Source organism: Eubalaena glacialis, chromosome 19 (assembly GCF_028564815.1).
Source record: "Eubalaena glacialis isolate mEubGla1 chromosome 19, mEubGla1.1.hap2.+ XY, whole genome shotgun sequence".
NCBI classification, from domain to species: Eukaryota; Metazoa; Chordata; class Mammalia; order Artiodactyla; family Balaenidae; genus Eubalaena; species Eubalaena glacialis.
The window spans coordinates 42,084,917-42,155,282 of record NC_083734.1 but is presented as its reverse complement, the minus strand read 5'-3'; the positions used below and the strand labels follow the sequence as shown (position 1 = coordinate 42,155,282).

Here is a 70,366-nt window from a genome sequence, read left to right as displayed (position 1 = left end):
TTTATATTTCCCATAGCCCTGTTGCTATCAAACATCATCCTGTTTCCTCATTTGTCTGTTTGCTTGTTTGTTGTCTGTCTCTCTGGCTAGATTAGAACCTCTGGGAGGGCAGGGACATTTCTGTCTTGTTTTCCAACGTCTATCATCAATGCCTGAATGACTGCCTGACACATAAAGGGTTCTAGATAAGCATTTGTTTAATGAATCCACAGGGGATCATGTTTTTCACAGACAAACGTGTCTGAATTAAAGACAAGACCCTCCTTAGAAAAAAGGAGGAAAATTCTGAAGCACAGACAGACTGGGGTTGTGTTAAGACTGTTTCCACCATTGCAGAATCATTTCCTGTACTGAAGTGTGGATTGTACGGTTTCCTTGACTAACATTAAAAAAATTTAGCTTATACATCTATTGATCACCTACTGTGTGCCAGGCAGCATGCTAGGAGTGTTCACATATGTTGTGCCTCAATAGAGAAATTCTGTCCAATAGATTAATAGCACTTAAAATTTTGCTTCTTTTTAAGAAGTACAGAAACAGGGACTTCCCTGGCAGTCCAGTGGTTAAGACTCCCAGTGCAGGGGACACGGGTTAGCTCCCTGGTCGGGGAATTAAGATCCTGCATGCAGCAGGAGAAACAAACAAACAAAATAAACATCCATTTTATTGAGGGTTCTGGTTTATTGGTTCTTTATTGTTTGCTAGGCATTCAATGCCCTGGAGGATCACCTCCCAATCTATTGATACCTTTCCAAGTATCCGTCCCACCGCTTCCCTTAAGGTAGGCCAAGACCCAGCAAATTCAAAGTGCTCACAATTCTTGCTCTTTCCATCCTGTCTCCTGCATTTGCCTGTTCTGTTCCTGTCCCTGGGTTATTCCTTTTCTCATCTCCATGGGTCTAAGTTTTCTTACTTATCATTCAATGTCCACCTCCTCCAGGAAGCCTTCCCTTATACCACCTTGGATTTATGGTAGGGCATGCCTTATCTTTCCCCCCTCAGTGGTGCCCAGCATGGAGTTATGTTAATGAGGTGACTTTTGGATGGCACCTAAGGATGGGGGCTGGTTGCCCAAAAGACCAACTAGGTGATCAGACGGCTGGAACTTTCAGTCTCTCCCACCCCAACCTCGGGAGACGGGAGAGGGGCTGGAGTTTGAGTTCAATCACCAATGGCTGATGACTTAATCAATCATGTCTACACAGGGAAGCCTCTGTAAAAACCCCAAAGGACTGAAGATTCAGAGAGAGTGTGTGCTCAGAGAGCATGTCCTTCCCACCTGCCTTACCCTATGCATCTCTCTCACCTGGCTGTTCCTGAGTTATATCCTTCTATAATAAATCTGTAATCTAGTAAATAATATGTTTCTCAGAGTTCTGAGAGCCGTTCTAGCAAATTAATCAAACCCAAGGAGGGGGTCGTTGGTACCTCTGATCCATAGCCGGTTGGTCAGAAGCACAGGTGACAACCTGGACTTGCAATTGGCAAGTGGGGTGGGGGGCAGACTTTTAGGACTGAGCCCTTATCCTGTGGGGTCTGACGCTGTCTCCAGATAGATAATGTCAGAATTGAGTTCAACTGCAGGACTCCCAGCTGGTGTCAGAGAATTGCTCGATGGTGTGGGGAAAATAACCACCCATTGTAATTGGGTGCAGAACCTAACCGCAATATCTTTTGGAGGGACACAGTTCAACTCCGAACAACTGTCTTAACCTTTGTGATGTAAATGCATCACTAGGACTGGCTTCCCTAGTACAGGAATAGACATTCCTTGGTATACTGGGGAGGGCGGGGGATTGGTTCCAGGACATGCCAAGGGTATCAAAATCTGAGTGGCTCAAGTCTCTTATATAAAAGAGTATAATACTGTACCTTGATAAACTAGAGTGTTTGGGAGGAAAGGAGGTTCTGAATAATGGAGTTTTCTGGTTAAAGGAGGACTACATTGTCCTGGTCCTGGTGATTCTAGAATAGTATAGTAAAGGTGTTTGGATTTTTCTTTTCTTTTTATTTTTGGCCGCACCACAAGGCTTGCAAGATCTTAGTTCCCTGACCAGGGATTGAACCTGGGCCCTCAGCAGTGAAAACGCTGAGTCCTAACCACTGGACCGCCAGGGAATTCTCTTGGACGTTTCTTGATTCAGGATCAACAGCAGTAGCAATGATGACTCCTGGCCAGCAATAATTGACATGTACAGCAAATGTATATAGGTGATTTGGGCCAAAACCAATTCCGCACCAAAGACTATGCCTGGACTTTACATTTGGGGAGAACTAAATACTGGCTTGTTCTGCTTTTGTACCTTTCACTTAGAAGGGAAGTACTGAAACAAACAAAATTCAGTTAAAGATCCAGGTTAGATTGCATCTGGTCAAAACAGATTTTATTGTACATTTGGATTATTATGCTTTGATATTACACAACTTTGAATTACTAACAGTAGGTGACATATATCGTACTATGACATATATCATACTATCACACATATCATACTATGTGCTAGGTACTATCCTGAGCTGTTTACATTCATTAACTCATTTAATCCTCACAACAATCCTATATAGGTACTTTGGTTATCTCCATTCTACAGATGAAAAAATTGAGGCTCAGAGAAGTTAAGTGACTTGTCCAAGGTTACACAGCTAGGAGGTGACAGGATCAGAATTTGAATCCAGTTTCCAGAATTTGAATCCAGGCTCTACATTATGTTTTTCTGCCCATGGTGATACTTGTCCTGGTTTGCCTAGGACTTTTTGGATTTGGCACCAAAAATTCCACCTCCTGGGAACCCCTTCAGTCCCAGGCCACCCAGGATGGCTGGTCACCTTACTTCTGGCTCTCAAACACAGCTTTCCAAGGTCAGCTATTTTTTAGTAGAGCCATAATTACCTCTACCTGTGTGCCATTCAGTTCACTGATCACTAATAAGATAGAGAGGTTATGAAAATGACCTTGTCAGGCTCTTGCTATTGAAGTAAAGTGGATAATATATGGAGAAAATCTGTGGAGAGGACAAAACAGGAGCCAAGGAAAATATTTCCAGATCAACGATAAATAATGACAGAGAAAATGGGATGGGCAAAGAGCTGGCTGTGACTGAGGCCAGGACACAGTTGGAAATATCTAAAATAATGAAGGTGACAATGGTGATGGTGGTGTTTCTCAACACTCGTTGAGTGCCTTGTGCCAGGTTCTGTGCTAATCACTTTACTGCTGTTAACTCATTTAGTCCTAACGGCAACCCAGTGAGATAGGCACTACTATTCTCCAACTTTACAGATGACAAAATTGAGGCCCAAAGAAGTTAAATTAGGAGCGAAGGAAGCAGGTGGCTTCTGGGTGAGAAAGACGATGTGGACCTCGGCCTGATCTTGGCTCAAAAGGTTTTTCAAAATATTTCCTACTTTGAATTTTTCCAGAATCTCTGAGGACAGAGCATTTTTTCCAGACCTGTATTCTGCTCAGATTCAAACTGGAAAACAGGAAAAGGACTGGTCCCTTTCGCTCACCAGATACTTCCCTGCAATCAGAAAACTTATACATGCAGAACTTGCCACTCATCTGTGGTTTTTCTGAGTTGGCCAGAGTCAGGCATCTCCTATGTGACTTGGGCAGACCACTGGGTGTTAATGAGTGACTGATGAGGTCTACGTGCCGCAGGAGAAGCTGCTGGGCCCCTCCTGAAGGGCCACTGCTTTATTTTATACACCTTGATGCATCATTCAACTGTCACCCCTGAGGGCTTGCAATTAATTTTCATTTGTCCTGGTCCTCTAAAAGAGGGTTACAAATGGCTCCCCTTCTGGTGTCCTACAAAGAATCTTTCCTTTTAAAATAGTACCCCGTTAATAGAAAAGATCTCTGTAGAGATGGGTAATAATGAAGGACTTTTTGCTTCGTTCTGAGGAGGGAGTGGCCCTAATTTGCCAAATCCCAGTGGCTGCCCTTGATTCTGCTTTCAGATAGAATGCATTAAAAAAAGGAGTAGGGACTGCCCTGGTGGCGTAGTGGTTAAGAATCTGCCTGCCAATGCAGGGGACACGGGATCAAGCCCTGGTCCAGGAAGATCCCACATGCCACGGAGCAACTAAGCCTGTGTGCCACAACTACTGAGCCTGCGCTCTAGAGCCCGCGAGCCACAACTACTGAAGCCCGTGTCCCTAGAGCCCATGCTCTGCAACAAGAGAAGCCACTGCGATGAGAAGCCTGCGCACCACAACAAAGAGTAGCCCCTGCTTGCCACAACTAGAGAAAGCCTGCGTGCAGTAACGAAGACCCAAAGCAGCCAAAAAAAAAAAAAAAAGGCAGCTGTGCAAATTTGACAGATAATCACTAACAAAAGAATGGTTAAAAAAAAAAAAAAAAAAAAAGGGGTAGGGCGGACTTTCCTGGCGGTCCAGTGGTTCAGACTCTACGCTTCCAGTGCAGGGGGCGTGGGTTCGATCCCTGGTGGAGGAAATAAGATCCCACATGCTGCACGGTGTAGCCAAAAAAATAAATAAATAAAAATAAAATAAAAATAAAATGTCCTAAAAAAAAGAAGCAAAATGGTAAAAAAAAAAAAAAAAAGGAGTAGGGCAATGCAACTAGAGATTATCATACTAAGTGAAATAAGTCAGAAAGAGAAAGACAAATACCATATTATATCACTTACATGTGAAATCTAAAATATGGCACAAATGAACCTATCTACAAAACAGAAAGATACTCTCTCACAGACATAGACAACAGACTTATGGTTGCCAAGCGGGAGAGGGGTGGTGGAGGGAAGGACTGGGAGTGTGGGATTAGCAGATGTAAACTATTATATGTAGGACTGATAAACAACAAGGTCCTACTGTATAGCACAGAGAACTATATTCAGTATCCTATGATAAACCATAATGGAAAAGAATTTTTTCTTTTTTTAACAGAGAGGTCTTTTTATTTATTTATTTATTTATTTTTGGCTGTGTTGGGTCTTCGTTGCTGTGCACGGGCTTTCTCTAGTTGCGGCGAGAGGGGGCTACTCTTCGCTGCGGTGCGTGGGCTTCTCATTGCGGTGGCTTGTCTTTGTTGCGGAGCAGAGGCTCTAGGCGCTTGGGCTTCAGCAGTTGCAGCACTCGGGCTCAGTAGTTGTGGCTCGTGGGCTCTAGAGCACAGGCTCAGTAATTGTGGTGCATGGGCTTAGTTGCTCCGTGGCATGTGGGATCTTCCCGTACCAGGGCTCGAACCCACGTCCCATTGGCAGGCGGATTCTTAACCACTGCGCCACCAGGGAAGTCCGGAAAAGAATATTTAAATTTATTTATTTATGGCTGTGTTGGGTCTTCGTTTCTGTGCGAGGGCTTTCTCTAGTTGTGGCAAGCGGGGGCCACTCTTCATCGCGGTGCGCGGGCGTCTCACTATCGCGGCCTCTCTTGTTGCGGAGCACAGGCTCCAGACGCGCAGGCTCAGTAATTTTGTGGCTCACGGGCCCAGTTGCTCCGCGGCATGTGGGATCTTCCCAGACCAGGGCTCGAACCCGTGTCCCCTGCATTGGCAGGCAGACTCTCAACCACTGCGCCACCAGGGAAGCCCCCGGAAAAGAATATTTAAAAAAAAGAATGTGTGTATGTGTATGACTGAGTCACTTTGCTGTACAGCAGAGATTGCCACAACATTGTAAATCAACTCTACTTCAGTAAGTAAAACAAAACAAACAAAAAAAAGGAGTAGGGTGTTTGTTTTTGTGTTATTTTCTTGTTACCATATGCTTTAAAAAAAAAAAATCCTGATTTAACGGATGTGCAAAGTGTGATTTAGTCAATCAGGTTGAATGGAAGGGTAGCTGTCTGCATGCATTCTGTTTTTTTTAAATTTTGATAAAATGTACATAACAAAATTTTCCAGTTCAGTGGCGTTAAGTACATTCACATTGTTGTGCGACAATCACCTCCATCTATCCACAGAACTCTTTTCATCTTTCAAAATTGAAACTCTGTATCCTTTAAACAATAACTCCCCATTTTTCACCTCCCACCTTTCTTTTGATAGTATGTGTTAGGATGGTCAGAAGAAGCTTTAAAAATATGAATTTTTCTCCCTTAACTGACCCAGCTTTCTGCTCATCACTGCTTCTCAGAAGAAATGATTATACAACCACATGAATCATCTGCCTCTAATGGGATCAAATGATTAAACATTCCCCCTTTACAGCTGTGGGCAAGGAAGGGGCCTTGGAGTCACAATTCCCTGAGGCCTATTAGGTTCAACTGGTAAGCTCACTGGGTAATTAATAGTCCAGATAATAGTCAAATGGGACAGATGCTGGGCTGATATTATTTTGAAGAATGATTAGGGAATGGAATTTTTTTAAAAAAGTTAAAAAAAAAATTAAACATAATAGATGCTCAATTATGAAAATGTTAAGCTTCATGGAAGGGTATAAAGAGAACATTAATTGTTCCTCCTTAGTTCTCTCTCCTGTTTCTTGTGCTGCTTTCTGGATTAAATATGTATAAAAGCATATGTTTTCAAGTATGTTTATATCCATCTGTATCATCTATTATTTTTTTCTGGTTCTAAAAATATGTTTATTGTATCATCTATTCTTTAAAAAAGACCAATGGAATATTATTGTTCTTACAGCTCTGCCACTTCACGACTGCCCTGTCTTCCCAGTATGGATGTACCATGATTCATTTTGTCATTTCCCTGGTGATGGGCATGAGGGTTGTTTGTAGTTTTTCACTAAGCAGTGCGGCAATGAACATTCTCATGCATTTAGTCATATAGTTTGCATACTTACATGCACATGTCTATAGGATAAATTCCTAGAAACAAGATGTAAAAATGGGATGGATATTGCCAACTACTGAAAGCTAAAAATTTAAGACAACTGTTGACCTCTTGAGAAACTTGGTCAGGCCCTCGTGACTCTATAAGCTGAAGAGATGCCCACCCAGTAAGTCAGTTAGGACCATCCAACTGAGGAAGATGCCGTGTGGTCGTAGCACCTGCATAATTTCAGGCGGGGTACTCCTAGCACTGAAAAGTTTCATCCTCATTATAAGTGGTCAATTTAGCTTTCTGATTTCTAAGTCAGTCTCTTGATGACTTTGGTGAATATCAATAAATTCTCTGGAGACTGCTCACTGATCTAAGGGGACCAATGCAATTTACAATTTATTTTCTTCCCTTGAGGTTTGAGATGATCAACCAAAGTGTAGCTGCACTGCTGAAGCATTTAGCCCCTACTGCTCAGTTGCTCTGCTGGATTGCTGGCTTGAATGACCAAAATGCCCAGAGCTACTCTGAGACCTGGGATAGGTCTGAGTTCTCATTTTCCTGAAAGCCCACGGGGATCCCAGGTTGATCTTGGCTGACCTGGAAGAATCTGCCCTAAGAAACATTTATCTTCCCATGGGAATTATTCTATTTATTTCCTCAAGATTGGTCTGATTGGAATCTAGCCAGGATCTCTGATTGTCCAAGGCAGATCTGAGTTAGAGATTCTCACCCAACTGATTTTGCGTGGCGGAGGAACTGAAGCATCTGGGGAGTCTGTGACAGATGTCTCCCAGCGGGTGCAGGAAGAGCTTTGGCAACTTCAGCTGGAGGAGAGTCCCCAAGTGACAGCAACGCCTCTGCCCCAATTTACATTTTGATCTAATTTCTGCATGTGATTTCTGAACTGATAGTCTTCTGGTGACAGGGAATAAAGCAATGACAGGCCTCAATCATCTTTCATGTGCTCAGCAGGAGAAATCATGTTTTCTGCTGCTAGGATTGTCTACTAACAGAAGGGCAGGGTTTTCACCTCCACAGGACTTAGGCAATGGAATGTCCTCCTGCCTCCTTGAATTAGCTTCACATGCCATTGAAAGTAGCAAAAAGGGATTGGGGCTGTGTGTATGATCCATAAATCATTTGCTAGCTCCTGCGGTAATTTTTTTTTTCTTGAGCAATTTTTTTTTTTTTTTGTGTGTGTGTGCTCAGGGCATAGATTTCTGAAACAGATTGCTTGAGTAGCAAAACCTTTCAATGCAAGATCTAATTGTTTCTAGGGCCAGTAATCACTGCCTTAAGAACCTTCTTCAGGGCTAGCAGGCCTGAGAAGTGCCTCTCTCATGCAGTGGGGATCTAAGGTCTCTGAACTTGCAATACATGAGTTCATGATGGGGTTAGAAATGTTCACAGCTGCAGATGTAGCATCGTGTAGTGTAGTGCAGAGCAAGACAACCCAAGTTTAAGTGATTCCTCTGCCCGGGAAGAGTCACTTCATGCCTCTGAACCACATGTGTTCATTCCTCAAATGTTCACTGAGCATCAGTAGCACATGGAATCAATGAATGAATTTATTGAGCACCCACTATGCCCCTGGCACTGTGGTAGGTGTCTTTTCTCAGTTTTCCTCTCTAAAATGTAGGTAATACTGCACCTGCTCTCTATTCCTCCAGGGTTACTCTTGGACTCAAAACAAGATAACGTGTGGGAAAATACTTTGGAAGCAGCAAACCATGTAACCACGTAGAGGCCTGTTACCTTTGCCTTTATTTCAGATTTTCCACTTCCTCTGTTTTCCCTTCCTATCCTTCCAAATCTGTACGAGTTTGCCTGGGTGTGGCTTCACGGGGCTGATTATTCACCATGCCACCCAAGTCCAGTGTAGACACATAGCTGGGAGTGTAGCATTTCCTTCCGAACCCATGCCCTTAGGCACATGTGTCATCTTGAAATCTACATCAGTGGGAACACCAGCTTCCCACACCCTGTGGGAGATGGAGTTTGAATATGTGTGTGAATCACGTGAAGTTGAAGAGTTGGGTTCCGTGCCTTTGTGATGTGCTGTTCGTTCCCACATTGTCAGAGACAAGATCTGAGTGATCAGGTGAACTTGATCTGCAGCAAAAAGAGCATGGGCTCAGGAGTCAGACCCTCCAATCCTGGCTTCTGCTCTGCCAGTTACTAATTGTAGAGACGGCTTGACCCAGCTTAGGCAAAAAGGGAATCTAGTGGAAGGATCCCAAGACATCTAGAATCAGGGATAACTGAAGTCAGGGACTTAAATGCCTCCAGGACACTCTTTTCTCTCTGGATTTTTTTTTCCCCCCTACGTGTTGGCTTTATTCTTTTAGCTCAGTGTTTTCCCCAGAGGGGGGATCATGGCTTCTGGTAGCTCTTGTGTCTCATGGATCATAACTTTACCATTAGAGTAGGCCTGGTCTCTTCCTTCAATTCCAGTGTCAAAAATTCTGGAGAAGAAATCTGATTGGCCTGGCTTGGGTCATGTGTCAGTTCCTAGACCAGTCAACTATGACAAGGGGAGGGGCAGGAAGGGTCATGTAACAGAGACAAAACCATTCCCAGAGATTAGGCAATTCACTGTGAGCCTGACAGCTAACCTATTTATACAGTTACTTCATCTCTCTGAGCCTCAGTTTTCTAATATGTAAATGAGACTAATAATACGGTCCAATGCCACAATGAGGTATACAGCTCTCACATTTTGATACCTTCACATTGCCCTTAGATTTAGCTAGCAGCAGGGGCTGAAAAATAATGAGATAAATCAGAAAACCTTTAATTTATTAATACAAAGAACTTTGGTGACATGCAATATTTACTTTCACGTATCAAAATATGTAAAGCAGAGACTTTTAAATTTAAATTTATTTCCTAGGCAAGACCTAAATTCTGGAATTCAGTATCTAATTAAACAATACCCTTAAAAATGGTAAATGAGGGACTTCCCTGGTGGCGCAGTGGTTAAGAATCCGCCTGCCAACGTAGGGGACACAGGTTCGAGACCTGGTCCAGGAAGATCCCACATGCTGCGGAGCAACTAAGCCCCTGCGCCACAACTACTGAAGCCCATGCACTCTAGGACCTGTGCTTCACAACAAGAGAAGCCACCACAATGAGAAGCCCGCGTACCACAACAAAAAGTAGCCCCCGCTTGCCGCAACTAGAGAAAGCCCGCGTACAGCAACGAAGACCCAATGCAGCCAAAAATAAATAAATAAAATAAATAAATTTATTAAAAAAAAAGGTAAATGAAACTGTGTGAATAATAAAAGATGCAAACCAATCTGAAGAGTATTATTACAGAACTGACAAAAAGACAAAAAACACTAGTGTAGGCATAAAAGAACATAATTGAATGTGAAATTTTTGTTTTACATAAACCAGGTTAAAACTAATAAAGGGAAAGGTAAAATGTAGAAAATTAAATGAATAGCTTTTTAAAATAAATCAAAAAATCAAAACTATATTAAACAAATACATTAATAATATATATCATTATATATACAACTTTTAATATACAAGAGTGTGTGCAATTAATGTCTGTCTTTTATATTTATACCCAAAGCTGAATGATCCCCAAAGATCATGTTCCCATGTGCCCTGGAGGAAGAAAGGTCTCCTTTGAGCTGGGATGATAATAACTTGAGCATCGGACGGCTTTTTGATCACAAACCCAGTTGAAATTTACAGGTAGCTGTGAATGACTAGGCCAGGCAAATGGGGGCAATATGGTTCTTGGAAAGAATTGAAGGATATAGTTCAAGGCTTAAACCACCCCTGCTCAAATTGTCTTCTGAAAAGCAGCAGAAATTAGAGGCCGCATCATTTGAGACCTGGCCAAATTGCCTTGCTGCCTGTCTCCCCACTTCCTTGTTTCTTGCAGTTCCTACCTACCTCCTGTGGTTGTGATGATGATGATTAAAGTATCTAGCCATGTGCCTATGTAGGTACTCAAAGCATACTGATTCTCTTTTACATACGGCTCAAAAAAAAATCTTTAAAAAATCATGGGCACATAAAAAGGTTGGCTATAGACATTCATTGTAAGAGCAGGTCACATGGCTCAAATATTGACCACAGTACCCTCTGATTTGTTTAAAATTGGCTGAGAGGATCCCTCAGTGATTCTTAATCTGATTTGAACAAGCTCAATTTGAAAAATATCTCAGTATTCTAAAGGCTTCCTGGTCCATAAAGAATCAGGCAGGCAAGAGCATGTTTGGATGAAGATTCACATTTCATCCATGAAACTATATAAAATGCTTATATTTTATCTTGTGTTACACAGACACATGATATAATTATACTACGTGGTATGCCAAAAGCTCAGAATAGCAGAACACTTATTTAAATTATAGTTTACAATTTCTCAAATCACTACCTTTTCCTAAGAAGTCCATGTCCTCATGACATTGTCAGCCCAATTTAAAAAATAAGCAGGAAATCTAGTTTATCATTTGAATGTGCAGTCTCCATCATACAGCAGGACATCTAGCCATGTGGCTTTGGGCAAACCACTTGATCTCTTCAACTTGAAAAACATTTTCATGCTTACCATGTGCAAGGCTTTGGAATGGACTTCTGTGGGATGACTCAGGCATGCCTTTGAGGAGAAGGGCATGCTGGGTAGGGACTTTCAGTAGAAGTAAGTACAGAATCTGCAATAGTTCTGGAAGTAGACTGCATATTAAGGAGGGGGGACTAGCAAGTGGTTTGGTCTGGTAGAAACATATGGAACATGTAGACGTGCAGGGGGAGCTAAAGTTGTTGGGGAGCTGTTAATTGGATAGAAAGCTCATAAGGAAGGCAGGCATCACAGATTTGGAGCCTGGATGACTTGGAGAATAGGATGCCTTTTAAGCAGCATTAGGGAAAATGGCAGTTAGTGTTAGTTTTGGGAAACCAAAAGAATGATGCTTTTGGTTTTAAATATACTGAGCTTAGGATCCTACTTGGTTATCCAGCTGGATCTTCCAATAGGTAACCGAAATAGGGGAGTAGAGTTTGAGAGTTGCAGGGGCTGGAGATAGAGATCTGAGAGTTGCCAGAAGTGATAATTGAACTTGATTGGATCTGTATTCATTAGGACGCGGGTTCAACTGATATAACAGCGACACCCAAATATGGTAGTTTAAACCAGACAGAAGTGTATTTCTTTCTCATGTAATAATTCAGGAGTGGGACTTCCCTGGTGGCGCAGTGGATAAGACTCTACCCTCCCAATGCACAGGGCCCTGGTTCGATCCCTGGTCAGGGAACTAGATCCCACATGCATGCCGCAACTAAGGAGCCGGCGAGCCACAGCTAAGACCTGGAGCAACCAAATAAATAAATAAATATTAAAAAAAAAAAAAAAACGAATTTGGGAGTGAGGAGTCTAGGGCTGGAGTGGTGTCTGTGGGAGGTCAGAGACTTAGGATCCTTCTACCCTTTTGCTCTATGAACCCTAGGGTCATGACCTTGTTCATATGGTCCAATATGACTCAACATTATCACATCTGTACTTCCAGCAGGGAAGGGGGGAAAATGGGAAAAAGACAGGACCTGAAAGTACTATAGGAACAGAATTGGGGGAGTTGCCTACTGATTAGTGCTTTCACTGCCATGGCCGGGTTCAATCCCTGGTCCGGGAACTAAGATCCCGCAAGCTGCGCGGTGCAGCCAAAAAACAAACAAACAAACTACAGGACCGGAATCCCAGACTTAGCTAGACATGTGGCTGCCCACAATAAAGGTTACATTACTCATCTGCCTTGTAGATAAGTAGCCAATAAGAGGTGAGCAAAAGACATGTGAGCAACTCCTATATCCACCCTATAACATGCTTTGAATATCACTGTATCCTTGCATAATGAATCAGAGAGTGCACTGTGGTGAAAGCCAAATTAAGGGTAGTCTCCTGAAGGAGGGGTTTCACGATGCTATCCACATATCAAGGAGTATGAGAATTGAAGACATTAGGGCAGTGGCCCTCAACCAGGGTTGGTTTTGCCCCTCAGGGGACATTTGGCAATCTCTGGAGACATTTTTGGTTGTCACGATGGGGGGCAGAGGATGCTATTGGCATCTAGTAGGTAGAGGCCAGGGACGCTGCTAAATCACCTATAGTGCATAGGAAAACCCCACCACCAGCAAAGAATGATCCCTGCCCAAAAGGTCAGTAGCGCTGAGGTTGAGAAACCTTGCATTAGGGGATTAGGGAAGTGGTTCCCAAACTTTGCTACACATTAGAATCACCCAAGAAGCATTAAAAAATCCTGATGCCCCGGTCACACCCAGACCAGTGAACTCAGAATATCGTGGAGTGAAACCCAGACATCAGTATTTTAAAAAGATCCCAGATGATTCCAACATGCAGCAAAATTTGAGAATCACTGGATTAGGAGGTAACTGGTAAACTCTCTGAGAGGGGCATTTCAACAATGACTGGCACAGAGTGGGTTCTCAATACATATCTGTTGAATGAATGAATACATAAATGAATAACATCATGAGGGTGGAAGCACATGGTCAGGGGTTGAGGGGATAAGTTGGACAAGGGGGCAGGAGGGAGGAGGGGGAACAGAGAGATTTGAGTACAGTTTACTTTTCCCAGAGCTCTGGTTGTATCAGGAAACAGATAAGGAGAGTAGGTTGAGTGAAAGCAGATAGAGAAAAGATTTCCTTTTTTAAAAAAAATTAATTTATTTTATTTATTTTTATTTTTGTCTGTGTTGTGCCTTCATTGCTGCGCGCGGGCTTTCTCTAGTTGCGGCGAGCGGGGGCTACTCTTCATTGCGGTGCGCGGGCTTCTCATTGCGGTGGCTTCTCTTGTTGCGGAGCACGGGCTCTAGGAGTGCAGGTTTCAGTAGTTGTGGCGTGAGGGCTCAGTAGTCATGGCTCGTGGGCTCTAGAGCACAGGCTCAGTAGTTGTGGTGCAGGGGCTTAGTTGCTCCGTGGCATGTGGGATCTTCCCAGACCAGGGCTTGAACCCGTGTCCCTTGCATTGGCAGGTGGATTCTTAACCACTGCTCCACCAGGGAAGCCCCAAAGATTTCCTATTTTTAGGTTGGTGGGGACTTGAACATGTTTGTAGCAAGAGGGTAAGAAACAAGGAGAGAGAAAAAGTAAGGATGCAAGAGAGCAGAGAGGTTGTCAAAGGAGAGGATGAGGTGAAGAGCATGGTGGAGGCATGAGCTTTGAGGAGGAGAAGGGGTATGTTCCTAGAGACAGAAAGAAACCTCAGGTGAAGGGATGGACTTATTCTGAGATGGAAGTGAGGGTGGGGATGGGAGGGAAGTTTTTTTTTTTTTCCGGGCCCTTGGCCATGAAAGCGTGGAGTCCTAAACACTGGGCCGCCAGGGAATTCCCGGGAGGGTAGTCTTGAATGACCTCCATCTTCCCTGTAAGTAGGAGGTGAAGTCTTCTGAGAATGATGGTGGTGGGGGTGAGTTTGAGACTTTGGGAGAGTTGGGACATCCTGAGTCACACTGAATGGAAAACCACTGTCCAGAAGAGCCCAAGTGGGGCCCAGGTGAGGTTCAAGATTATGAATTTATACTGTGTTGAACCAATGTGACCTTGGGACTTTCTCCAGCAATACCCAGCAGTGTGGGAAGGAAGAAACAGGGCAACAGGAGCCACTCGGGGCTGGCAAAATAAGGACAGTGAAAAACCAATGGAGGGAGGGATTCCTTGACATTTGTGAACATCAAAATGGTTGAGGGAATATAAGTGAAAAAGAATGGTGATAGATTGGAAGAAAGGATAAATGAAAGATTTAGAGACACCATGAAAATTAAGAGGAGGTCCAGTGGTAGAAAGGATACACTGGGTTAGAGAGAGGAATTTCAGATATTGAGGTCAGGGGAGTAGAACCATTTCAAATAAAGATGGCATCTAATGAATGGATTTGATTACATTATCTCTTAAATCCCTTCTAACTCTAAAACTTCATGAGAAGTACAAGTGATTGAAACTGCATTTAAATCCAAATATGCAAGTAGCTGACAGCGTGACCCCAATCAATCCTTGTCAAACGTGAAGTCCCATCAGGTCCAAGTCCATGGGGATAAAACAGGATGGGGATTTCTGCATGTGCTCAGTAGGGAGGTTGATCAATCAATATGGGATCTCCATATCTTGCAAAATTTTTCAGATAAGTTCTACTCACACCACTATTTGAGAGTTAGGGAGGATCAGAGTCTTTCTGGGTCATGTAAAAGTAAATATATGCAGGAATTCCCTGGCTGTCCAGTGGTTAGGACTCTGCGCTTCCACTGCAAGGGGGCATGGGTTCGATCGCTGGTCTGGGAAACAAGATCCTGCAACCTGAGCAGCGCGGCCAAAAAAAATATAAAAGCAAATATATGACTAAGAGGAAAGAATATCTTTGCCCCACACAAACCTATGTGATAAAAGTTTATCCTCACTATCCTCCTTCCTCTCCCTCAGCCACTTTGCAGCAAAAGAGGGTAAGATGTTGTTGTGTGGAACAAATGACTTTTTTTGAAAGGTGAAACCACAGGTTGGTGTTTATGGAGGACAGACCAGGGGCACTATTGAGAGGCAAAGGGGATGCTTATTGGGATTTGTGAGCATTACTGAAGCAGGCAGGGAAGCTGGGGCCCTGAACTCTGTCTCTTTCTTCTGGGCCTTGAAAGCAGGAGCTGGCTTCCTAATTGCCCCATATGCTGGTTTTATTTGGTGGCTCAGCTGGGTGGAGTGAACCCTAGGAAGAGATGCATTCATTTTTAGTTACCTCACCAGATTGCTAATTTTCACTCTGGAGGCATCAATCACCATAATGACTATAATCCCAGGACAGAGAGGCAGCTATTTCGGCACCAGGGCAGCAGCTATTGCTATCACCAAAGCTCCTTTGAGGCTCAGGGCCTGGAGAGCCCGGGGAGAAGTCCCTCATGGCTTGCTCTGCCGGACACTCTCAGATTTGGGATGGAGGGCATGCTGGGAAGTCATCCTTCTTTTCTTGGGGGAAGAAATGGAGTTTCCGAAGGAGCAGTGTCTTTGGAGTTAGTGACAAGTGTGCAGATTAACACAGACCTTTGGCCCGGAGCTAACTGGGCGGCTGTTTACATGCCTGACTTGCAAACAGAAGGCCAGCTCCTCTTTTCTCTGCTCTTTTCCTATCAACATACTTCTTGGTTTGCCTTGTTTTTTGCATCTCTCCTGAGGAAAGCCTCAAGTTACTAAAGAATGACCTCAAACAGAAACCAGAGGCTACAAAAATACCCTGCTCCCAGAAATCGGGGCTAAGTATCACTAGAGAAAAAAAAAAGCTCAGTGTAACTTGTCACTTTGTCACCTAGACTTGTAATATTGACTTAAATTTTTTTCTTTTTCTTTTTTTTTTTTTAAAGTTTTAAATCCTGCCATATGCTGATCTCCTAAGTGGCTTCCTTGCCTTTTTTTTCCCTCTCTTCACTCTTTTTTAAAAAAAATATTTATTTATTTATTTGGTTGTGCCAGGTCTTAGTTGTAGCAGGCAGGTTCCTTAGTTGTGGCATGCATGTGGGATCTAGTTCCCTGACCAGGGATCGAACCCGGGCCCCCTGCATTGGTAGTGTGGAGTCTTAGCCACTGTGTCGCCAGGGAAGTCCCCCCCAAAATTTCTTTTTAAAGAAAACCAACTTAAATGAAGTCTACGAAATATCCACTACATCCCGAAGCAGGGTCACTTAAAGATGATTAACTAATAAATAAATACGTGAAAATATCTTTCCTTTTCCACAGACGATGAGGAGGTAGAGGTGGGGGAATAAATTCTTTTAACAAGTTCACATCCTAAGGGTGTCTGGGTGTCTGATTTTTTTTTCCCCCTGACATTTTAAAGACAGCCTTTAAAGTGAGAGAGAAAAGAGGAAACTTAACTGTGACAAAAAAGGTAAAGTCTGTTAAGAAGGAATTTTTTTGCCTAATAATATAAAACTTCGGAGAATTTAGAGCTCAAAGCATCCATTATTAATGATGGCAGGTTGATGGCCTAAGAGGAGGGGAAATTTTAGGTCAGGGACATTTGGGGCGAAATTGAGGCTGTGCTTGAGCATCGTAAGATAAGGCAGACAAATAAAGGATTGCAACAGGAGGAATGGCCCTCTGAGATGGCCCTGGCCCCGTCTGCCCCCTTCCCTCCCCTGAGCTGACCTCAGAGGACCAGAAGCAACCGTGCTTTGTTTTTTGTCTTCCAATCACCTGCCCTTATGTTTAGGCAGCAGACAGACCAGACTAACAAACACAGCTCTGCCCCCAGTCACGCATATGGTATTAAGAATATTCTAGTTCTTCCTTGATGGTTTTCTACTGCCTTTCTGACCCCTAATGATCCTTTCTAGAACCTACCACAGTACCTGTGCACGAAGTAGACGTTCAATACATGTTTGATGAATTGATTCAAATTTGGAGAAGAATTTGGGGAGAAAGAGTAAAAAATGAGGGGTGTTTCACTACTTCACTCTCTCTGGGGTCCCGTCCCTCTCAGCGAGAGCCTCGGATGAAAGGGCTCAAGCCGTTCCCACCAATGACTTTCGGTTGGTTCCCAGAGTCTCCGGTTAGGTCAGGGCCCCAGTGGAGCAGTGAAGTAGGTGCCATTTTTTTCTGAACTCTCCCTGCATTAATAACAATAACAGTTGAGTGGCAGTTACATGCTTAGAAGCAAATCATTCTGATTTTGCCTTCCAGAGCAGAGCTGTTTCCCCTGAGGTCCCAGCAGAAAAAGTCAGGGCTCTCTTGGTTGCAGCAACACCATTTTTAAAAATTAATTAAATTAATTAATTAATTAATTAATTAATTTTTGGCTGCATTGGGTCTTCGTTGCTGCGCGCGGGCTTTCTCTAGTTGCGGCAAGCGGGGGCTACTCTTCGTTGCAGTGCGCGGGCTTCTCATTGCAGTGGCTTCTCTCTCTCTTTTTTTTTAATAAATTTATTTATTAATTTTTCAATTTTTGGCTGTTTTGGGTCTTCGTTGCTGCGTACGGGCTTTCTCTAGTTGCGGCGAGTGGGAGTTAATCTTCGTTGCGGTGCGCGGGCTTATTGCGGTGGCTTCTCTTGTTGCAGAGCACGGGCTCTAGGCACACGGGCTTCAGTAGTTGTGGCACGCGGGCTCAGTAGTTGTCGCTCGCGGGCTCTAGAGCGCAGGCTCAGCAGCTGCGACGCACAGGCTTGGTAGCTCTGAGGCACGTGGGATCTTCCTGGACCAGGTATCAAACCCGTGTCCCCTGCATTGGCAGGCAGATTCTTAACCATTGTGCCACCAGGGAAGGCCTACCATTTTGTTTTGGTGACAGGAAGTCCTGTGGTTTTTCTCACCAACTTCCCTGAGGATGCCATCTTTCAGCTACACACATGTAGATTATTTCTGCTTTCCACCCATCCAATCTAGGGTTGCGAAGAGGTTCAAGACTTTCTTCTCTGCTACCTATTTTCCCCCAACCCCCAAGTTCTTACCCCAATGTCAGAAGCTGGGACCAGTCTCTGGGACAAAACAGAAATAATGTGGGAAGTGGTTAGGGTTGAACACATGCATCAGTCTAGGAACAGGCATAAAAGCAAAGCCCTCATTACTACAGGAGGGCGGTGGGAAATTATTTCTTATCCATCATGGGTGGTGGTAGTGATTAAGCATAAGCTATTTGTTTCAGTCTTTTCTTTTATTTATTTATTTATTTATTTTGGCCACACCACATGGCATGTGGGATCTTAGTTCCCCGACCAGGGATGGAACCTGTGCCCCCTGCAGTGGAAGCTTGGAGTCTTAACCACTGGACCACCAGGGAAGTCCCTCGATATTTTAAATATTGTTTTGTGAAGGTAGATTATTTAATGGGAACTATCAACAGCTGTATTAAAGGGGCCACATGGAGGCTGTCCAAGGAAAGCAATATAATAATAACAGGCAATTACATCTGGTATAATATTTAAAAATATATCCAAAGGACAATGAGAATGAATTCACTTTTTTTTTTTTTTTTTTTTTTGGCTGTGCCGCTCCACTTGTGGGATCCTTGTTCTCTGACCAGGGATTGAACCCAGGCTCTCGGCAGTGAAAGTGCTGAGTCCTAACTGCTGGACCGCCAGGGAATTCCTAGAATGAATTCACTTTAAAAACTTATTTTAATTTTATTTTTTATTGAGGTATAGTTGATGTACATTATTATATGTTTCAGGTGTACAACATAGTGATTCACAATTTTTAGTGGTTATACTCCATTTATAGTTATTATAAAATATTGGCTATATTTCCTGTGCTCTAAATATATCCTTGTAAGAATGAACTCACTTTTTTTTTAAAAATTTTTTATTGGAGTGTAGTTGATTTACAATGTTGTGTTAGTTTCAGGTGTACAAGCAAAGTGAATCAATTGTACATATACATATATCTGCTCTTTTTTAGATTCTTTTCCCATATAGGCCATTAAAAGGTATTGAGTAGAGTTTCCTGTGCTATACAGTAGGTCTTATTAGTTATCAATTTTATAGTAGTGTGTATATGTCAATCCCAATCTCCCAATTTATCCCTCCCCGCCATGAACTCACTTTTTTTTTTTAAATTTTATTTATTTATTTATTTATTTATTTTTGGCTGTGTTGGGTCTTCGTTTCTGTGCGAGGGCTTTCTCTAGTTGCGGCAAGTGGGGACCACTCTTCATCGCGGTGCGCGGGCCTCTCACTGTCGCGGCCTCTCTTGTTGCGGAGCACAGGCTCCAGACGCGCAGGCTCAGTAGTTGTGGCTCACGGGCCTAGTTGCTCCGCGGCATGTGGGATCTTCCCAGACCAGGGCTCGAACCCGTGTCCCCTGCATTTGCAGGCAGATTCTCAACCACTGCGCCACCAGGGAAGCCCCATGAACTCACTTTTGAACTGCATTTGGTCCATTGTCTTTCATGCGGAGAGAGAGGAGCATTCCACGTGCATCTGTGTTTGGGTTGTCAATTTATCAGTATCTATGTATTTGTTGTTTTCCGATGGCTTCAAAAAAAAAAAATCCCTTGGTATTACAGAATATATGTGTATTGCATAAAAAACTTTGACTTCTGAAAACGTGTACTTAATGGCATATGCAAATAAAATTTAGTCAGTTTTGCTGTTAATATTTACTATTGAGATGTGTGTTCAGTAATTCCCAAATAATTCAAAAAGTTCTTATAGTACTGCTACCACTACTACATGTTATGGTTCTATAGCCCTTTTTCCCACAGAGCTTTTGTTTGTTTGTTTGTTTTTGTTTTTTAAATTAATTAATTAATTAATTATTTTTATTTTTGGCTGCGTTGGGTCTTCGTCTCCGTGCGAGGGCTCTCTCCAGTTGCGGCAAGCGGGGTCCACTCCTCATCGCGGTGCGCGGGCCTCTCACTACCGTGGCCTCCTTTTGCTACGGAGCACAGGCTCCAGACGCGCAGGCCCAGCAGTCGTGGCCCACGGGCCCAGCTGCTCCGCGGCATGCGGGATCCTCCCAGACCAGGGCCCGAACCCGTGTCCCCCGCACCAGCAGGCAGACTCCCAACCACTGCGCCACCACGGAAGCCCCCACAGAGCTTTTAAAACAAAACAAACTCCACGTTTTTTTCCCATCCGGTTAAATATTGGAGGAAAGCAGAACATTAATTTATATATATTTTGAAAGGCAAAGAAGCACAAAGAAAAGAATTCAATGGAATAAGCCCCAGGTATCGTTAACTCCAAGCTGGCAAGTTGAGCTCACTGAATCAAGGGCAGGATTTTCCATCCCATTCATGGGGGAAAGGAGGAAGAGAAAGGGGGAGTGGGAAGAATGCAGAGGGTACAGTACTAATTCCTTACGAACGTGGAAACATGGAGCTCTTGGAAGCTACTGCTCTGGGGTTTTCTCCCTCTGCATTTCTTTAGTCCACGGTGAGATGTTGGAGGAACAGAGTTCAAAGGTGCAGCAGTGTAATGTAGCCTGAAGCCAGAAGCAAAAGGGTCTGATTTCATCCCTTTTGATGAGACGGCCACTCACTTGGGGGTGCCTCTGTTTCCTCATTCATCACGCAGAGCAGTGTGGTGTGGGAAAATCCTCACCTCTGTCACATAGGAAAAGGGGGCCTGAAGCAGAAGCTGGGAGGCCTGAGGGTATCGACTTTGGGTTCACAGCACAGCTGATATTTGGGGGAACAAGTTCTGAGAGGACTGAGGGTATTAGCATCCGGAAAATCGGGGGTTGAGAAGTGGTTTTCACAAGAGAGGAGCCAGGTGGCTCTCTGGGGTCTCAGACTGAGGAGATCTACGCTTGACAGATTTTACGGTGACCATTGTCTCAGTTTTGGGATTATAGGAACTGCCATTTGTAGTGTGTTTACTACGAGTCAGGCTCCTTGTACAGTTATCTCATTTGATCATCACCTAAACCTAGTTAGAGCAACATTATCCCAGTTTACAGATGAGAAAACTAAGCCCCAAGAGATTAATTTGCCCAAGGTCACTCAGCTAGATAGTGGAAGTATCAGTTTCTTCGTCTGTAAAATGAGTTAATGACAGAACTAGACTCCATCGCCTGCTGTTTTGTTACAGAATCGCTTGAGATAGTCATGACCCAAGCGGAAGCAAAGCCCCAGGAATATAGGGATCTGCTGTAAAGCGAATCTTGCCTTTTCCATACTTGAATTCGGGTACCTTTTTCAAGGCTTCTAACGCGCGGTTCGGCGGGGTGGAGGGGAGTTCGATGGGGGGAGGTCGCGACCCCCTTTCCCCAGATCCCCTTGCGCAGGCCCCGGTCGCCCTCTGCCGACATAGGGCGGAAGCTCGTGGAGAATGAACGTTTCCGAGCCTGAGAGCGGGCCAAGAAGCTCGTTGGCCTATAGAGGGCGCCTCCCTGTGTGCAGAGTAACCCACTCAGCCGTCCCTTCCTTAAGCACTTCCTGTCTGATCTCTATGATCCATCCGATAACGCCAAGAGAAGCTACTGGAGATATCAATTTACCGTAAACAAAAGAGAGGGGCGCGGACCCGGAAGAGGAAGCTGGAGCGGGGCGGGAGTAACTCGGAAGGCCGGCAGTGAGGGGGCCCGGCGGGTACAGTAGCTCCGAAGGCGGGCAGTGAGGGGCCTGGGGCAAATCGTAGCCATGGCGGTGGCCGTGGCCACGGCGGGAGCCGTACCCGGAACAGAGCTGGGCCCCGCGGAAGAACTAGCCAAACTCGAGTATCTGTCTTTAGTGTCGAAGGTTTGCACTGAGCTGGACAATCACTTGGGGATCAACGACAAGGATCTGGGTGAGTCCGCGGACGTCCCTGCGGCATCTGGGTTTGGGCTTGAGGGAAGCGGAAGGAGAAAGGGGATTGATGGACCGAGTGTGTGGGTCCGTGTGAGTCTATCTCTTTGTCAGAGACTTGGCCCAGGCAACCTGCGGCAGTGGCCTCCTCTTGAGAGCCCTCCAGGCCGAGCTGTTAGAAACCATTTCCCAGAGCTGTCAGTGAAACCTGGAGCGGCCATCGCTTTGTTTTTTTTTTCAGCCACAGACAATTAAACAGCGTTAACAACAACAACGTAGAGCCACATGATGTTGATGATGATGATGATATTCATGGCAGACGCTTATTGGGTTCTCACTACATGCCAGATATGATGCTCAGTGTTTTACTTACATTATCTTATTTGGTTTTCATACCACTCTGTGAGATAGTATCATCTGTTTATAGATTAAGGAGACAAGGCTCCGAGTAATTAAGTAACACCCCTCAAGATCACATATCAAATGTGAGTGAGCCTGGTCTGGAATCCAGGTCTTTTGTAGTCTGTGGCTTTAACTGTGCTCTTGACCATTCATGCTTATACTATCTCTCAAGCACCAGTGTCTAGTGTCTGTCAAACATTAGACGTCTTGGGACAAACTGTATACAGGGAGAACGAAACTGAAAAAATGGAAAAGACTGGGGTCCTACAGCTAAGGCCACAGGCAGGCGGAGTCCTTATGAAGGCAGAGGGATGGATGGGGTCGAGAGCATGAGTGGAGGGATTTTTTGACAGGTACAGGGATGCTTCATCCATTTTAACCGGAAGGAGGACAGAATATGGTTGTAGATGCGGATGGATTTAGGGATTGGTGGTAGGGAGATGAGGGAGAGAGTTCCAATATGACTGTTCTGTTTTCTAAATGAAGATGAAGTCATCAATTGGAGGGATGGAAGGGAAGGGACACATGCATGCCAAAGAGGGGTCAGGGAAGTTAGATGTGTGATCTTGGGTAAGATGTAGTTTCTGTGAAGCTGTGTTTCTCATCTGTGAAATAGGTATGATACTGTGTTCTTCACAGGGTTAGTATATAGCACCTGTATATTTTAGTTCACTTTTCTCTTGCCTCCCATCAAGATATGCCTTTCCTGTGTCATTTTTCCTCAGTTTTCTCTTTTAGATAATAATGAGGTGATATTCTCGTCAGTTTGTTATCTCTCTGGGTAATATGTTCCTTCATTCAGCAAACCTTTGTTGAGCTAGGGGCTTAGGAATACAGTAGAGAACAAGGTAGATTCCCTCGGTCAGTGAGCTTACATTGTTTCTCTCTCTCTTTTGAACTACCGTGTTCTAATGCCTTAGCCCCTTTTAGAGGAAACAAAAAGTTATTGAGACCAAAACTGCCTAGCCGCCACCTTCGAGGGCCACTTGCAAGTCCAAGTTGTCAGGTGCTATAGATCTGAGCTTCCAGCGACCCCCTCCTTGGGTTTGATTAATTTACTAGAGTGGCTCACAGAACTCAGAGAAACATTTTACTAACTGGTTTATTATATTTATTTATTTATTTATGGCTGAGTTGGGTCTTTTGTTGCTGCGCGTGGGCTTTCTCTAGTTGTGGCGAGCGGGGGCTACTCTTGGTTGTGGTGCACGGGCTTCTCACTGCGGTGGCTTCTCTTGTTGTAGAGCATGGGCTCTAGGCGCGCGGGCTTCAGTAGTTGTGGCACACGGGCTCAGTAGTTGTGGCTCGTGGGCTTCAGAGCGCAGGCTCAGTAGTTGTGGTGCACGGGCTTAGTTGCTCCGCAGCATGTGGGATCTTCCCGGGCCAGCGATCAAACCCGTGTCCCCTGCATGGCAGGCGGATTCTTATCCACTGCGCCACCAGGGAAGTCCCTAACTGGTTTGTTATAAAAAGATATAACTCAGGAACAGCTAAATAGAAGGTATGTGGCAAGGAGAGAGGAGCTTCCATGCTCTCTGAGTGCCCCACTCTCCCCGAATCTCCATGTGTTCACCAACCTGGAAGCTGTCCAAACCCTGTCCTTTTGGGTGTTCATAGAGGCCTCACTGTATAGGCACAGTTGATTAAATCATTGGCCATTGATGACTGAACTCAATCTCCAGCCCCTCTCCCCTCCCCAGAGATCAGGTTGGGGCTGAAAGTTCCAGCCCTCTAATCTCCTGATTGGTTTCCCTGGCAACTAGCCCTCATCCTAGTTACCTAGGGGCTTTCCTAAGGTTATCTCAGGAACATAAGAAAAAAAAGATAACTTACTCTCTGCACTTAGGAAATTCCAAGGGTTTTAGGAGCTCCATGCCAGGGACAGAGACCAAATATGTATTTCTTCTTATAAATCACAGTATCACACTGTTAAACACAGAATTACAAAACCAGTAACATTAAAAATACTAATATTGGAAAAGTGTGATAGACAATATTGTTTTGATGAAACTAAATTGCCAGAGTTGGTTTTAATAACAAAAAGGTATATATTTACTTCTTTTGTGTTTTATTTGTTGACTTGATTCTTTTGATTTTGACCTTGATGTATTATCATTTAAATCAGTCTCATTGTTTTTCCTGTTTTCAACAATGAGCTTGTTTTTAATTACTGATCCAGTTTTTGATACTTCAGTTAGTTTAATGATGTCCTCATATAATTCTGAAAATTAAAAAAAAATCCTCATTAATGACGGCTGCAGTATGAATATGCTGCTGACTGCTTTAGGATTGGCTCTTTTGAGCATTGTATGACTAGCACCATGTGACTTAGTTCTCCCTCCACATTTCTCTAAAGAATTTGGGCTCTGAAATCAGATTTCTGGATTCCAATCCTGTCTCCACCAATTATTATTGGGTAAGTCACTGTCTCGAACCCTCAGCCTCCTCATCTGTAAAGCAGGGACAATGATGGTACCTACCTATGAGGGCTGTTGTGAGAACCATGGGGATAACCCATGTGAAACACTTAGCATAGTGCCTGGCATGTAGTAGATGTTTGAAAAGTCTTAACCACTGATGTTGTTATTAACTTGTTATTTAAAAAAAGCTGATGGCATCTGGCTTTCACTTAATGTCATAAAAAAGGTAAAGGCAAATTTCAGCATGGAAATGGTATGGTGTTACTAGTTTATAAGTTAGCTATCCAGATCTTCCATGTTATTATTATTTTTTAAGGATTAAAATCCAAATGAAGGGAATTTGCTGGCGGTCCAGTGGTTAGGACTCCATTCTTTCACTGCGGAGGATACGGGTTCAATCCCTGGTCGGGGAACTAAGATCCTGTAAGCGGAGTGGCGTGGCAAAAAAAAAGAAATCATTAAAATTTTCTTGTGGAACTTACAGTGTGAGGCTTATTATCTCAGTCTATCATAATGCACTTTTCTCCTGAAAGTCTCGTAATTAATAAATAGTTCTAATATTAGAAATTTCAAAACTAGGCCGGTTTGTAGAGAAAAATCTGGGGGAGAGGGGCAAGTGAGTCTTTCACCGACTCTGATGTTGTACCATCCAGCAGCTGCCTGGCCCTCATATATAGATCGGGTGTGTCCTTTGAGAAACTGTAGAAAGCATCCTATTTGTGCGTGTGTCCATGTGTGCGCGCATGTACACATGCACATGGGCTCATGCTCTTGGACATGGTTGCCTCTAGAATCTATATGGTGGAGTACATACCTAGCAGTTTCATGAAGAGAGTACAGTGATCTGGGACAAGGAGGTCTTCCTCCCTTAAATACACTCAAGGGCCTGATGAGCCATTTCTTCTTTTTACTTATGAAAATTAACTAGAATATACATGGATAATCTTGGTAGTCTAAATTCTTTCTTTACCCTTACTGAATGGTGGTCGTCGGTTTTTATGACTGTTGGATAGCCCAACTGGTTTTATTTTTAACATACTTGAAGCTGATTTCTTGCTCAAGTCTCCATTCTTCTTGTTGTAATCCCTTTTCTCATTTGCAGCTGAATTTGTGATCAGTCTTGCTGAGAAAAATACCACCTTTGATACTTTTAAGGCTTCACTGGTCAAAAATGGTGCAGAATTCACGGTATGTGTATGTAGAGACCCCGGTTTTGTTTCAGTGTCACTGTTGGATTTAAATTTTGGTAGTACGTGTCAATCAAGTAAGCCATTAAGTGTGGTGTTTTCATGCCACTAAGCAGTGGTAATGTAACCGAATTACCTGTGACACCTTTCTAGGAAAATGGGGCAGGCTTTCCATTATTAAGTCTTTATGGGTATTTACATTCTCGTCCTGTGAATCAGGAAGTGAAAAGCAAGAGTCTAGGTTTGAGAGGTAGTTCTAAACCATGGGAAATAAAATGGTTGACGGGAACTAAATTACTTCCCCCAAAGAGTCCTAAATATTAGCTTTCTCTAAGGCTATGTTACTAGGTTCGTGCCATATTAGATTGACACTCTATGCTTCATTTGTCCCAGTTAGCTAAATTCAAGTGCATAACCACCCTTTTCTAAAGGACACCCCTTTTCTTAGTGTTTTTAAGCACTGATCCAGGAGGTGACAATTTTTGTTGTTTCTTTTCAAAGGATTCTCTTGTTAGTAACTTGCTGCGTCTCATACAAACCATGCGGCCTCCAGCGAAGCCTTCCGCAAGCAAAGGTGAGCAGAGCTCCTAGCCAAGCTTCATCTCCAGAATAGTTTAGATTGTAAGCGTCCTGTAAATTGCATTTATTTCCCTTGCAGCAGCTGCTGAGCAAGTAAATGTTCTAGTAAAATTTTCAAATGACTTAAGACAAAATTAAAATGATAAGACATAACCAATCAAATGAATACTGAATCATACTCCCCGCCGCCACGCTGGGATAGTTTGTTAAGATTTTTGTAATCAGTGTTTTTTTTTTTTTTTTGAAAATTGAATTACATTTGTAGTAATGTATGTGAGTAATATGTAGGAAAATGTTCTGGTTTTAGTTTGATGCAAATCTAATGTTGAAGTTCTTTTGTTAACCACTAAGAGTATTAAATATATCTTTTTTTTTTTTTTTTTAACCCCTTCATGCGCTTTAATGAAACAAGATCCAGTTGTTAAACCCAAAACTGAAAAAGAAAAGCTGAAGGAACTCTTTCCAGTCCTTTGCCAACCAGACAACCCTTCTGTTCGGGTACTGTTACCATGAGAGGATGAGGATGTCTACTATAACTGCATTTTCCCCCCTCTCACCCCTTTTCTTTGTCTCATTAGTTATTAATTTTAAGTTTGCCTACACTGTAACATATTTTTCAAAGTGAAAGTGTTTGGTCACTCCCTGAGCACATTACTGCTGTATAGAATAGTGTTAAAGGGTTCAGAGAACCATATTTTAGGGAAATGAGATTGGGAATTATGGAAAGCAGTGATTAGGGATATGGAATAAGTATGAAACAACTTAAGGTTCTGGAACAGATGCCTGATGTGCGAAATTAGATTTTTTTTTTCTCTATTACATATTAGAAGATCCTATTTTTAAAGTGTTTTGATTTTTTAATTTCATTTTAGCAAGTATTTATTGAGTACCTACTGTGTGCCAGGCACTGTTATAACTAACAGGGTACAGCGGTGAACAAAATAGACTAAAGTGTCTGCCCTCTTGGAGATTACATCCTAGTACTAGGATGGGGGCAGGAAATAAACACATCAACTCCTCTAATGGGGAGGAGACAGGCAATACACAAGTAAGTAAGTATATGATATAGCTGATAGCTAATAGAACTATGGAAAAAAAAATAAAACAGGTGAAAGAGGGAAGGGAGTGTAGAGGGAAAGTTCCTTTTTAAAAATTTTGACATCTATTTTCTGTTTATAATCATCACTTTCATGCTTTCACGGGAGGGGTGATATCTAATTGCCTTCCATAGGCTTATATTAAGGACAAGGGGTATTTGCCAAGTGTAGAAATGATTTCCAGGAGCCTTTGCTCATTCCTTCTTCCTGTATCTCAAATTGTGTTGGAAATCTCTGTCCTCTCTGCTTCTTCACATAAGTGGTCAGAAATGTAGGGGGTGTTAGATTTGTAGATGTACCTGAAGTACAGATTCTTGAGTGACTTTTCTTGTCCCCTCTTCTCCTAACTTGGCTGCCTCTGCCCCTGTAGACCATGCTGGATGAGGATGATGTGAAAGTCGCTGTGGATGTCCTGAAAGAACTGGAGGCCTTGATGCCCAGCGCAGCAGGCCAGGAGAAGCACAGAGACGCTGAGCACCGGTTTGTCCCTAGTGTCCTGTCCTTTGGAAGTTTAGGATATGGTGATAGTTGAATTGTGAACCAGCCAAGCAAAATTTTGGGCAAGTTTACAGAATCTAGACTGGCCACGTACCATACTGTTGCATCTATTTTCATTGCTCCCTGTCGAGAATGTTTATGCAGCAAATGCTGAGATGTTCAGAAGATAGAAATCCAGGTTGAAAGAGGCTAAATATGTTTGTGGCCTCCTTTATTGGCCTGCAGGGATGTCATAGTTATTGAAACTCTGGTTCAATTCAGCATTTAGTGGGTACCTGCCATGTACATGGCACTGTGCTGGGTGCTTGGGAAGGCAAAGATGGAATTGGGCTGGTTTCTTTTTCAAACAGGTATTTGTTGCTTTGTTAGGGACAAGACAAAGAAGAAGAAGCGGAGCCGAGAGCGAGACCGCGAGCGAGACCGAGACCGCAATAGAGACCACAAGCGGAGACACCGGTCCCGCTCTCGATCACGTTCCCGGACCCGGGAGAGGAATAAGGGGAAGTCTAGGTATCGGTCCAGGAGCAGAAGTCAGAGTCCCCCAAGAGACCGGAAAGACCGAGACAAGTATGGGGAGAGGAATCTGGACAGATGGCGGGATAAGCATGTGGACCGCCCTCCCCCAGAAGAGCCCGCCATCGGGGACGTTTACAATGGCAAAGTTACCAGCATCATGCAGTTTGGATGCTTTGTGCAGCTGGAGGGACTAAGGTAATGGCTGGTACTCTTCTTTCACACCACTGAAGGACAGAATTTCTTTTATCACTGGGGATTTTCACATTCTAAAAAATTACTGTATCAGGTTGTTAGAAGTTGACTTTTTATTTGAAATGTCATAGAGCCATTTATTCCTTCCTCTGCCTTTGGGAGATCTGCCCTTTTGCTGGTTGAGACAGATGAGAATTTGTTGCCCCATGGCCTCCAACCTTTTCTCTGGGAGGGTGGTAATCCTATTTTATTGTTCGGCCACCTTCTTGGAACTTCCCTCTTGAGTTTAAGACCATTTCCCTTTGTTCATTTCCAACAAGGGTGGAAATTGGTTGGGGAAAAGTATTTTAGGCATGTTCCAGATGTGTGTGACTCTCCCTCAGGAAGCGTTGGGAAGGCCTGGTGCACATCTCTGAGCTCCGTCGGGAAGGCCGTGTGGCCAATGTGGCTGATGTGGTGAGCAAAGGCCAGAGGGTCAAGGTCAAAGTGCTGTCCTTCACTGGGACCAAGACCAGCTTGAGCATGAAGGTAGGTGAGATATCCAGCCGGTTTCCACAACGGATGGCCAGGGAAACATAAGAGGACAGCAGGTAGGCTATGTCCCTTGTTTTTGTGCCTTAGGATGTGGATCAAGAGACTGGAGAAGATCTAAACCCAAATCGACGACGGAATCTTGTTGGGGAGACCAACGAGGAGACCTCTATGAGGAATCCAGATAGACCCACCCACCTCTCCCTCGTCAGTGCCCCTGAAGTAGAGGACGACTCGCTGGAGCGCAAGCGCCTTACCCGCATTTCTGACCCAGAGAAGTGGGAGATCAAGCAGGTTGGGGCCGTTTGCTCTTATGGCCACTTAGTCATTCAGCAGGTAGCATGGTGTGAGGAGTGCGGGCGCTGGCGCATGATGGCTTGGCTGACTTCAGGCCACTTACTAGCTTGTGATCCTGAGCCAGGTTACACTACCTCTTTGTGCCTCCATGCCCCCATCTGTAAAACAGGGCCAGTGGTGACATTGTGGGGATTAAACGAGTTGGTAGAAGTGAAGCTCTTAGGTTAGTGCCTGCCTGTGTTATGTGTTATGTGTTATGTAAATGGTCATTCTTGTTCTCATCATTAGTCAGTAAACATAAAAACGCTGTTGGCCAGGCCACTGGGCAGATGCTAGGGCTATGAGGACCTATCATGGTTCCTACCCTTGAGGATCTCTTCTCCAGGGGAGGAGATAGATTGAAACAAATAACTGGGAAGGCTTACATATTACATAATAAGGAATGTGCAAAATGCTATGGAGTCAAGGGAAGGAGCAGATAACACATCCTGGGGATGAGACCCTTGAGCTGTGCTTTTGGGCACCACGTTGTCGTGCCCGCCTAGGGATGGGATATACGGTGTTCAAGGCCCTGCAATCCTGGATCAGCAGAGGAAAAAACCTTGGTTTCCTACATGAAATCTCTATATTAACTCTCTTACAAAAGAAGAGTTTTGATCTAGTAGGTGACAAATGCTTCCTTTTATCCTTTGGCTAGATGATTGCTGCCAATGTCCTTTCCAAAGAAGAGTTTCCAGACTTTGATGAAGAGACTGGCATTCTCCCTAAAGTGGATGATGAAGAAGGTAACCAGCCACTTAGATGGAGCAGGATAATGGATCGGGAGGACAGTTGGCAAGTTGAGCCGAGGATAGGGTTTATTTGTAGTTTAACCCAGTGGTTAAATTCATTTGTTCCTTGGGTCTCACCACTCATCTCTCAAAGGAAAAGGGTCTCCTTATGATGGAAGCAAAAAACTTCATTTTTCTGATAAATGTGTATATATTGTTACACTTGTTGCTTATAATCAGTTTTTAGGATATAAAAAGTCATAATTGTATTTTGGGGAGTGAATTTGATCTCACATTTTTAGTAATTGTTCTGTAAACCCTGGATCCGCCTAGATTACCTCTGAGTTGCCCTGGAACAATTTTTGACTTAGCCCATTGGCAATTTTTTAAAATTTGTGAAATAAATTCCTTAATAAAGGGTATATAGTTTATATAGCAATAACAAATGAACATCTGTGTACCTACCACCCAGTTAAGTAGAACTTTACCTACCAGCACCTTTGAAACCCATACATGCCACTCTCTGATTAGATCTTCCTCCTTCCTCCTTTGGGTAACCACCATTCTAAATTTTGTGTTAATTATTTCTTATTTTCCTTTAGCATTTTGCTATCTACTATATATCTATCCCTAAACATTGTATTGTTCAGTTTGTCTGTTTTTGAACTTCTTTTTTTTTTTTTTGAGTCACCATCATTCTTTCCATATTTATTTATGTTGATTTTTTTAAAAAATTTATTTATTTATTTTTGGCTGTGTTGGGTCTTTGTTGCTGTGCACGGGCTTTCTCTAGTTGTGGCGAGTGGGGGCTACTCTTCGTTGCGGTGAGCGGGCTTCTCATTGTGGTGGCTTCTCTTGTGGAGCACGGGCTCTAGGCATGTGGGCTTCAGTAGTTGTGGCGCACGGGCCCAGTAGTTGTGGCTCGCGGGTTCTAGAGCGCAGGCTCAGTAGTTGTGGCGCATGGGCTTAGTTGCTCCGTGACATGTGGGATCTTCCCGGACCAGGGCTTGAACCTGTGTCGCCTGCATTGGCTGGCGGATTCTTAACCACTGTGCCACCAGGGAAGTCCCTCTATGTTGATTTTTATAGTTATTTTTTGCTCGTTTTCATTGCTGTAGAGTTTTTCTGTATATAAATTTACCATTATTTACTCATTTTACTTTTGATGGGCATATAGGCTGTCTTCTCGGTTTTTTTGTTCACCTTTATGAATAGTTCTATTATGAAATTCCTGTATTTGTCTCTTAATTCACATATGCAAGACCGTCTCTTTTTCCTAAACATGTAGGAGGAGAATTTCTGGGTGGTAGGAAATGTGTGTATTCAACTTTACCAGGCAGTCCACATTGTTTTCTAAAGTTTTTGTACCAATTTACACTTCTACCATAAGTGTAAGTGAGTTTCTGTTGCTCCACATCCTTGTCAACTTTTGGTATTGTCCATTTGTCCAACTAAATTTTTTTTCCCTAATCTGTTGTGGGTTAGGAGTTATTCCATATGAAGTTGGATGGCAAATGCCTTAGTGTCATTTAGAGTGTCAGACAACGTTTTTCCACAGGCTTAACTTCTTTTGAAAAAAGCTCTGATCAGTTCTTGGGCTGGGGCACAAATGCCCTAGAAATGGCTGGCGGAGGGGGAAACAGACACCTGCATTAGAGTTTTGACCTTGGGAGCTATCTTTGATAAAGATTGCTGATGCCTGTGGAAATGTATTGTTTTGGTGAAAACGATCAGTCATTTCTCTCTTTTTTTTTTTGGCTAATTCTTCTTTTGGGGGACTTTTAGATGAGGACCTTGAGATTGAACTGGTTGAGGAAGAGCCTCCATTCCTGAGAGGGCACACCAAGCAAAGCATGGACATGAGCCCTATCAAAATTGTTAAGGTGAGAAACACTGAGACTCTAACCTGGACGTGTCAAGTGAACTTCTTTTCCTAAAGCAGCAATTCAGTTTTTCAGTGCAGGTTACTAGATCTGAGTAAGCAGAACTCAGGCCACAGGAGGTAGTAGTGACTGTTGGTCGGGGTCCAGAATATTTTTGTTTTAGAGGAAGATTGACTTGGCTTTGTTGTTTTTGCCTTTCAAATTCTTACACTCTCATTTTAGTGTGTTTTGGGAGGAAGCAGAGATAAATATGAGTGCTGGATCTACCATCACTGCCTTTGCCCAGGCTTTAGGGCTTGAGTCATTACCTTGCAGATTCAAGGGCAATTTTGAAGGGTTCACTTGAGCAATTGGGCCCCCCAGTAGAAAGCTATAGCACTGGGTGTTGTGGAGGGCAGTGTGAGGAGAAGAATTCACTGAATAATTATGATAAAATTTTAGGTTTGGAAAAGGGTATCTTAAAGATCTCCCAGCCCAGCTGATGCTTGTAATCCGCCCATATATCCTTCTGCAGTGTTCCTCCCACGTGGTCTTCTCATGTCTGCTTGACAGTGTTGGTGACAGGGAATTCACCAGCCCTTGAGGAGACCCATTCCATCCCCAGATGGATCTGATCAATAGTTCTTCTTTAGGTAGACCTGAATATGTTTTATTGAGGCATCTCATTGGTCTCAATTTTAGTTCTCAGGACCATTCAGAAGAATTCTTATCTGTTTCTTACATGTCCATTCTCTTGGGGTTCCCATCTTCAAGCCCAAAATCCCTAATTTCTTCAGTGATTTATCATTGTCCTTGTTCATTTTCTCTGAATATAGTACAGTTTATCCATTTCTTTCATGCAGTCTGGTATGTTAATATGAACTTTCTTCTGGGTGGGCCTCTTTTAGATTTGAGTGGCTTAACATCTGTATTTTATTTCCTGGATATTTAATGCATGCTGAGATCCCATTCTGATGTTGCTTTGTCCTCTGTTGCACTAGAACCCGGATGGTTCCCTCTCCCAAGCAGCAATGATGCAGAGTGCCCTCGCCAAAGAAAGGCGGGAACTCAAGCAGGCCCAGCGGGAAGCAGAGATGGATTCTATTCCCATGGGACTCAACAAACATTGGGTTGATCCTCTGCCTGATGGTAGGACTCTGGGAGGGGACTGTGGACTTTTCAAAAAAAAAAAATCTGAACTTTCACATACACAGGGAGAAGGCACTGCCAGTACATAACTAAAGATTTAGCCTTGGCTTTGGTGATTTAGTTTTTCCCTTCAGTTAAAGCATGTTTTTGGTTTGTTTTGTTTTTTAAATGTTTTCGTAACCGTGGTCAAATCATTAGACTGGCTGTTTTCTTCTGAATAACTTAAAAATTTTTATTCCAAAGATAATACAGCTTTGAAACTTCTCTTTTCATATAAATCTTTGTGTAGTAAATATTAACTGACTGCTGGATACAGTCATAACAAATACCTACTGTTTGTGTTAGGTAACCTGGGTATACAACTGTGAAGAAAGCAGACATGATCCCTGCTCTATGAGGCTCACATTTTAGTGGGGAAAATGGATATTAACCAAATACTACCAAATTACTGACCAAATCACGATGAGTGCTACATAGATAAGAAGTACAGGTAGTATAGTTGGCTATGGTGGGTCACTTCCCTGGGAAGGTGGAGACCCGAAGGATAAATAGGACTTAGTCTGTCAAAGGGGCTGGCATGGGGATTGGGGAATATGTTCCAGGCTGAGGAATAGCCTGTGCTGAGGCTGTGATGTGGGAAAGAAGACCTGTGTAGCTGGAATAGAGAGGATGATGGGCAGAGAGGTGGGGGGTGAGTTGTGGCTGCCAGGAATTTGGAGATGGCATTAGGAGTTAGGGCTCAATCCTAAAGTTCACGGGGAAATGCTGCAAAGTTCTACGCAGGGAAGTGGCAAGATCAGAGTTGCATTTCCAAAGGATTATTGAGGGTGCCCTACAAAATGGATTGGATGGGGCAAGAGTAGACACATGTGGTGAATTAGGAGGCTTTTATAATAGTTCAGAGGAGAGAGATGGTGGCTTCAAGACAGAGATAGCAGAGAGGAGGGATGTACTGGAGAAATGTGATCTGTTGAGTGTGGGGGGAGGGGGCAGTGAGGTAGCATGAGGATGATACTAAGTCGCCTGTTTTCCTTTGCAGCGGAAGGCAGGCAGATTGCTGCCAACATGAGGGGTATTGGGATGATGCCCAATGACATTCCCGAGTGGAAGAAGCATGCCTTTGGGGGCAACAAAGCTTCTTATGGAAAAAAGACCCAGATGTCAATCATTGAACAGAGAGAGAGCCTGCCCATCTACAAACTGAAGGAGCAGCTGGTCCAGGTGAGAAGCCCTTTATGATGTGTTGGTGGGGAAGTCAGGGTGTTTTCTAAAAAGAGGATGACATGTTTTAATTGAAATTAGCACATTTGAAGTGGCTTTTCCGAAGGGGATAGGGAAAAAAACAACATTTCCAAGTACTTAAAAAATATGTATATATTAGTCTACACATTTTTTTTTCCCTATGAGGAAATAAAATCTGTTTGAACTAGGGATCCCTAGAGCAAGTGGACAGAGTATTGTGTTGCACAGACAGATAGCTCTGGACAGTAAGAATAATGGGGTTGCTTGACTTGACATTGAGGCACATCTTTGCTTCAGATACTTATTTCCATTTTCTGGAGATCTGATTTAAGACCACTAAACCTTCCTGAGGCAACTGAGTTTACTAGTTTCCAGGGAATCCTTTCAATGACATCTTATACATATACAACCAAGTACAAATATATATATAAACACAGATATTATATGTTTTATATGAGCTGTGTTTCTAAATGACAGCATATTATATGTACTGCTCTGTATTTTGCTTTTTCCCCTTAGTGATATAGCTCAGCATTGTTCCCTTTTTTTTTAGGTGCTTTGTTATGTGGATGTGCTCTGGCTTATTTAACTAGTGCTGTGTTAATAGACATATAGGTTGATGGGTGTCCTTTGCTGTTATAAACAGTGTAGAAATCATGTGACTTTAGGGGGTAAGGTGACTTTATAGATTTGGGAATGGCAGTAGAAAGGAACATTGTATTTAACTTTTTTATTTGCTACTGAATTCTTTAGCCATGTTCATGTAATACTTAAAAAAATACATGTACATATATAAAATATTAGGTCTATCTAGATAGTTATGCTTTTAGCATCATCTTTGTGTTTTTATGAATTTAAGGAAACCAATAAATTAAAAAAAATTTGAGTCAGTTAAAAAGAGAATACTCATAAAGTTTAAAGTTTTTAATTTGTTATACATGTGATTAAAATAAGAAAGAGCATTGCTCATAGAAAATCACCGTTAGCATTTGTTTCTATGCATAATTAAAAATAATTTAAACTCTGATTGTCATCTCACGTATGTATACTACTGTTTCCCCTTTTTCTCCTTTGGTGTTAGAGCATGATCAATTGTTTTACTCCAGAGTAATGTGTGGCAGATTTTAATGACCGTGTTTATATTTGGTTGTTTTCAGGCTGTCCATGACAATCAGATCCTGATTGTCATCGGAGAGACAGGATCTGGGAAGACAACGCAGATCACCCAGTACCTGGCAGAGGCGGGCTACACTTCCAGGGGCAAGATTGGATGTACCCAGCCCAGAAGAGTTGCGGCCATGTCAGTGGCCAAAAGAGTGTCAGAGGAGTTTGGTTGTTGCTTAGGCCAAGAGGTAAGTGGTTGGCGAAGCTATTCTGAAAATGCCTGAAGAAAGTGTAAAGGCCCAGATCTCTATCTATAAAATGGGAGTAATACTACCTTTTTTCAGGTTTCTCCTGAGAGAGAGGGTTCTCCTGGTCATCACTGATCTGTTCAGGATCAAATCCAAGGCAGATTTTACTTTGAGGAAATCATTGTACATCTTGGTCAAATTCTATCTGTTAAGATTATGGGTGATAGCCTGGGCTAAAATCTTGCCTGGAGATTGCAAAAAGGAGAGGTTTGTGTCTTAAGGTTTTGAGCTCCTGTTCTGCTTTAGGTGGGCTACACCATTCGATTTGAGGACTGCACCAGCCCCGAAACAGTTATCAAGTACATGACGGACGGGATGTTGCTCCGAGAGTGCCTGATTGACCCCGACCTCACTCAGTATGCAATCATCATGTTGGACGAGGCACATGAGAGAACAATTCACACTGATGTGCTCTTTGGATTGTTGAAAAAGGTAAGTAGGTGCTCTTTGGTGACCCTTATTCTACCTGTTGGGAACTGAATTCTGGGAATTGGATTTGAGTACCTGTGCCTTTTTGGGCAGTCCTTTTTAGTAAGCTACATTGCATTTCCCTTTAGACGGTTCAGAAACGGCAGGACATGAAGCTGATTGTCACCTCAGCCACCTTGGATGCGGTGAAGTTTTCTCAGTACTTCTATGAAGCTCCCATCTTCACCATCCCAGGTCGAACATACCCAGTAGAAATACTGTATACAAAGGAACCTGAAACCGATTATCTGGATGCCAGCTTGATCACTGTCATGCAGATCCATTTAACAGAACCACCAGGTAGGGGGAAAGAGCATTTTTTCCTCTTAGACCAAGTCCTAATGTGGGTATTTTTGCTCATCTTTTAAAAAATGCCTTTTAGGGACTTCCCTGGCAGTCCAGTGGTTAGGACTCCACGCTTCCGCTGCCGGGGGCCCGGGTTCAATCCTTGGTCGGGGAACTCAGATCCTGGAAGCCTCATGATACGGCCAAAACAAACAAACAAACAAACAATAAAACCAAAAAAACCATCTGTAGTTTAGACCTTTAAAAAAATGCCTTTTAAATATTGGTCTGTCTGTAAGTCTCAGGCTTGCATGTTTGAAATGGTGGTGATGAAAATATAAATAACGGTGTGCAGGGTTTAAATACATCTATTTAAATATAGACACAAATTTTAAAAAATTTAAAAAACCGAAAACAACAAACAAATGAATAAACATGGATAGATGAAAACCTCTTGATTTGTTAGAGGTCAGAATATGAGTGTGCTTTCCATCGTTTGGAGTTCGGTGAATGTCACTGTGGCCTTTGTATAGGACACACACAGAGAAAGTCAATGCTTCTGTTCTCCTCTTAGGTGATATCCTGGTCTTCCTGACTGGTCAGGAAGAGATTGATACTGCTTGTGAGATCCTGTATGAAAGAATGAAATCCCTGGGACCCGATGTTCCAGAGTTGATTATCCTTCCAGTGTACTCTGCTCTCCCCAGTGAGATGCAGACCCGAATCTTTGACCCAGCTCCACCTGGCAGCAGAAAGGTAACACAGGCTCCTGTGCTCTGAAACCATGTGCTGTATGCAGCCGGCCCTAACGGGGATTGCTTAAGGTGTATGTGAGTCTTGTTTATTATGTTTTAGAAAGTGGTCCAACCAGTTTGCTAAGGAATGAGGGTCTTGTATGTGATCCTGCTCTTCTTCCTCTCTTTTCCTTCATTTGACAGATATTTTTTTGAGCATCTACCAGGCTTTGGGGTAGACGCCAGGGCTGCAGTCTGAGGACAGGCTTCTATCTGCTGTGGGACATCCACCGGTAGACAGGCCTTTAACATATAGTGTGAACGTGCTGCTGGTGTGCTGGATGCCCAGAGGGGGAGCACCCAACCCAGTGTTCTTACAGGAAGTGAGGATCTAAGCTAGTCCTGAAGAACACGTGGATGTTCATCTAGACGAGAAGGGCAGGAGAACATGCATTCTGAGTAGACAGAACAGGTTGTGATAGCCGAGGGGTGAGAGAGTGTGGCCGTTTCAGGGAGCTGTGTAGTTCCAGCAGCTGGAATTGACTGTGAGTGTGTGTATTGAGACAGTGGGAAAGGGGACAGATGGATTTTAAAATAATAGTTTTACTGAGGTATAATTTACATACCATACAATTGTCCCTTTAAAGCATACAATTCAGTACACTTTAGTATAGTCACAGAATTTTTTTAGTATATTCACAGAATTGTGCAGCCATTAATTACCATTATTAATCATTAATCACCATTTATCACTACTGTTAATTTTTAGAACAAGTTCGTCACCCCTCAAAGAAACCCTGCACCCTTTAGCAATCATCCCCCATTCACCCCTCTGCTCAGCCCCTGGGAACCACTAATCCACTTTCTGTCTCTGGATTCACCTATTCTGGACATTTCATATAAATGGAATCATATAATATGTGGTCCTTGCGGACTAGCTTCCTTTACTTAGCATGGCTTCAAGGCTCATCCATGTTGTAGCATGTATAAACACTTCGTTTCTTTTTATTGCTGAATAATATTCTGTTGTAGAACAGAGTGTACCACATTTTGTTTATTCATTCATCAGTTCATGGACATTTGGATTGTTTCCACATTTTAGCTATTATGAATAATGCTGGTATGAGCATTTGTTTACAAGTTTTTGTGGACATGTGTTTTCATTTCTCTTGAGTATATACCTAGGAATGGAAGACAGATGGATTTTCTTTTTTAATTGAAATATAGTTGATGTACAACATTATGTTAGTTTCAGGGGCATTACAAAGTGATTTGACATTTGCATATATTATGAAATGACCACCACAATGAATCTAGTAACCATCTGGAAGACAGAAGGATTTGAATAACATTAGAGAGTTAGAACGGTCAAGACATAGTGGATGCCTGGAGGTTTAGGGAAGGGCAGAGGGGAGAAGTCAGGAATGACTACCAGTTTCTGGCTTGGGCAGCTGGATGGAAGATGGTGCTGAGGAGGGAAACGAGGAGGAGCAGGTTTGGTGGGAAGATGGTGATTCCTCCTCTGTTCTGTTCCTGGTGATGGCACTTCCCTCCGGGAGGGCTTCTGCAGCTCTCTGGCAGGTAGAAGCGTTTCAGGGCCGGTAAGATGCTGGCATGGGGTGAGATGTTCTGGTGCCTCCTAACAATGATTTTTCTGAACATTTGTGTTTTATTATCTGAACCTCTGGGTGGAAGAACAGTGGCAGTGCCAAGCTGAGACCAATAATCTTCTAGATCACATATACTGCTGCATACACACAAACTGTGAAATTCCTCTGCCACCTTATAGTTCATTTTATGATCAGAAAAAAAATCTCCCTCTTGTTCCACATACACAAACAGCCCATTTTGTAGTCCAGATGTCCCCGTGGGGGAAGAAAAATCTCATTTTGCACTGGCACATGTGATGCCAGGAAATCTCTGCTTTCCCAGGGTACTAGAAAATTAAAATTGTAGTAATCAACATTGGATCTAGAAAATGAGATATGTAGCTATTTGCACCAAATGAAATTGGCTTTGATTGGCCACTGCTTTTTCCTACTCCACTTCTCTCAGGTACCACTCCCTCCCCAACCTAACCCTTAAGATGAAGGCACCTCTCCTTCTGCCCATTTGAGGCCAAACTGAGATTAAGTGCTCTCTAACCATCTAGAGAGAGGGAGAGCCACACAATCCCTTTGGGAAGGTGTCTGAGTTCAGAAGTCTCCTTTCACACCTCTGGGATGAGCCTGGGTGGCTCAATCCAGCTGTGTCCTTCTTGCCTGCAGGTCGTGATTGCCACCAACATTGCGGAGACATCACTGACTATTGACGGCATTTACTATGTGGTGGACCCTGGATTCGTGAAGCAGAAAGTTTACAATTCTAAGACAGGGATCGACCAGCTCGTGGTAACTCCTATTTCTCAGGTATGGCAGCTTCTACCGGCAGCTTTTCTGAAAATCCTGGTTAGGGCTTTTCTGAAATTTTTTATGTTTTTGTATTTTGAATTTTATTGTTTTAAGATGCTGGCTGCTTTCTTGAGATAAGGGAGATTTTGTGGTGTTTGTTTTTAATCTCTAGAATTGTGTGTCAACATTAAAAAGCCTCATAAAACTGGAACTTAAAAAAAAAAAGAAATTGAATCCTAGCATCCTAGATGATCTAATATAAGTGGTAAGAACATATTTTTTAAAGTATTGCACTTAGCCACAGATATCTGAGATAGTAATAATTCATGAGATGATAATGTGTTTCTTTGGTAATTATGGAATAATTTCCTATCTAAATTATATTTAAAAATGAATAGCCTGATCATCCCTTTTGAAGGCAGTTTGGCCACAATGTATCTGAAATGTAAAAGTTCATTTCTTTAACCTAACAGTTCTGCTTCTAGAAGTATATCTGAAAGTTAGAAATGACTGAACACATATCCAAAGGTAATGGAAAAGGATGTTCACTGAAGCATTGTTTATATTGGAGGGAACCTGGAAAAATTCTAAATGAGCTCCAAAAGGGAAGTAGTTTAATAAAATATGGTAAATTCATGCCATAGAATGTTATGTGAGATTAACATGGTGGTGTGTATCTATATTTAATGGCATAAGCATATAACTCTGATATATCGTTTGAAAAAAGTGAGCTACAAAATAGCATGAGTAGTGTAATCCAATTTTTGTTGAAAAATAGATGGTGTGTGCTTGTGCACAGTGTATGTAAACGTGCCTGCGACTGAAAGCATGTAGGCGAAATGTTAGCCAGGGTTATTTCTTGGAGGTGCTGCTGGTCACTGTGCTGATGGGTAAAGCACATACATTTTCTTCCCTGTACTCTTATATATTGTCTTTTTTTTTTTTTTTTTATAGGGGTATAGTTGTTTTACAATGTTGTGTTAGTTTCTACTGTACAGCAAAGTGAAGAAGAATTCCCTGTGCTATACAGCAGGTTCTTATTAGTTATCTATTTTATATATATTATATATATTGTCTTAATATTCTATAAGAGGGATGTATTACTTTCATAATTTATAATACCGTAAGGCTGTTTTCATTTTGAAACTTTAGTAATAGTAGCTAAGACTTGCAGGGTACTGTCTAAGTGCCAGGCACTGTCCCAGCTACTTTCACATACATGAACTCATTATATTCTCAGTTGATCCTTTGTTGTAGATGTTATTATTATCTTCATTTCACAAATGTGACTGACAACCAGAGGGGTTAAGTGACTTGCCTGTTACACAGCTGGTGGAGCCAGGATTTAAACCTGGGCAGTCTGGCCCCAGCATGTGTACTCTGTACAGTTCTCCTGGGGGTGATACGTGCAACTCACAGTGATGGAGAAATTATTTATTATTATCTGCTCTCCCTGATTTGGAGAGACACCTGTAGGATGCTGTGGCATCTGCCACGGTGTGTGATTGCTGCCTGCCTTTGAGTGGGTAGTGACCTTTCATATTCCATCCTTTGGTTTGGAGCTGGCATAGGAATTTCTAAATCCTGATACTATTTTTAAGACAGATGGTTTTGTCAGAAAACGGCCCTCTTCAGATTGCTATTCACTGTTTCCTAGCAACCTAGGGCTAACCTACATTTTTTTTTTTTAATTTCAAAAATTAGCGCCCTTCTCCCATAAGTTCAGAAATAATATTACATTATTTTGGAAATTACCCATAGTCCTACTACCACCAATCACTGTCATCATTTTGATGTTTTTCTTGCCCATCTTTTTTCATGTTTGTTTCAGCTTGCAATTCTAGTAGTGTAGTAAGTATGCGGTTTTTAAGTATTTAATTTTCCTGATTATTAAGGTGATATATGTTCATTGTTGGATATTTGATAAAGAAAATAGAACTCATCTACAAGCCTACCATCAGAATTAGCCACAGTTAACATTTTAAGGTATTTTTTTTCTAGTTTTTTACTTCTGGTAGTTTGTATATTTGCATTAAGATTAAAAAATAAATAAAATTAGTATTACATTGTTTGGCAACTTGCTTTTTCACCTCTGTGAGTGAACATTTCCTTCTGTCATTGAGCATCTCAAACCTAATTTTTAAAACAGCTGCAGACTCATTCACTGGTATGATTAACATTGTATTTATTCAGTTCACTTACATTTTTGGTCATCACTGTGGAGGGTGGGTTTTGTCATTTTGTTTTATGCTTTCTCATTTATGATGTGCCACGCTATTTTGGGTTTTTTTAATATTTTTTATTTTATTTTATTTTTTACTTTTTTTTTTGGCTGTGTTGGGTCTTCATTGCTGCGCGTGGGCTTTCTCTAGTTGCAGCGAGCGGGGGCTACTCTTCGTTGTGGTGCGTGGGCTTCTCATTGCGGTGGCTTCTCTTGTTGCAGAGCACAGGCTCTAGGCGCGTGGGCTCAGTAGTTGTGGCGCACGGGCTTAGTTGCTCCGCGGCATGTGGGATCTTCCCAGACCAGGGCTCGAACCCGTGTCCCCTGCATTGGCAGGCGGATTCTTAACCATTGCACCACCAAGGAAGCCCCTGCCACACTATTTTGAAGGTATATTTCTGTGATCTTTACCATATTTCTTCTATTCACGTGCTTGTATTTGGCCTCACTTGAACAAACTTTCCTGAAATGCTGAGTGTTGGAGAGGGGATGATAAGAGCGTTGGTAGGTAGTCTTGGAAATGACCCTAAAGGAAGTGAAATAAACCCCATTTTAGGTTTTGCCTGTTGCTGAGTGCCCCTCTTTTAACAGATTCCCTGGGTAAAGCTGTTAAGCAATGTTTAACAGATATGTTACTTTTATATGCCCACTCCTCTAGGCTCAGGCAAAGCAACGCGCTGGCAGAGCTGGGAGAACAGGCCCAGGGAAGTGTTACAGGCTGTACACAGAACGTGCCTACCGGGATGAAATGCTGACCACCAACGTGCCGGAAATCCAGAGAACCAACTTAGCAAGCACAGTGCTCTCACTCAAGGTAGAAATCACTGTCTTGTTAGAATGCTTTGGTAGAACAATCCAATCCTATGGCCTTAGTAAATGAATCTCAGTTTTATGAACCTTGTTAAATACTTCAGTAACCTCATGGAACCAGTCCCTTTGAATGGAATGCAAACGGCTGTGATAACAGCCTCTCTACTGCGGAGCTGGGGCTAAATTGGCATGTGTGCTGTGACATTTTTTTCTTGCCATCGTAACCAGCAGGGTATTTGGTTATAAAAGGTTTTAGTTGGGAGCATTTTCAAACAGGATATTAGAAAAAATCGAATCAGTGCCAAACTGTGGACAAACTCACTTCCCTCAACCCTTTAACTTTCAGATCCAATTCTGTTCTTTTTGAACAGAAGCAAAACCCCCAATCCAAAAAGGGGAACTGTTAGTACAGATTTCAGCCTGGCCCCCTGGGGACTTGGTTTTCATTCTGAATCATTGCTCTTCCTCTCTCAGTCCCCTGTGAGGACCTTCATTGTCTTTTGGCAGGGGGAGCCGCATGAGTAATTTCCCAGATGATGGCACCCCCGCCCCCCGCCCCCCGACACTGATGCTGCGCTGGAGCCCTGGCACTTCACTGATGCAGAGTGCTCTGTTGTAATTTATTATTCATTCCCTGTAAGAGAGGCTAAAACAGAGCCTCAGGAAAAAAAAACCTGCTCCAGTCTCTGGAGTGAGAACAGAGAGGCATCTGTGGCTCAAACTTCTGCTCCGAGCTGTGTGTCCTTGGCAAATTTATCTGCTCGGCCCTCTGCCCTCTATTCTCCTCTCAAAAGCGGGGGCTGTTAATAGTCTCTCCTGTGAACATAAAGGAGATAATGCAGGTAAAGGCACTTGGCACAGTGCTTACTGATTGCTTACATAATTCCTTGTAGTTCTTATACAATAAGAATTTATTGAACACCCGCTGTGTTTATGGCCACCATCACTTTATGAGAAAGAAACAGAAAGCTTAGGTCCTGCCACATCTCCCTTTATACACACTTGGATAGTGCATCATTCACTTGTTTCTTTTAGTCATCAAATTTGGTAACAAATGTATCGAATACCCACTCTGTGCCAGGCAGATTGCAGGTGGTTTTGTGTCCACGTGTCTCACCATTGTGAACTCTGAGAGCGGGGACCATATCTTAGTCACCTTTATATCCCTGTCACCTAACATGGTACAAGGCACTTCCTAGATGCACAGGAGAAATTATGTATGCAAGAGACAGGGCAAGCTGGTTGTTGTCTTTTTTTTTTTCTTTTAATTACGATAAAATACACAATACATTATCACTGTAATCTTTTTAAAATGTCTAGTTCAGTGGCATTAAATACATTCACAGTGTTGTGCAGCCATCACCACTGTCCATTTCCAGAACTTTTTGATCATCCCAAATCGAAACTCTGTACCCATTTAACTAAACTATCCCTTTTCCCCTCCCTTCTGCCCCTGGTAACCATTATTCTACTTTCTGTGTCCATGAATCTGCCTATTCTAGGTACCTCAGATAAATGGAATCATAAAATATTTCTCCTTTTGATCTGGCTTATTTTACTTAGTATGATGTTTTCAAGGTTCATCATGTTGTAGCATGTGTTAAAATTTCATTTTTAAGGGTGAATAATATTCCATTGTATGTATATACAGTGTTTTGTTTATCCATTCATCTATTGATGGACATTTGGCTGGTTTCTACCTTTTAGCTATTGTGAATAATGCTGCTGTGAACTTAACGTACAAATATTTGTCTGAGTCCCTGCTTTCAGTTCTTTTGGGTATATATCTAGAAGTGGAGTTCCTGGATCATTTCGTAATTCTGTGTTTAAGTTATTGGTGAATCACCAAATTGTTTTCCTCAGCAGCTGTACCATTTTACATTCCCACCAGCAACATATGAGGATTCCTGTTTCTCCATATCTTGCCAACACTTGTTATTTTCTTTCTTTTTTTTTTTCTTTCTTAAATTATAGCTATAGCCATCCTAGTGGGTATGAAGTGGTATCTCATTGTGGTTTTGATTTGCATTTCCCTAATTACTAGTTATATTGAGCATCTTTTCATGTGCTTGTTGGCCATTTTTATATCTTCTTTGGAGAAATGTCTACCTTTGCCCATTTTTAAATTGTTATCTTTTTGTCGTTAAGCTGTATATGCTGTCATTCTGAGAGAGTGTTTTGTAAAGTTTCCCGAGAAAGTATATGCTTTCTATCAGTCTTGAGTTTTGTGTGGCGCATTCCTGGAGATTCCTGCTAATCCTGCTAGTGGCTTCCTAATTGCAGTCGGAGGTATAAGAGAGAAGGTGACAAGTAGTCTTCCTCCATGTTAACACTGGTGAGGCTGATCCTCCCATCACACACATTCTTCTCTTCTGTTCTAGGCCATGGGCATCAATGACCTGCTGTCCTTTGACTTTATGGATGCCCCGCCAATGGAAACCTTGATCACAGCCATGGAGCAGCTATACACGTTGGGGGCCCTGGACGACGAGGGCCTACTTACTCGCCTGGGCCGCAGGGTAAGGGACAGAGCCTAACTTCTGGTGCTTTGGGGAAGGTTCCCTGGCTAACCTTCCATACTCTATTCTGTTTAAAAGATTAAACTCTGAGGCCCTGGATAAGCTTTGAGTAGAATTCTACATGCCTGTTTTTAACCTGGATCTTCCACTATCACTTAAAACTCTTTCTTCTTTACAGAAAAAGAAATTCTATTCAGTTAATCTTACCTCATGATATATTACTGAGTCTAGCCTTAATTTGAAAAGATGTCTGCAAAATTCCCACCTGCCCCAACGGTAGTTATATTCTTGGTCACATACATTTTGTTAGGTTTATTTGGGAAATTAAAAAAAAAAAATTCTTCTGATAGAGCCAGGCATCCCACACCGTCGTGCTTAGGTAAACCTCCTGTGGTCTGTTACCCACTCTGACCAGTGTTTTTACACTGGCAACCCCAGATGGGTCTTCCCCAGGGATGCAATTGTAGTTTCTTCTTCTCCCTCTAGATGGCAGAGTTCCCTCTGGAGCCAATGCTGTGCAAAATGCTGATCATGTCTGTGCATCTAGGCTGCAGTGAGGAAATGCTGACCATTGTGTCCATGCTGTCTGTGCAGAACGTCTTCTACAGGCCCAAGGTAGGGAGTTCAGGCCCACATTCAGATAGGGGTCAGGTGAAGTTGGGTGAAATCAGCCTGTTGCCACCACAGTGCTTAATGTGGACACTTGATGGGGCCGCAGAGGGCTCCCCAGCACTGCTGGATGTTCAGTTAGTAGCTGTTGGGTGGAAAATGATCCTCTCCGCACTGCTTGCAGGATAAACAAGCCCTTGCAGATCAGAAGAAGGCCAAATTCCACCAGACCGAAGGGGATCACCTCACCCTGCTGGCCGTGTACAACTCCTGGAAGAACAATAAGTTCTCCAACCCGTGGTGCTATGAGAACTTTATCCAGGCTCGTTCTCTGCGCAGGGCCCAGGACATTCGCAAGCAGATGTTGGGCATAATGGACAGGTAACACCCGGTGACTTCTCATGTTCAAGTTGAACCTCCTTGAATGCCGTGTCTGTTTGTCTCTGTACGAACCTGTGAAGCTGTAGGCACCTGTACTCCTGCTCCTCACATAACTCTTTTCCTCCAGCTTTTCTGTCTTTGTTGTACTCCTCCCCAGGTAAGGATGCGGCTGAGAATCACTTCAGAAAGTTCCTAAGAGGGAGATGATACATTAGTTGTTGAAAATGCTCTTTGTTTACAAGCGTCTGCAACATTATTAGTTGGGTTGAATTACAACCTAAGCAAAGTGTCTGGCTCTTATGGCATCCATCTTGCCCTCTGTGTAGAGCTGCCCCTGGAAGGGCTGGAAGCAGAGTCCTGGTGCCAACTCTGGGGACCCCAAGAAGGGTGTGTTGGGTACCATCATTCCGGAAGATAGAACCTCTGAAAGCAGAATAGTCTAACATCTTTGTCCTCTCTTGATTTATTTTCCTGCTAGACACAAGCTGGATGTGGTCTCCTGTGGTAAGTCCACAGTCCGAGTGCAGAAGGCCATCTGCAGTGGATTCTTCCGGAACGCTGCCAAGAAAGACCCACAGGAGGGTTACCGGACACTGATCGACCAGCAGGTGGTCTACATCCATCCTTCCAGTGCTCTCTTCAACAGACAGCCCGAATGGTAGGTGGGCAGAGAGAACTTGTGGATCTACTGGCCCTTTGTGTTTGTATCCTCACCCACCCCCAGCACTTCCTGTTCTAATATTGCTCATATTTCTAGAGAAGCAGGAGCCTGAATTAGACACAATATCAGGCCCTTTTTATTTATTATTTATTTATTTATTTTTAGTTTTATTTTTTTGGCCGCGCTGTGCGGCATGTGGGATCTTAGTTCCCTGACCAGGGATCGAACCCACACCCCCTGCAGTGGAAGCGCAGAGTCTTAACCACTGGACCACCAGGGAAGTCCCGAGGCCCTTTTTAGAGAAATAAAATCATGGGGGTAAGAGCTAGGAAGGATCTGAGACATTATCTAGTGAGGTGGTTAAAAAAAATTTTTTTTTCAAGTAGTATTTTAAAAAAAATTGGAATCTTACCCACCCTAACATAAAACCAATTAAAAACCACTGTGCCACCATGGTGGTACAAGAGGGCTGGAGCTGTAGAGCCTTGCCTGCTTGGCTTTCCCCATCCCCTTGTGGCAGCCTCTGAGGTCCTCTTCAGGGCCCTAGAGTTCTATGGATACAGCCCAGAAAACCACCCATTTCACAGAGCAGGAAACCGAGGTCCAGAGAAGGATGTGATTGGCTCCGTGTCACTTAAATCGTTGGAACTGGCAGTTTTCTGTGGTTAGAGGTGTGCGGGCTCCTCAGTATTGGGGTGTGGCTGTCATAAACAGAGACTGCAGTCTCCTCAGGGGTCAGGGAGAGGTAAGAGGGTCAAATGCAAGCTCAGCTGAGGCCCACCAGGGACCAGGGTGCCTTGGAACCGGGCCTGTATCGGAGGCTTGAGCCCTCTCTCTTTCCCCCCGTCAGGGTGGTGTACCACGAGCTGGTGCTGACCACGAAGGAGTACATGCGTGAGGTCACCACCATTGACCCCCGGTGGCTTGTGGAGTTTGCTCCAGCCTTCTTCAAGGTCTCTGACCCGACCAAGCTAAGCAAGCAGAAGAAGCAGCAACGACTTGAACCCTTGTACAACCGCTATGAGGAACCCAACGCCTGGCGAATATCCCGAGCCTTCCGGCGGCGCTGAAAGGCAAGAGTCTGTTTGTCTCTTCTGCAGCAGTGGGCCAGGGCTTGGCCTCGCTCTTATTGATGAAAAGCGGATCCTGAGGATACAGCTGTCCAGTGACTGACTATCTTAACTGGGCATTTCCTAAACTTGTCTCTCATTTCTTCCCTGGTGGTAAAATAGAAACAGGGATTTACACCTGGTTTGATCAGAGCCTCCAAGCCCCACCACCCCAAGGCACTCAGCCAGGGCTCACAGCCAACATGGGAGTACACTGCATCATCTCCAAGAAAGGGGAAACTTCTGCAGCCCTCGGATGGGAAAGGGGAGTCATGAGCGTCTGGTACCTGGACTCAGTGAGGGCCCTGATGCCCTAGCTGGTACTCTGGAGGAGGGAGCCACAAAGCTCACTGAAAGTGTTGGCCCCCCCTTCCTGCCCCTGTCCAGCCCCTGTACTTTTGCTTAACCTCTTGCAAATATTTATTTTCTTAAGGAAACAAAATTGGTTTTCTGTGGCTGTTCTTTTAGCTGAAAGGTTAGTGTTGGCCTGGGCTGAGGGTGGGGAGGGTTAGTATCTGTGGCTTCAGTGGAGAGTCCCCTGAAACCAGAGCCCGGGGCCTCTTTGGGCTGGGAGGTGACGCACAGCCAGACCTCCAGTCTTATCTCTCAGCCCTGGCGCTGGTCCGGCTCTGCGTGGACCGCCCCATGATTAACCACATCCACTGCACAGGCGCTCCACTTTGGGCGCCTGAGTGGTTACAGATGCCGCGTATTGAATACAGAAGGCTCTCCCTGGCTCCCTTTCCCGCCTGCCATGCTCACAACATGCAGCGTGTCCTATTTCCTTTTGAAACATGTAAGTAATGACACAACTTTCAGTTTATTTTGGTTTTATTTTTATCCTCCTGAGGTCTTTGACAAAGGGTTTTTTGGTCAAAGCCTCCCTCCTTCCACCCCCAAACTGAAAATCAACAGAACGCCTCTCAGAGCCTGTTTGTGCTGCCCAGGATCTGTGCTCCTGGCCTCGTGCTTGGTGGTTTTCTCCTAGCATTTGGCTGGGGAATGGCCACCTCCAAGTGCCTCTCTCACATTTCCTGAGAAGCCTCTGGGCTTGGACTTGGAAGAACATCAGACAGATGCTGCTGGGCCAGGCTGTGGAACTTCTGGAAAGTTGGTCTTGTAGAGAAGCCCCCGGGGGGTTGGGGACATCCTATGTTATGGCCCGCACTGCTTCCTACCTCCTCACACCAGTAAGTAATGATGTAAATACTAGAACTACTATACAGTGGTACGCTGGACACTGAAAGAGACCATATGCCATATTAGGATATAAAGGAATGTGGGCTGTCATTGAGCAGCAAACCAACCACCCTAAAGACACAGTTCAGAAACAACCCAGCAGAATCTGCTGACTGTAGGTCCCTGCCCCTTTATTGAGCTGAGTGAGCTCCTACGATTCTGAGTGTGCCTCTCAGGAAGCCCAGGCCAGCAGTTAAGGGCAGGGGATCTTTACATGCTAACCTTTAAGGTCTTATGGGGAGAGAGAGTGTAGGGACGGACCGATGAAAGTGAAGTGGAAGCAGGGGCTGAGTACCCAGCTCCCCAGTCTTAATTCCAGCCCAGGTCTCTCCAGTTTAGGAACAAAAACTCTGGGCTTGGCAGCCCGCCTGTCCCAGCTGGGTGACCAGCACTGACGGCATTCGCACCTCTGAAGTCATCACCCCCAAGGAAGGAGGTTTGGGTTTTAAGCTGAAGTTGAAAAGGGGATGTTTAACAGGCCAAGGGTGAGAGACAGCAGGCTGGTCATCTTTCTGGGTTAGGTGAGCAAAAAGGACCCCAGCTCCGTGGGTGTTCCTTGAACTTCTCCCCGAAGAGCTGGGGTCATGTCTCTGCTGTGACAACATGGCTGGGGTCTGACCTTCTGACCGTCCATCAGGAAACAGCATGTAGGCAGTATTGCTGAGCCTGCCCAGAGGGAGAGGGGGGCTCCCGGCCAGATTGGGAAGGAGGACTCGCCTGCTGCTCCTACACAGTGGGGCCCCTGTTTCTCTTCCTTGAACCAGTATTTCCCGAGATTGAGTGACAGCCCAGGAGAGGATGTGGGTCTCATGCAGGGAGCTGGAATCTTCTCGGTTGTTAAAAGTATGCTGTTTACCCCACCCCTGTGGGAGCCTAGCTCAGGAGTTTCCTGCCCCTGCACATGTGCTGAGTCTTGTACTTGTCTGTGTGTCAGGGGACCGTCCCCACGGGCCACATGTCAGCTCTCCTGCTGGGTCACATGCCTTGGTCCAGGGTTCACCTTCATCCATTCTGGAGCACGATTTGGTTTTGGCTGTCTCTCCTTCAGCCAGAGAATTCTCTCCAGTGGTCGTGGTTGCCGTCTGGTAGCTGTCTCCTCTCGGAGCAGTGCCCTCCAAGTGTAAGGATTTGAGCAAGAGTTGTGAGGAGTGTCTTGTTAACGTGCATTTCAGAGGGCAGAGGTCACGTGTCTCAGCCTGTGGAGACCTTTCCAGGACACTGCTTCTCACCTAAATCCCTGTCTCTCCTCATGTGCGCCTACTGGGGACCTCAGGGTTTCCACTTGACTTTACACCTCTTCCCACCATGATAGCCTGGCTTTCATGTACAATTAAATCATATCTTTTTTAAAACTTGTTTCTTAAAATTTTCTGTCTCTTGCTCTAAATTATGAAAGTCAGCACATTATGTTTTCTGTTTCTGGGGAAGAAAATAACATTGCTTTTTATTTGTGGGTAGGGTTTGAGTGGCATCCCTTTCTGCCATCTTGGCGTAAGTACTGGGCAGGGGCTGAGGGTGAAGCATTAAAGGGGTTGGGCTGGCCCTGCCTCAGCACAGCTGCGGTTCCCTGCAGTTCTGATGTACCTGGATGGAGAGCACCCGTTTTCACCTGAGCCTGGCTCCTAGGAAGCCGCTTACACGGGGGCTGGGTCTAGAACTGCCCATCCTGCTCTTCCCTTAGGCACAGCCACCCCGTTGTCATATCTACTGTTAGACTTCCTCTCTAGGTGTCACTTTTTCAGCCTGGCCTTCCCCCGAACCCCAAAAACTCGGCCCAGTGTTCTGGTTTCCCCCAGGAGAATCCATGCTGTTTCCCCTTGCCTTTTCCTGTGAAGGTCTGGCCTGTTCTTCCTCCACTGGCCAGGACCCAGGGCTCGGGGCTGCTCCAGCCTCCCTCACCCTCCCGCACCCTGGGTGCCTTTCTTCTCTCCGTGCTCTCCAGATCCTTTCCATACAAACTCTGTCCTCACCTTCAGCAAAAACAGCAACCTGGAGCCACGGCAGGAGGGGACACACAGTTGGGGTACACGTGGGTAGCGTGGTCATGGGAGCAACTGTGATCACAGAAACCACAGGCCAAACTCTGCCTGAAGAAGCCCCAGGAGGCCCTCAAAGCTCTACTAGGCTCCCGCTTCCCTCAACCTGGACAGGGAGATGGCTGCAGGTGGCCAATGGGCACTAGGCCAGATTACAAAGTACCCTTTGTCCATTATTTCGGACAATCTTCACACGATAATCCTGGGAGGGGGAAAGAGCAGGTATCACTGAGCCCATTTTCCAGAGGAAAAAGAGGTCAATTGTTTTTTCCTAAACCCATAAGGGAAGTTAAGTGTCAGGGCCAGGCCCCAAACTCTGGTCATGTGCCCCTAAGGCCAGAGCTCTTTCCAACCCCAGGTCCTTCTCCCATGGCAGCAAAGAGGACAAAGGAGAACTCACAGGAGACGCAGGGGCCTTTATTAGGGTCTGGCAGATGTAGTGGAGATGGAGGTGAAATCCCAGGCCTAGGCCTAGGAAAAGGCAGAGGAGAGGCAGAGAGCCCTGAGAGCAGAGCCCAGCCGTCCCTCCTCCACCTGGCAAGCCCTCCCCCATCCCAGGTTCCTCACTCCAGCCTCCCCGACTCTAGGAACAAAGAGCACCAAGAAGTGCCAAGTAGGACCCTCGAGGGCCACAGCTTGGAGAGGAGTGCAGGATCCAGGCTGCTGTCTCCCCGGCATGGGAGACCAGGGGAGCTCAGTGTCTCCCTCTCCACCAGGATGAAGTGGGGAAGCTCCTTCTCTGTCCCTCAGAATAGAACAAACTCTTGTTCTCTGTGATGGGGGAGAGGGAGTGGGGCTTGGCCTCTAAGCAGGACCTAGGAAGAGGCCAGAGGTGGAGCCCCCGGAGGAGTTTCCAAGATGCCACCTTCACACTCGCAATGTCTCCACTTTCCCTTCCCATCAACTCTGGGGAGCAGCTCAGAGTCTGGGCTGGAGTGACTGACGGGCAGAGGGGATCTGCTCCAAAGACATCTGTGGGTTTCAGAGTGGGAGTTTCCCTGACACCAAATTCATCTCTATGTACACAGGGCAGCACCCCCGGCAGCAGAGGAGCGGCTGCTAGGGGCTAGTAAGAGTAGCCACCCTTGGGGCCAAAGGGCTGGGCGGGGCCAGCCAGCTCTGGGAGGTAGGAGGGGCTCTCGTCCAAGTGGGACAAAGGGACTGTGTCCTCCTCACTGACGGGCCGGTCAAACTCAGCCTTGAGGGTTGGACGCTGATTGTCCGGGAAGGCCAGAGAGAAGAGGGCCTCGGGCTCGCACACAAACTTATACACATAACGCTCGCCAGCCACCTGTGGGAAGAGAGGGCTGGGTCAGTGTGGGGGTGGGGAGAGCAGCCCTCCTCCAGGCCCAGGCAGATGCCCAGGGCACATTTCTCCTCCAGCTGGTTCTTCTAAGAAGCTCCTGTTCTCTAATCTCAACCTCTCCATGCTTTAGGCTTTTCCGTTACTATTTATATGTATCACTGTTTGGGAGAGGGAAATCTTGGGATTGTCCACAGTTCGACTTCTCTGACTGGTTCGTTGTCTGCTCCTTCAAACTTGCGGAGAATGCTCTCCTGCCCCCATCACCTTCCCACATCCACTGCCCCCCACCCCCTTTTCCTGGACCCTTAACCCCTGACCTTCTGCATGATGCCTTTCTCGTAGTAGTATCGGAGTGAGCGGCTCAGTTTGTCGTAATTCATGGCTGGCCGGTTCTTCTGGATGCCCCAGAGCCTGGCGACCTGGGGACAGGAGACAGAGTTTGGGGATGGCGATGGCAGCTCAGCGGAGGAAATATGGGGCGCAGATCAGAAAGAGTACTTGAGATTCTTGGTGCAAATGCTTAGCTGGCCCTGCAGCTAAGCACCAGCCCACAGACCCTGGTTTGGCAGGAATTCAGGTTAAATAAAGCAACGGTGCTGGTGAAGGCACGTGCCACCAGTTCCCAGGTCCTCTCATCTCCAGGCCCCAAAGTCGTTGGGAGGAGAGGTGGGGACATCTGAGAGGCCCACCTCCTCAGGCTCAATTAGTTTGAACTCCATCCCCCGGCCGGTCCAGGCAATGAAGTGGGCATTTGTTGGGTCATCCAGCAGGGCCACCAGAAACTGCCACAGCTGCAAGGCACCCCGGCGCTGGTAGGGTGGTCCCTCTCTGAAGGCTCCCACCCCTTCCTGCTTGATGTCTCCTGGGGAACACGGGAAACAGGAGGTGGAGGGCTTGTGCCTTCTGGTCCCCCAAGCAACCCGGTCCCCTCTCCCCAGGGGTCTCTCCAGGCCCTTTCTCATGAACTGTGATGTGATTCCTGGGGGACACAGAGGGCATGAAGGGTCACTTCTCTGACCTTCAAATTTCTCAGGGACGACGCAGACATCATCTGGGAATTGTCGCAGAGGTTTCTCATAGCCATAGCCTTGAGGAGGAAGTTGCAGGGATCACTCAGATCTGGGGGGTTCACTGATACGAGACCCCAGAGAGTCCAGAGGGACTCCTGGCCAGGAGCCCCTCCCCCAAGGCACGACTCCCTCCTCCAAACTTGGAGGGCTTGGCAGGGGAGGGAGGAGGCTGTCTTACCCATGGTCCCGTCACCTGGAGAGGGCCCGGAGAAACTCTCTGCGTGAAGGTACATTGAAGCATACCCAGGGACATCTGGGGGGGAAGAAAGAAAAAAGGGTGATGTTATAGGTGGCTGGGGTAGGGGCGGCAGTCCTGCACACATTCAAGAACTTCTTCTGCCAGCCTGCTTTCCGGTTCTTTTCCCAGAGGCCTGCCTACCACCAAATCCTAGGGGAAGTTCCCCCAGAGGGAGTGAGAAGCCGGAAGCCCTCAACTTGAGGGCGGGGCCAGAGGGCCTGGATGGCAGCAGCTGGGGCTGGGCAAAGCTGCTCCACAAGGCCCAGGATTCCAGGGAGCAGCTGTTTCCTGTGAGTTTAGGGGGAGGAGGAGGGTAGAGATGAACCTCCGGGGAAAGGGTTCAGTGTCCCAGCCTAAGATTCCGTTGGAATGGGCTGACGTCCGGTCAGCAGGGCAGGTTCCAGCCCAGTGCGGGTGTGAGGGAGGGAGGGAGAGAGGGAGGAATGGAGTGGGGGTGGGGCGGGGGGAGAGAGAGAACACGCATGCATCTATTTGTGGAAGAGGCAGTGGGCACACGGGGCTGTGTGTTTTCAGGTCTGACAGCACAGTCCACTCTATTTCATTCCATTCCACGGAATTGACACCTCCCCAACCCACCTGGAGGAGGCCCTGGTGCAAAGCCAGCCCTTCAAGTGCCAGCCCCTTTCCACCCTACCCCCACCACTCCCACCTATGAATGAGATGGTGAAACCCGACACCTCCGGGAGGAGGCGGGAGGGTGGGCTCATTCATGCCTCCATTTTGTGAATGGAATTCCTGACTCCATTCAGAGGAAGCTGAAGGGGGAGGGGCAGGAGTTCAAGGGCATGTAACACGATCGCCTCCGGTCTACATCCTTTGAAGGTCAGCGGCAAGAGCTTCTCCCTCCTCCTTCCTCCATCTCACTGCCGGCCACGGCTCAGCCTTAGGGCCTGGGCTTGAGGAGAGGTGTTCCCTTCTGGTTCTTGCTGGGGCAGCCTGAAGGATTTGGGGCTCATCCCCCTGCCCCTAAAAGACGGGGCACCAGGAAAAGGGACATTCAAAAGCTCTGGCCAGCTCTGAGCCTACCCTAATGTGTGAATTTATTTTTTCTAATGCAAGTTTGCAGATAAACTCAAATTTGGAGCTGGTAGCAATGTAACAGGAGACAAGGTTTTCTGGGCCTTTCCTGGGCGCTTGGGGTTTTGAGCTGAAGCTGTTTATGAACACAGCAGCTGAGTGCATCTCACTCCTGTCAACAGCCAGGTGGAATTAGAATTTAAAGCAGTCCCTACTTCCGGTCTGGCCAGGATGGCGGGTCCTTCCAACCTGGAGGCTCGGAACAGGATGTGGAAACCACATGTGAACCTTGCCTTCCAGCTGGGAACTGTGAACCTGGCTAGTTTCAAGTTCATGTTTCTCCTCATTCAAATCCCTTTGTATTTTTAAGCTTCTGTGGGGACAGGGACCAATGACACGTCCTATTCATCTTTGTGTCCTCCAACTGCACACACTCATGCTCCTGGCACAGTACTTAAATCTCAGTAGGTAATTAAACCCCCAAGCACCTGCTAAATAGAAATAGGAAGAAATGCCTTAACTTTCCTATCAAGTCACAAGCTACCTGAGGGCAAGGACCTGCACATCTCACTTATCTCTTATCTGAATATAAGTTTGCTGATTGAAAAGTGACAGTTCTCTTGAATCTATGAAAAGAAGTGGTAGGTGGGTGGGTTGAATGTATGAACTGGTAAATGGACGGGAAGGTAAAAAAAACTTGTGGGGAGACATTCTGGGTTTAACGGAACTGATCACATGCCACCCGACCCAGCAATCCCACCAAAACCCCTCCATCCCCTTCCCGGGAGCATCTCTTACCTGAGTCGTAGGAGAAGTGCATCTGCTCCTGTTTGATCACTACCCCCGCCCCTGGGTACCTGTGCCCATTGACTCCACCCTGGCCCACTGCCGGCTGGCCGGGCTGGCCGGCCTGTTCATACAGGGGATCAAGGTATTCCTGCTTGAAGCTCTGCTGGGGGTAGGGTGGGCAGGGTTCCGACAGCTGGTGTTGGTAGGGGGCTGGGAGAGGTTCCCGGCCCCCTCCCTGAGAGGGTGTGAAGGAGTGGCAGATATCCAGGGGCTGCTGGAAGACAGAGCTGGATGTGGTTGGATGGAGAAGGAAGAGAAGAGAATATTAAACGAAGCCCTCCTTGTGCCTGCCGCTCCTAGAGCTTACAGAGCGGGCTCCAGTGGGGGGGGGGGATGGGAGGGGGGGATGTCAATATCCCTTCCTCCCTACCTCCCCCCATGCCAGGTCTCTTAAGGGCAGCGAAGAACACTCAGGGATTGAGAAAAAAACTGGTGAGACCTGGTTCTCCTTGTCACCTTACCTATGCTCCCCGAGGTACCCATGGCCAGGGTGGGGCTGGGAGGTGCCAGAGGATCTCAGGAAACTCCGTTGTTCTGCCCGGGGAAAGGGTTGCAGGGGCGACTGTCCGGGGGCACCAGGGGCGGGGGACTTGATGGCGATTTGTCTAGGGGGGTCATAGGCACTGGAGGTGAGGGGGAGACAGGGGTGAGGGGGCAGAGAAGCTGGGCGAGCATCTTTGAACGCTTCACTCCCTGGGAAGTCAGGTCACAGGGATTATGGGAGAAGAGTAGAGGGTGCCGGGAAAGGAACAGCATGAGCCAGACTCAGCCCCAAATGAACTTTTCTTTCTCCTTTCTTAATCCTGAAGCTGGGTGTAATTTTAGAACACCTCTCCCCAGCCCAGAGCAGCTGGGCTGGGTCAGACAGCAGCTTCTCCAGTGGAAACACTCTGCCCCAGTCTTAACACACATCCCTTGAACCCCCTGCTGCATTTTTCATCCTAACTACTCAGGAAATCCTGAGCTATATTACTCCATTACAGGAGCTAGGAAATCCTGAGCTATATTGCTCCATTACCGGAGCTCGGAAATCCATTCTGTCGTCTAACCTGCGTCTCAACTGCTGCCATTGATCACAGGTGCCCACCCCCACCCTCCATCCAACCCTTCCCCAGGGCGGGGCTGGGGCTCACCTGGAATAAAGGCACTGCTCGCCATGGTGGTAGGAGAGGGACGGCTTCCTGCTGCAGGGCAGGGCCCGCTCTGTGCGGGGACTCTGGGGTTCCTTCTTGATCCTGGTCGTGGGGCTGTGGAAAGCTACTGTGGGGGTCGGGAGAGGCAGAGCAAGGCCAGAGAGTGTCACAGGAGAGGCAGGAAGAGCTGCGGACACCTTCTGCTCTTTAAGGATCAGCTGGGTGCCAGGACAGCCTCACCCCCATTCTCTGGATCTCCGTCGTCAGACATTTCTAAGAACAGTGTGGCTATTTACATTATGTGTAGTTTTATACCTCAGGCTAATGTCCAATATGAACCAAAGAAACTGTCTGAAGTTCAACATTTAATGCAATCCCCCCACCCCCCCAAACACCTTTCTAGGAGTGAGCCCCTCCAACCAAAGGCCTGTGGTTTTCCTGACTGCCCGGGAAAATTCCAAGGGAGAAAAATGTTTTCTTATTTGGGGCTATGAAGAATCTTTCTTTTTCTGGTTAAGGTTGGATATTAGCCCACTTGCCTGTCAGCTGACTAGCATCATACACATGCTCCTAATTATCTGAGAAGAACATTGGCCTTTCCTGTGGCCCCTGCTGGGTTCGCCAACTCCAGCCACCAGGCTGAGCGGCAGAGTTGGTTCCAAGGCAGTGAATGTGAGAGAGTCAAAACCTGCAATCGACCGTTCTGTTGTCGATCATTTGTGCCCTGTTTCATTTCATTGAAGATAGTTGAGAGCAAAGTATCTGACATTGAAGCAGGGTTTCTCAACAGTAGCACTAGTGACATTTGGGCCAGATAATTCCTTGTCATGGGGGCTATCCTGAGCACTGTAGGATGTTAGCAGCATCCCTGGCCTCTACCCACTAGATGCCAACAGCACCCCACCCTCAGCTGTGACAACCCCAAATGTCAACTGACATTGCCACGTGTCTCCTGGGGGGCAACATCGCCCCCAGTTGCATGAAAGTAACTTTGAATGGTAGAATTGGACCCTGCTGCACTGGTCCAAGCCCCTTGTTTCAGAAATAAGGAAATGGAGGATCACAGAGATGAAGTGTCTGCTCCAAGGTCACACAGCTAGGATGGGCAAGCCCCGATTTGAAGCAAGGTCTTCATCTCCCAGTTATTGCTTGGTCTGTGAGTCCAAACCCAAGAATGGGGAGCCCTGCCCTTCACCCTCTTCTAGAGGACAGAACTAGTTGATCTTTTGTGATTCTCTCTCCCTATGACTCATTTCCTGCCCTCCCCTACTCCCCATTCCCTCTACCCAGGGCCCCCTACTCACAGTTTTCTGAATGGAAATCAGGAACAAACTGCTCATCACTGTCTGGTACCTGAGCTGCAGAGAGAGGCCAGAGGTGAGGCTGGGGTGGGGGCCCTGGATGGCAGCCCCTGGCAGACACCATTATTGCAGCCCTGCAGATTAGCACCAGCCCGAAGCGGGGAAATAGCTTTCCTAGGAGTGAAGGCAACTCCACCCCAGGTCCTAGCGACCTCCATCTCTGGGCTCCATTAACACCCTGGAGGGAAGGCTGCAAGTTCTCAGAACCCGTCTGAGCAGATTCCAGAGTTTTGTCCTAGGTGCTTTGTCTTTTTTCCCTCCACTTTTATGAGTGAAGACAGCCCTGCCCCTCAGAGTTTACAAAGCTCCCTCAAAGCTCCCAGCAGAGTCACATCTGGGGTGGGCAGGTACTATAAGGAGTGAGATTCTGTGGACTTAGAATCACATGGGAAGATTCTGAATCTGGGCTGGACCCAGGAATCTGCCTTTTATAGAACCTCCCTGGTGAAAGGTAGAAATCTAGAGCCTGGGAAAGGAGATGGAGTGGAAGAAAGAGAATGGTTCAAGAGAGGTGATAAGAGGATGACAATGGGAGAGGAGGCAGGTCATGGTGCCTTATCCCTTTGATGTGCAACTAGGAGAGAGAGAAGGGCTTCCCAAGCTTGGAGCTCTGAGGAGCACTCCCAGGGTGCCAGCGTGGGTCGAGTTGGGTTTGGGGATTAGGCAGGAAAACTAAAATAGAACAAGAGCTCATCCATGGCCTCTAGACTGGATATCCGGGCTTTGATTTCTAGTTCTTATCCTAGCCTCACTAACTCCTTCAGGTGCGATACAGCTGAGCACCTCTCCTGACCCCAGAGTCTTTGCCCACTTTTTGCCCCTCTCAAGAATAAATAGATCACAGCAGGAAGGGGAAGGGTAGACACCGAGAGGGACTTCCTATCAGTCTGGGAAGAGAGTGGCTTGAAGATGAAACAATGGAACCCATGGAGAGGGGTCTTTTGTTTCCTGGAGACTGCTCTCAGATTGGACAATAGGAAAACTCATGGATAAAATGACTGGAGAGTTGAGAATGGCTGGTAAGGGTGAGGGATATGAGGAGATGGCTGGAGATCACCGCCACTCGTTCTAGTCTATACAGGACACACCCCAGTCTCTATGGCTACCCTCCTGGGCCAAGGCTCCATCATTTCTTCCTTGGATTTCAGCCACGACATGTTATCAGAACTCCCAACATCTACTCTCCCCAAAACTGTCAGAGGGATCTTTTTACAACAGAAATCCGATCACTTCTCTCCCTTGCTTAAAGCATGAACCCCAAACTCTTGCCCTTGGCTTCTGTGGTGCCCAAGTTTCTGGCTCTTGCTTACCTCTTTCACCTGCCTCTCCTTGCCTGTTACTCTCCAGAGCTCTGGTCTCCTTTTGGGTCCTCAAACTTGACCAGCTTGAACCCTCTTCCCCACATCTTGGCCTGTTTTTTTCTGGCCTTTGAAGTGTTAGCTCACTTTGCTATCTCAGAGGCCTTCTCTGACCACCCAAACCAAAGTGGTCCCTCCTGGCTCTCGATCGCATCCCTGTTTTATTTTTTCCCTAGCACATATGACTACCTGAACTTATTAATTTACTCACATGTAATTTATGTGTAATTTATTGTCCATCTCCTCTACCAGAAAGTTAACCTTGCTGAGGGCAGGGGCTTTGTCTGTCTTATTTGTCTGACTCCCCAGCACCCTTCAAACAAGGTCTCGTTCAGAAGAGACACTCAATGCATTATTTGTCAACTATATGAATAAACTACAATGACTCCTTGTTCTCAGGCCGGTGAGAGCCAGCAACATGGGCCTGGGAGCAAGAACTAAAGAGATCCTAACCAATCAGCCCTTCCCTCCCCTTTAGGGCTCCCCCTCTCCACCACCAGGTAACATTAGAGGCAGGTCCCCCGAAAAGCACATCTCACAAGGGATGCTTTAGGCTGTGATCAATTGCTTGGCAAGTGGATTCTTCACCAACTTACTTTAAATATCAGAGGTATCAAGTGCTTTAAAATACACATTTATGTGGGGGGGGGGGATAAATTGAGAGCATGGGATTAACAGATGTACACTACCATATATAAAATAAATAAGGATTTACGGTATAGCACAGGGAACTATATTCAATATCTTGTAATAAACTATAATGGGAAGGAATAAAAAAAGAATATAGGTATACACATATATACATGTATAAACAAATCACTTTGCTGCACACCTGAAACTAACACAATATCAACTATACTTCAATAAAAAAATAAATAAAATAAAATAAAATATACGTTTGTAGGTAGGTGACTTCCTGACAGAGGGAACCCAATGGCTGAGGGGTTTAAGAATCAGGAACCACTAGCAGCTAAAGAACTTATGAAAGAAAAGTAAGCATAGAACAATCCTAAAGTGATCAAATAGATCACTAGGGCATGAAATCCCGTGGCAAAAACAAATAAACCAAAACACCACACAGCACATCTTTTCAGGAGCGCAACTAGGGCACAAAGGCAACCATTCCCGAACTGGGCCCAATCTAGAATCCCGGGGCATTGTTAACAACAGATTCTCCGTCCCCTCCTCTGGGGAGTCACATTCCATAGGCCCGGGGTGGGGGCCAGGCATCTGTATTTTAACGCACGCCCCTGGTAGCTCTTAAGAATAGGCAGGTTTGGAAAACTGGATAAAGGGAAGGGTGCAAAACCTGCTCAGCTACCCAGGGGTGCAAGGCCCAAGCCCATCCCTGCTGTGCCCTCTGGCCCACCCATAGACAAGACCCCCAAAGTGGCAGGATGGGGTGATAAGGGCAAGATGGACAATATTTCCCTCCCTGCTACCCGGGCAAGGAGGGTTGCAAGGGTGGGGGAGGTGCAGAACACAGGGGAGGCTGACGCACACAGGTCTGCCTCTGGGGCTACATTAACTGCCAGTTTCCAGAGGTAATGGGCTGGGGGCATCTCCTGCTGGCGGCACAGACCAGGTCACGTGACGCTAGAGAGCCCTGGGGTCATCTTGTCTTTCCTCTTGCCTCAGGCCTGAAGGTTTGACCAGAACCCCCAGTTCCCCCAGCAGTCCCAGAGGAGGCCCCCCCACCGCAGCACACTGACCACACCTCAAAAGAGGTGGCGCCATCTTCATCCCAGGGCCATGAGAAATCAGCCAAGGCAAGAAGGAGCTGTGGTGGGAACCCCAGTCCCTGCCTGGTCCCTCTCCAGAACACTGGCTTCTCCCAAAGGGGCAGGACAGGGCTTCAGTCGCACAGAGACTGTCAAGGATGGGAATAGGAACAGTAACATGGAGCCTCTCATTCCTGGAGAGCAGGAGAATTTCTAATTACCGTGTTTGGTCTTGAGTGTCAGCCACTCTGTATTTGTTGACCTGGCTGAGCTTTGGCTGCCAAGCCAGTGTGCCAGGGTCTGCCCCCAACTCCATCCTGGCACTAAGGTGGAGTTTATCTGCCTGGGGACATGGCAGATGATTAAGGAGGGGCGGAAAACATGCCAAGCCAGCATGATGCCCAGAAAGAGAGCATTTTAGGGACCATCCCTCCAATGGGGTGGGGGTCAGTAGAAGAGAAGGGGCTTAGGGGCCTCCCAAGCTGGGCTCCAGGAGAACTGGGAGGTGAAAACCACCAAGTAGTTAAGCCCACCCCAGGCAAACCACCCGCCTATACGATATATGCCCCATCACCTTCTCTCCCTCCTAGGGTGCAATCACAGGGTGAAGGGGTCTCTTAAGGAGCCCCAGGGGGAAGGGGGGCCATTCCCCGGAGCTTCTGCTCCATTGTGTCACCACTGGCCTCATCTCTCACCCTTACCCCGCCCCCACCCTGGCAGTGTGCTGGAAGGAACCAGTTCTCTATCTACGGAGGGGACATTTGTCCCCAAGAGCCTTCTGGAAGGGGAGGAGACAGAAAGATGTAGAAGGAGGCATTGTAGCTAGGAAAGACTGGGGGAGGGGATTAACCCCATATCGCCCCACAGACAGACTGAAGCACCAGCGTGCACACACGCAGATTCACACACACCCTGATGCCTTTTACTTCACGGCAGCACACGGATGAAACACATCCTCCATGCATACCCTTCCCACACAGGTTCTCTTTTTGGACTTAAAAATACGATGAGGGAAAACCAAGGGGCAAGGGGGCTGAAGACCTCGGAGGAAGATTTGGGAGCAATGATTCTTATGACAAGGGGAGCACAGACCCACCCCTTTGAGAATCTCATAAAAGCTATGGATCATTCTCTTCCTAGAAAAATTCACATTCCTTTGTGTATGGTGTACCCCCAATAATTTTATACACATATCAGAGGGCACAAGGACCCCTGCAACCTATCCACTGAGCTTTTGGGAATCCACCGACCCCATTATGGACCCCCGCCTCATACAAAGGACATACATGACCCAGAGTCAATGTTCCTTACCACCAAAGAGACCAACGTCATTGTCTCTGAGGGTTCCTGAGGGCTCCCGACAAGCCCGGAAAGGAACCCTCGTCCAAAAACGGCACATCTTTAACCATAGCCAGACACAGCTTGGGCTCAGCCTGTCTGAGCCTGGGTTTCCCTGCAGTAGCCTGATTCTTTCTCCAGCAGCTCAGCAGATCCCAGGCACCCCGAAAACAGACACACCTTCTTAGCCTCACTTCACCCCCACCCTCTCCATCTAGAAAACCTCCAACCCAAAGATGTCTGAGCTGCCTCTACAGAGCCCCACTCACCCTCCCCCTCAATGTTGCACGGACACCAGACACCGCACCCAGAACCGCCTCCGCCAGAATCCAGCCTGGTGTTCCCCCGAATTCTTCACAGCCTCTTCCACACTTCAAGGACCCACTGCGTCTCTCCACATTGGGGCTTTAGGGGTAAATCAAGCTGAGGGAGGTTGGGCTCTGGCCTCCAGTCCCACGCGCCCCACCACTGGCAAGTTTCCAAAGGAGCTAGTCCCTCCCTGCCACCCCAAAACTCCCTCTGGGCTGCAGGGGTCACTGACCTGGTGGGAAGAGGCAGGAGAGGAGGCTGGGGTGGTGCTGGGATGGTGCAGGGGGACAGGGCCCTGGCAGCTGCATCTGTCTCCGCAGAGAGAGTGAGAAGGAGCGATCGGCCTCAGCATCCCCCCCTCACGCCTGGCCATCCATCGCCAGCTGGGAACCTGAGCTGCTCCCTCAGAAGGAAGGAGAGGGAACCAAGGAGATCCCAGCGGCACCCCCCCCACCTCCGTCTTGCGATCCCCACCCCCACCTCCCCACCCACTGGATTTAAATGTACAGGGACTTCCAGGGCAGCAGCAGGAAGCACACACACTGGCTGTCACACTGACACATGCAGATAGACACAAGTACAATTTCTAGACCCCCACCGCCAAGGGGTGGGGCTTCCAAGGTTGAGAGCAGATGAGAACGTTTTCCTCCCCTTCCCATTCCAAACCCAGCTGCTTCCAAAATGCCACCCGCTGAGCCTACCCCTAGATCACAGCCCCGGGAGCTGCCCACCTGGGGAGCCTAGGGACCCTCAGATGACAGACGAGGAGCCTGGCAAGCCAGACAGAAATCAGGCTTTGGGAAAGGAAGTCTTTGAGAGACGGTGGAAACCGACACCGCTGCGTTCTTCAGCTCCAGCCCAGCTCCGGAACCTCGAGCGGAGGATGGGAGGACTGGGCATAGCTCTGCATGTAACTCGCAGCTGGGCACACAGGGCTTGCAGAATCGGGGAAGACAAGCTGTGCACAATCTCCCCCAGAACCCCCAGATCCCTCCAGCACCCACGAGGCCGTTCAGCCTCGAATTCCACAAAATGTCTTGAGTGCTTGCTCTATGCTAAACAGTCAGTCTGTTAGCGTACATATTTTGGGGACACCACAGTCGTCAAGACAGATCTAGTCTCACCTAGTCAGGGGTCTTTCTCTTCTACCCCAAGGTTTTAAAGATGGCTCTAGAGGAGCTGGGTTTGAGTTTTAAAAAATCGTCAAAGATACCCAGGTGGAGGGAAGGGGAGATCCCAAAGAAGAGAAAAGCCCTCAAGAAGGGGTTCCTAGTGCTGTAGTTTCTTGGTTTTCAGTGTTACACTGAAGGGACCCTCAGATGGGGGTGTTAACCCTTCCCTCTCAGAGACTGTCTAAACACCATAAGCCTCCTACCTGCAGCCCCACCGGCGACACCCTCAGGCCCCACCCAAACACACCAAGGAATCCAACCAGGAGACCCCCCCCAGAACATACCTCGCTACCCAGAGGAGGTCTCACTATTGACCCCACCCCAGCCAGCTCAGAGCGCACCCCACCCCCGCCCCCAGCAAACTGGAGGGGCAATTTGCCTGGGGAGGGAGGTAGTCAGGAGGGAAGGAGGCGGGAGGATCAGTTGCCATTAGAATTACAATCAAGGCTGTTTGAGGGAGAAGCCCTGGGCTGCTTTGCCAAAGTGCGGCAAAAAAGAATTATTTAAACTTTTGCTGTTCTTTTGGCTCAAACGGTAAATTGTTTGGCGCTGCGGGCTGGGAAGAAGAGAAACCAAGGGTGTAACAATTAATGTTTTGGCAATTCCAGAAGGCAACTAACAAATGAATCTCTCCTTCTCCTCCTCCAGTTTCTTAAACTCCCCACTCCCGCAACACCCCAACCTACACCTCCGCCTGGCGGCTGGTGCCAAACAAACTTTGCAAATGAAAATTTCAACCAGGAAAACGGGCCTGGGGCCAAGTTCCATTCAAATAGGCAAATACCCCACACAATGGTCTGATTCATCCGCAGGCCTAGTTACACAAGCCTGGCTCAGGGCAGAGAAAATAAATATCAATATAAGTATCCACGCTGGGAGCTGGAAAGAGTGGAGAGGCAGGGGACTTGGGGAAGAGGCCTTGGAGAGGCCCTTGAGGCCGAGGAGAGAGGAAGCGGGCTAGGCTGGAATAGTAGGGGTAGAGAGCATCCCCCACCCCAATAATAGTAAAGGTCACAAAACCACTCACCTTCAGCAAGCCACGTCTCCTGGAAGTGACTTAGATCCTGGAATAGATCTGAGGGGTGAATAATGGAATTGGAGAAGGTGAGCTGGAGGTGCTGGTGAGAGAGCGGGAGCCCTAGCGAGCCGGATGACCTCCCCCTTGGGGGTACTGGCAGATAATGACCAGAGTCCCTTGGAGGGCGAGTCTTTTTGGGAAAAGGGCGGGGGCTCCAGGGTCAGCCCTCTGGGTGTGTGAGGTGGGGAGGGTAGCGGTTTGTCTCTCTGTCTCTTTACCTTCGGAGTCGGGGGACGGCAGGGAGCCCGGGTCCATGAGCTTCCCCTGCGGGACCATCAGCGCTTCGCGCAAGCTCCCATTTCCGGGAGATTTCTGCGGAGAAGGGGAAGAATGCCCCCGAGTCACCCTGAGGCCGCCTGGTCTGGGGGGCGGGGCTGGGGTCCCGGGGTGACTCAGGGGCGGGCAGCCCTGGACCCCGTTGGGGCCGCTGGGTGGGTAGGGGCGCGGTGCAGGGAGGGGGCGGGCGTGGAGGCCGGCGCGGCGCTCACGCTGCAGAAGGTGTAGGGCACTTGCTGGTCCAAGTATCCGCCTTTCATCCTCCGCTCCATCCGGCCGCTCCCTCCGGCCACACGGCCCGGGCCCCGCGCGGGGGCAGAGACCTGGGGGCGGGGGGGCTGCGTTCGCACACCGTCTGGGGGAAGGCAGCGAGGTGGGGGTGGGGAAGGGTGACCGGGAGGGGCAGTCGCGAGGCTCTGGGTCCGACGGCAAAACTTCTCCGACTCACTTAGGCGATGGGGAGGTTTCCGCCTGCCGAGCTTAGCGCCGCCACCACTCCCCTCCCGCCAAAGGAGGTCCCACCTGCTCCTGGGAGCCGGGCTCGCCGTTTCGGCTGCTTTCTGCAGCCCTGCTTTGCCCAGGCTCAGTTACATAAGACGTGTGTGTGTGTGTGTGTGTGTGTGTCTGTGTGTGTCTGTGTGTTCGCTCGCGCGCGCGTGTGCGCTGGCGCGCGGAGGAGCAGGCGAGGAGCGCACCATTCGCACACCCACAACTCTGGCGCCCCCTCCAACCCTGAATCCCAGCGTCTCCCACCCCTTGCCCTGGAATCTGCGGAGGCGGCGGTGAGAGTGTAGTGCGTGTTGGAGGCGAGGCTGGGAATCGCAGACATTCTCCCTCCCTCTCCCTCCCGCAGCCTCACCTGAGGCCCGGGCGTCTGTGCTGGAGCAGCGGGGGGGTCCCGAGCATACCCCGGGACCCCACTGAGGGCCGCGGGGCTAGGCCGGAGCGAGGCGACCCCGGCCCCGGGTCCCCCGCGCACCGGCTTGTTTTCCGGGCGCCGCCGACAGTTGTGAGCCCCGGGGAGCCGCTGATTGGTGCATTTCCTTCGCCTCGGCCTCGGCTCTCTCTCCCCCCACCCCTTTCCCTTTGTTTCATTGACTTTTGTGAATGAAACCCCAGGGCCGGGCTCGCCCGCCAATCCCGAGACTCGCCCGGCCGAGCCGGAGGGGCGGAGTTTCCCAGCCGCTGGGGCCAATCAGAATGCAGGGGCTGGCTCCCGGCTTCATTCACCGCTTGGGCTCCCATTCATAAAAAAATAAACTCCTCGCGGCCGGAGTTCATTCATAAATAGCTGAGAGAAAACGGGGGAAGTCGAGGATCCGACGGCTTCTCTGCGGGACTCGGCTGTGGCCCTGAGGCTCGGCTAGCACCTCCGGCTGGCGTCTGCACACATCTCTGTGAATCTGCGTGTACGTGGGAGTGTGAATATATCTGTGTGTGCGTCCTGGGGGGAGGCGAGCGGACTTGCATGCCCAGAGGAAAAATAATAAAGAGCATTTATGAAGCGCTCTGCTTCCACGTGCTCATTTCATTCCCATAAGCAGGTGAAGGGGTTCTATTTTTTCCATTTTACAGAGACTGAAAATGAAAACTCAGAGAGGGGCAGTGGCTTTGCGGAGGTCACTCCGTCAGCGCGGCTGGGGTTTGCAGCCCGCAATCCCCTATGTTCTCCTGTACAGTCCTTTGAGGCCACAATTAAATGAATTAAAGCTATGTGACAACAACTGATACACAGTAGGCGCTCAATAAATGTAAGCTGGCACGGAATCCAGGCTTTTTCTCAAGGGTCTGTTCTCTACATAGCTGTTCTGTGACCCACTTTCTATTGATTGCAGCAGAAACTAGAGGCCCGGCATGGACCTCTGAAAATGCAATTCTCTCTCCGCCATCTTTCCTCTTATCCTGAGAGCAAACACAGGGTATGAGGGAGCAAAAGCCCCAAGGGATCTGATGATCTGGGGGCAGGACTGCTTTCAGTTCTAGCCAAAAGCTACTCATAGTCTGTCACCTCATTCATTTACCAATTCATTCAACAAATATTTATTGTGCCAGACACAGTGCTGGGTGCCAGGTAGGCAGCTGTGACCAAGATAGGCACTTGGTGTGCTGTGCTGCTTAGGCTGGAGCCATGGAGGCACACAGGACATGACGTCCCCCAGGTCTTTTTTTTTTTCCTGAGATAATCTGGCTCTACAGTCTATGCCGTCCTTTGAGGAGAGCCTGATTTTGTTTCCTGCCTGTTTGTGATAAACACAAGAGAGTGACCAAACCTCAGGCCTGTTTTCAAAATTCATCTAATCTAACACTTCCACTTTACAGATGAGGCTGTCGAGCTTCAGAGACGGAAATGATACATGCAAGCTCTTTCAGTTGTCAGGATCAGAACTAGAACACCAAACCTCTAGCACCTGTTTAGGGCTCCTTTCAGGAGATCATCCTGAGCAAATGAAAATAAACTTCCCTCTCTTCTCTGCCGAAATATTTAAGACTCATGCTTATTGCCTCTCTTCTCCAGGAAGCCTTCCAGAGATCCTGAATCAGTTCCATAAAGACCCTACAACATTCTTGCCTATATCTCTGTTGTCATGTCTTTTTCTGCCTCATGGTCATCCGATTGTATGGAGAGCTTTCCAGGGCCTGGAAAAGATCTCATTTGCCTCTTTAAGTCTTCCCCAGCTTACTTCATGCTTATGAGGGTCCCAGGAAGTAGTTGTTTAGTGAGTAGGTACAATAAAGACCAAACTAATCGAGCTTAGCAAGGAACCCTCCCCAAGCAAGGAGAGACAAGCCCAAGCAAATCTCAGCTTTAAGCTGGATGGGACCAGTTTAGGGAGGAGCTTGTGTCTCTGAGCCAAGAGAAGTGGGGGAGGAGGAAGGGCAGCTTCCAGGAAGGCAGCTCTGATGTAGTTTCCATGACAATGAAGAAGATTCTGGCGGGTCCTGGAGAGGGCACTCCAGTCTGGGGCTCTCTTCGGGGTGCCCCTCTGGTTCTGAGTTCTTCCATTTCTCTGGAGGCCCCCTGGCTCCCTGGAGAGTAAGTGCTTCCTTTTCATTCCTCATCCAGGGTCGTGGCTGAGGGGCCCTCCTCCTCCGGCTGTGGCTCAGCAGGCTGGCTGAGTCGCCACGGCTGTCACCTGGCCTCTGATTCAACATCCAGGCTCAGAGTGAAACAGGAGGGGAGGGGGCAGGGCACAGCCTTTAAAAAAACAACATAGCCATAGGCTATGATGAAAGCTGGTTAGAACCAACTAGGTCCAAGATGGCAGAATATTTGACTTCCAATGGATTTGAGCCTCAGTATATGCTCATTGTAACACATCAGCAAGCTAAATGACACACCAAAGGCGCCATGACAGTTCCAAGGCTGACCATAAAGACCAAAAAGTGGGCGGTGGCCCAATTCCTGGAACTCTCCACCCCTTCCCCAAAATAGTTGGAATGATCCTCCCACTCATTAGCCTATGAAATTACTCAGCCCATAAAAACTAACCACGCCATATTTTGAGGCCGCTCTTGCCTTTTGAGATGGCCCACACTCCTCTGTCTGTGGAGTATATTTCTCTCTAAATTAATCCACTTCTTACCTATTACTTTGTCTCTCACCAAAATCTTTCTGTGATGAGACATCAAGAACCTGAGCTTCATTAAGTCCTGAGACCAGGTGTGTGATCTCAATTAAAATACCGTGGGTTCATAATTCAAAAAGAGTCATGTACTACAATGTTCACTGCAGCACTATTTACAATAGCCAGGACATGGAAGCAACCTAAGTGTCCATCGACAGATGAATGGATAAAGAAGATGTGACACATATATACAATGGAATATTACTCAGCCATGAAAAGAAACGAAATTGAGTTATTTGTAGTGAGGTGGATGGACCTAGAGTCTGTCATACAGAGTGAAGTAAGTCAGAAAGAGAAAAACAAATACCATATGCTAACACATATATATGGACTCTAAAAAAAAAAAAAAGGTTCTGATGAACCTAGGGGCAGGGACGCAGAGGCAGAGAATAGACTTGAGGACACAGGGGGCGTAAGAGTAAGCTGGGACGAAGTGAGAGAGTAGCATTGACATATATACACTACCAAATCTAAAATAGATAGCTAGTGGGAAGCAGCTGCATCACATAGGGAGATCAGCTCGGTGCTTTGTGACCACCTAGAGGGGTGGGACAGGGAGGATGGGAGGGAGACGCAAGAGGGAGGGGATATGGGGATATACGCATACGTATAGCTGATTCACTTGGTTATACAGCAGAAACTAACACACCATTATAAAGCAATTAGACTCCAATAAAGATGTTAAAAAAAAAAGACCGTGGGTTCGGGACTTCGCTGGTGGCACAGTGGTTAAGAATCCGCCTGCTAATGCAGGGGACACGGGTTCGAGCCCTGGTCCGGGAAGATCCCACATGCCGCGGAGCAATGAAGCCCATGTGCCACAACTACTGAGCCTGTGCTCTAGAGCCCGTGAGCCACAACTACTGAGCCCGTGAGCCACAACTACTGAGC

At 46.4% G+C, this 70,366-nt stretch overlaps 2 protein-coding genes across 7 annotated transcripts; one reads left to right on the top strand and one right to left on the bottom strand.

Moving 5' to 3' along the window:
- Positions 1-21,669: 21,669 nt before the first annotated feature.
- On the top strand, positions 21,670-50,918 carry DHX8 (DEAH-box helicase 8). Its single transcript, XM_061175842.1, has 23 exons — positions 21,670-21,990; positions 25,911-25,996; positions 26,497-26,569; positions 26,987-27,072; positions 28,042-28,151; positions 28,539-28,880; positions 29,261-29,405; positions 29,499-29,702; positions 30,403-30,490; positions 32,261-32,358; positions 33,339-33,486; positions 34,526-34,707; positions 35,886-36,080; positions 36,387-36,572; positions 36,698-36,908; positions 37,468-37,649; positions 39,895-40,035; positions 42,897-43,052; positions 45,430-45,567; positions 46,054-46,182; positions 46,361-46,557; positions 47,036-47,215; positions 48,069-50,918. Exons 1-23 carry the CDS (start codon positions 21,843-21,845, stop codon positions 48,286-48,288), a joined length of 3,645 nt encoding a protein of 1,214 aa, XP_061031825.1. The 5' UTR covers positions 21,670-21,842; the 3' UTR covers positions 48,289-50,918.
- A 1,088-nt stretch (positions 50,919-52,006) lies between these two features.
- On the bottom strand, positions 52,007-66,887 carry ETV4 (ETS variant transcription factor 4). 6 transcript variants are annotated; one of them, XM_061175857.1, is made up of 13 exons: positions 66,709-66,887; positions 66,062-66,172; positions 65,792-65,885; positions 65,523-65,570; positions 58,541-58,594; positions 57,237-57,363; positions 56,565-56,726; positions 56,053-56,330; positions 54,157-54,231; positions 53,927-53,995; positions 53,598-53,770; positions 53,226-53,327; positions 52,007-52,893 (listed from the first exon to the last, which is right to left on the bottom strand). In XM_061175857.1, exons 2-13 carry the CDS (start codon positions 66,119-66,121, stop codon positions 52,669-52,671), a joined length of 1,467 nt encoding a protein of 488 aa, XP_061031840.1. In that variant the 5' UTR covers positions 66,122-66,172; positions 66,709-66,887; the 3' UTR covers positions 52,007-52,668. The 6 variants fall into 6 exon arrangements, with proteins under 6 accessions (XP_061031840.1, XP_061031837.1, XP_061031838.1 ...); XM_061175854.1 differs by having other exon boundaries at positions 56,565-56,708; positions 66,709-66,791; XM_061175855.1 differs by lacking the exon at positions 53,927-53,995 and having other exon boundaries at positions 66,709-66,791.
- Between the last annotated feature and the right edge of the window lie 3,479 nt (positions 66,888-70,366).

What these genes read in the sequence shown, in the direction of transcription:
- ETV4 (XM_061175857.1), bottom strand. Translation starts at nt 66,121, where the DNA reads ATGGAGCGGAGGATGAAAGGCGGATACTTGGACCAGCAAGTGCCCTAC. An exon ending in GCACTTCTCCTACGACTCAG is followed by an intron (nt 54,232 to 56,052) that starts GTAAGAGATGCT and finishes CTTCCCCCCCAG; the next exon opens with ATGTCCCTGGGTATGCTTCA. An exon ending in CGTCCCTGAGAAATTTGAAG is followed by an intron (nt 53,771 to 53,926) that starts GTCAGAGAAGTG and finishes CGTGTTCCCCAG; the next exon opens with GAGACATCAAGCAGGAAGGG.
- DHX8 (XM_061175842.1), top strand. Translation starts at nt 21,843, where the DNA reads ATGGCGGTGGCCGTGGCCACGGCGGGAGCCGTACCCGGAACAGAGCTG. An exon ending in CCATTTAACAGAACCACCAG is followed by an intron (nt 36,909 to 37,467) that starts GTAGGGGGAAAG and finishes TTCTCCTCTTAG; the next exon opens with GTGATATCCTGGTCTTCCTG. An exon ending in CTCCACCTGGCAGCAGAAAG is followed by an intron (nt 37,650 to 39,894) that starts GTAACACAGGCT and finishes TCTTGCCTGCAG; the next exon opens with GTCGTGATTGCCACCAACAT.